The sequence below is a fragment of the Mustelus asterias genome, chromosome 4, assembly GCF_964213995.1.
Source record: "Mustelus asterias chromosome 4, sMusAst1.hap1.1, whole genome shotgun sequence".
Lineage (NCBI taxonomy): Eukaryota > Metazoa > Chordata > Chondrichthyes > Carcharhiniformes > Triakidae > Mustelus > Mustelus asterias.
Window position 1 is genome coordinate 67,458,494 of NC_135804.1, and position 72,089 is coordinate 67,530,582.

General features: G+C 49.5%; 1 protein-coding gene across 2 annotated transcripts; it reads right to left on the reverse strand.

Moving 5' to 3' along the window:
• Positions 1-7,624: 7,624 nt before the first annotated feature.
• Positions 7,625-37,822, reverse strand: LOC144492770 (oxidative stress-induced growth inhibitor 1-like). 2 transcript variants are annotated; one of them, XM_078211185.1, is made up of 6 exons: positions 37,718-37,822; positions 36,960-37,082; positions 23,383-23,519; positions 22,554-22,745; positions 14,211-14,302; positions 7,625-9,454 (listed from the first exon to the last, which is right to left on the reverse strand). In XM_078211185.1, the coding sequence occupies exons 2-6, from the start codon at positions 37,021-37,023 to the stop codon at positions 8,428-8,430; spliced, it is 1,512 nt and encodes a 503-aa protein (XP_078067311.1). In that variant the 5' UTR covers positions 37,024-37,082; positions 37,718-37,822; the 3' UTR covers positions 7,625-8,427. The 2 variants fall into 2 exon arrangements, with proteins under 2 accessions (XP_078067311.1, XP_078067310.1); XM_078211184.1 differs by having other exon boundaries at positions 36,960-37,079; positions 37,718-37,813.
• Between the last annotated feature and the right edge of the window lie 34,267 nt (positions 37,823-72,089).

The following is a 72,089-nucleotide window of genomic DNA, read 5'->3' on the forward strand; positions in this document are numbered from 1 at the left end:
TCCTTTTGGGAAGTTTTCTAAGTCTGCCAGAGTGAAGCCAGACACAAAATACCTGTTGAACACCTCTGCCATTTCCTTGTTCTCCATTATCAATTCCCCAGACTCACTCTCAAGGATCTAGCTTTAATTACTCTTTTTCTATTTTTTTATTTGTAGAAACTTACTACTTTTATATTACTTGCTAGCTTTCCCTCATACTCTATTTCTCCTGCTTTTTTTAATCATTCTTTCCTTTGATTTGATTTCATTTATTGTTGTCACATGTATTGGGATACAATGGAAACTATTGTTTCTTGCACGCCATCCAGACAAGACATATTATTCATAGAATACATAGGGAAGAAGGAAAGGAGAGGGTGTAGAATATAGTGTTACAGTCACAGATATGGTGTGGAGAAAGATTAGTTTAATATATGCTAGGTCCATTTAAAAGTTTGATGATAGCAGGGAAGAAGCTGTTCTTGTGTCAGTTGGTACGTGTTCTCAAACTTTTGTATCTTTTTTCCGATGGAAGAAAGTGGAAGAGAGCATGTCCATGGTGCTTGGGGCCCTTGATTATGCTGGCTACTTTTCTGATGCAGCGGGAAGTGAAGACAGAATCAATGGATGGGAGACTGGTTTATAGAAACTTAGAAACATAGAAGTTAGGAGCAGGAGGAGGCCATTTGGCCCTTTGAGCCTGCTCCGCCATTCATTACGATCATGTCTGATCATCCAACTCAACAGCCTAATCCTGGTTTTTCCCCATAACCTTTGATCCCATTCACTCCGAGTGCTATATCCAGCCGCCCCTTGAATACATTCAATGTTTTGGCACCAATTACTTCCTGTGGTAATGAATTCCACAGACTCACCACTCTTTGGGTGAAAGATTTCTCCTCACCTCCATCCTAAATGATCTACCCTGAATCCTCAAACTGTGAACCCTGATTCTGAACTCCCCCACCATTGGGAATATCCTCCCTGCATCTACCCTGTTTAGTCCTTTTCGAATTTTATAAGTCTCTATGAGATCCCCCCCTCATTCGTCTGAACTCCAGCAAAAACAATCCTAACCTAGTCAATCTCTCCTCATACATTAGTCCCGCCAGCCCCGGAATTAGCCTGGTAAACCTTCCCTGCACTCCTTTGAGAGCAAGAACATCCTCCCTCAGAAAAAGAGACCAAAACTGCACACAATATTCAGGGCATCACTAAGGCCCTGTATAATTGCAACAACACACCCCTGCTCCTGTACTCAAAACATTTCACAGTGAAGGCCAACATGACATTTGCCTTCTTTACCGCCTGCTGCACCTGCACAAGGATACCCAGGTCCCGTTGCACACTGCCCTCTCCCAATTTACAACCATTCAGGTAGTAATCTGCCTTCTTTTTGCTTCCAGAATGAACAACCTCACATTTATCCAAATTATACTGCATCTGCCACAGATTAGCTCACTCACCCAACCTCGACAGACCATTCTGAAGGATCTCTGCATCCTCATCACGGTTCACTCTCCTGCCCAACTTGGTATCATCTGGAAACTTTGAGATGTTACATTTTGTTCCCTCATCCAAATCATTTATATTGTGAATAGCTGGGGTCCCAGCACCAATCCCTGTGGCACCCCACTAGTTACTGCCTGCCAATTTGAAAAGCAGTGCAGGAAGATGGCCTTGAGGAAGACAACCCCCTGATTTTCCGATGCTGATCTTGCCAGGTTGCTGGAGGCAGTGGAGGCAAGGTTGTATACCCTCTTCCCCCCAGCAGGAAGCCTTCCCAGAGGAAGGGATGGAAATGCAGCCAGGGAAGCGGTGGCAGGATGCATTAGTGCCAGGGCATTGGCCACGAGAACTAGGAAGCAGTGCCGCAAGAAACTGAATGACCTAATCTGGACAGCAAGGGTGAGTATTTTACCTCATTTAGCATCTTCCCCCGAAATGACCACCAGATTCCCTCACCCCCAGCATCCTGCATGCTTTCAGCCCGTGACCCCCAAGCACCTCCCTTCTGTCATCCAAGAGTATCACAACCCTGGCTCTCCGAGGGCCACCCCTGAAACCCTGCAGGATTTGTGCCATCAGATTTTACATGGCTCCTTCTGTCCCCATAGGAGAATACCCATAATCACCAAGAGAGGGCGAAGGCAAGGGGTGATGTGCCTGAAATCAAGGTCCTCGCCCCCTTTGGGGTACAGGCACTGGAGCTTGCGGAAGCGAAGGGCATGCAGACCATTAGTGACAGCATGATTGGACTGGAGCATAGAAGTGAGAACCTGCCAATCCTCCACTTGTTGGAGAAATCTCAAGTAAGTTGCATGCAACCCAGATTCCTCTCCCTCCTTTGCACTTAACCTTGTGCCTTGTGTTTCAGGAAGGGAGCCCGACACGCCTGGGCCATCTGGCATCACGGCCCTCACTGCTGCTCCCACCCATCCCACCCCTGACAGTTTGGAAGACACGTCAGAGTAAGCGGATGAAGGGACCTCTGAGACCAACACCAGTTTTGTGTCAGTTTTCACCTTGCAACTCACCATCCCAGAGACTCTCACGTCAGACGGTCAAGTTAGTGGCGAGGCATCTGGGTCACTCTCTGGTGTGCACAACACATCTGCTGATGTACGTTGGGTAGAGGAGGAAATGTCCTAGGCCTCAAGCACGCGGGGGCCTGCCGGAGGCGGGGACTCAGTTGGCCCCAGGTTACATTGCTGGGCGTCTTCTCCCTCAGCTGCTGGAGATGCAACAGATACAGAGTCAGGAAATGCAGGAGGGACTGACAGCAACACTTGACTGACTGCAAGGCTGTTGGGAGGTGTCTCAAAGCTTTCAGGTGGACCAGCTAACGCCTGTCTTGCAAAGGTGACATCTGCGGTGGAAAGCCTGGGCAGGAAATCCTCACCATGAGTGGCAGTTTCCAAGCGATGGGTGAGTCACAGCAGGCCACGGCAGAGTCCCAGAGGGCCATGGCCGCATTACAGTAGGCCACAGCTGAGGGACTGAACAGGTTTCTTGAGATTCTGTGGTCCATGGCTGAGAGGCTCAAGAGCTTGCAGGAGACCCAACGGGACAGTGCTGAGACACAGCAGGCTATGGTTGCAGCCTTTGAGAACATGGCCCAGTCACAGAGGGTCTTGGCTGAGGGGTTGCAGAGTGTGGCCCAGTCTCAGAGGGCACTTGCTGCCGCCATTGACAGGTGGTTCCCAACTCAAAGGGCTATTGTTGAGGGCTCGACCACCATGGTAAGAACACAGGTGGTCCTCCAGGACTGGCAGGGCCAGGTGATGCTGGAGCTTCTAGAGCTCACTGCAGAAGCACTGTCATCCCATGGAGTGACCTACGGGCTACAGGAATCCCGAGGGAGGAGAAAGGGCTCGAGCCTATGCCGGGGCCTTCCAAGCAGGAGACTGCAGCTGTGGCTACACCTTCTGACTGCCACCTTCCTGACACCAGGGCAACTCAGGGGCAGCAAGATGAAGAGGGTAGGTCATGGATATGTTTCTGACACCTGGAAGCCGCCCAGGTCCTCAACGTCCAGGCCCTCCAGAGGATGATTGCCAAGGGCATCACAGGCCATGGGTCGCAGTAGGCAGTTGGCCATCTCCACCTCCAAAGCACATCCTGGGGAGATACTGAGATATAGTGGTAGGCCACGTAAGGTTAAGAAGTTGTAGTGGAATTAAAATGGCACGAGTGAAGGGCAACACTAGGTTGATAGAATACTTAGGTACTTTAAAGTCTCACATTCACATGTTTTTATATGCTGACTTATTTTGAAAGCACTATTATTGGCAACAATAAATGTTATTTCACTCCACACCTGTGATTAACTTGAGTGATAGACTGGGCTATGTTCCCAAACCTTTGTCGTTTCTTGCGGCCTTGGTCAGAGTAGAAGCCATACCAAGCTGTGGTACATCCGGAAAGGATGCTTTCTATGGGCATCTGTAAAAATTGGTGAGAGCCGTAGAGGACATGTTGAATTTCCTTAGCTTCCTGAGAAAATAGAAGCGTTGGTGTGCTTTCTTAACTATAGCATCAGCATGAAGGTACTAGCGCAGGTTGTTGGTGATCGAGACACCTCGAAACATGAAGTTCTCGACTATTTCCACTTCATCATCATTGATGTCGACAGGGGCATTCCACTATGCTTCCTGAAGTTCTTTCCTGATTCATGAATGCTGCATCCTTCTCAGAGTGTCTTTCATTCTCACTGAGATAAATCTTTTCTGAGAGTTATTTAATATTGCCTTAGAGTCTGCCACTGCATCGCCAGTGTCCTATCTGGTACAGAGTGATATTTTGAGTGCAGTGTTCTTATAAGCCTTTCTCCTATGTAATTGTTTTACTGCCATCTTTTGAGGGTTCTGAGCATGTGCAGGTTTTGGTGGGCTTTTCTGTCTACCAGGGAGCGGCCGGTAAGTAAAACCTGTTTTACGAACACTCCTATTTTCATGATTATTACTGTTATTACTATTTTGTTGAGTTACTGTCATTGTTAAACTTCATTATTTTATTATATAAAGAAGATCTTTCTTTTAAACAATGCATTTGATTATTTTTGCTGTGGTCTCAAGTTACTCACTACTTTATGACATAATTTCCCTGCTCACACTCCTTTCAGACTTGATGTAAAGCATCAGTCTTACTTTTCCCCTTCAAACTGAATGTGAAGTTCAATCATGTTATGATCACTGTCACCTAGAGGCTCCTCATGAGATGATGGATTCATCCAGTCTCATTGCATATTACTAGGTCTAGATTAGCCTGATCCCTCATTGGCCCTAGGACCTACTGCTTGAAGAAATTGTCCCGAATACACTCTATCAACTCATTCTCCAATTTTTACCTTTGCCAAACTGATTTGCCCAATCTACATGTAGATTAAGGTCACCCATGATTATTACACACTCCATTTATTTTTTTCCTGAATTTTCTGTCCTACAGGGGATGCATAAATTGCTTTCATATCTCGCCTCTTACCTTTCCTATTTCTTATGTCTATCCAAACTGAGCATCAAGGGTCACATGGTAGAATTTGAGGAAGAGCAGGAAATTCTTGCTGGTGTCCCGACCAATATCTGTCTCTTGCTACGGTAGAAAAGCTGGTCATTTTATGCAGTGCCACTTGTAGAATCTTAGTGTACACTAACTGTTTACTTGTTTCTGAGATTGAAATTACTCCACTTCCTAAAACATTGCGTTGGCTCTAAGACACTTTGGGATGTCCTGATGTCATGGAAGTTGTGGTAGAAATGCAAATCTCACCAGCTAGCAGTGCAATGTAAGGGTGTATGGGAGAATCTTAGGTGTGACCTGCTTCTGTCACTCAGAGCTGCAGATCCTACGATTAGCTCAGGTATGGGCAACTCCCCTAACAGAGTTAGGATGCATCAGTGTCGGAAGAATTCATGGAATCTCTCTGCACTGACGCAACTGTGGTGTGAGCTAAATAATGAAAAGTGACAGACAGCCTGGCACTTCAGCCTGTAGTGTTTGGGTGTCAGGAGTCAACTGCTCGAGTTACTCAGCCTCTTGTCAGCATTTGAAAATTTAATTCCCTGGATTTAACAGTAAGTCCATTTTCCCATCTCAACCATGTCAAGCGTGAGTTGATTTTTTATTTTCCCACAGCAAGGCTCTTTCTTTGCAAGTTAACCCTTGAAGTGTCCAATTTGAGAGGCACCAGCCTTGCTGTCTTGGGGAACAACTGGCTTCAGTGTCTCCATCTCTGGACAATTGAGAATACAGCACTACATCCAGCACTGACATTGACCTGCACTGGAACTCATTCAGCACTGGACTGTCCCTTCACTGGCATTGACACTGCACCGGGAACCCGTCCAGCACTGGCAATGGCTCTGGACTGCAACTCATCCAGCACTGGAATTGTCCCTGCACTGGAGTCCTTCGAGCACTGGATTGTCCCTGCACTGGTATTGGCATTGCACTGGAACCCATCCAGCACTGGCATTGATTCTGCACTGGAACCCAACCAGCACTGGAACCCAGCCAGCACTGGCAATGACCGTGCACTGGAACTCATCCAGCACTGGCATTGACTCCATATGGGAACTCATCTGGCACTGGACTGTCGCTGCACTGGCATTTGACACTGGGCTGAATACATCCAGCACTTGCAATGACCCTGCACTGGAACTCATCTAGCACTGGCATTGACTCAGTGCTGGATCTGCACCTGCACTGGAATTTAATAGATGGAGCAGAATGTTTTTACTGTGACAAGAACAAAATAGACACCAATCTTCAGCAACATGTCTTACTTTTCAGTAACACTTCTTTTTGTTTAGCTCTCTGTATCATTCCTATCACATTAAGTTGACTGATCTGATGTTCCCAGATTTTATTCTATCTCAATTTTTAATCGATAGAAATAACATTAGTTGTTCACAGGTCCTCTGGCAATACTCCCTCCTAAATGGAGTTTTAAAAAATATATAAATTACTCTCCCCTTCTTAGTTTTTGTTGGTGCAAACAATTGGGTGAAACCTTGGGTTATAACATCTTTTATCTTTGTTTGTTTGTCAATTATTTTCTCAATTTTTATCCCAAGTGTATTCACAACAGTTCAACCTCCAGTAATACGTTGTTTGTTATCTCCTAAACTAAAAACGGAGGATAAATAGTTATTCAACATTTCTGCCACTTTTTGTGAATATATCTCAATTATCCTTTCATGGCCCTAACTTTACCTTAATTTCCATAACTTTTCACAACTTGAAGTCCATCAGGTTAAAATTCTTAAAAGTCACATTGTATCAATCTGGACTGTACCTCTCCTTGGGAGTGTTTGATGGGGATAGAGTAAAGGAAGCTTTACTCTATATTGAATCCCGTGCTTGTATCTGTTCTGAGAGTGTTTGATGGAGACAGCGTAGAGAGCTTTACTCTATATCTAACCCTGTGTTGTACCTATTCTGGGAGTGTAGATCTATATCTGACCCATGCTGGACCTGAAAAGTGTTCCACTTGCTAGCACTGCATTACTGAGAGTTACTTGTGACATCAAACGATAGTCTAAACCTTATGGGGTGCGATCTTACTGGCTCGCCAAGCTGGTCGATCAGCATGGCAAGCCAGGAAGATAGCATGAGAAATCAAAAATTCAATTTGCGCCCAAGTGCTCTTGAAGCCAGCTTCACTGGGGTGCTTAGGCTCCCCTTCAGTGCAAAGCTCCTAGCTGTCAAAACAAAATGATAGAACACCAGAAGAATGCAGTGCCAAGCTTGCCCAAAAGACCGGCATGGAGGACCATAAGACCATAAGACCATAAGACATAGGAGCGGAAGTAAGGCCATTCGGCCCATCGAGTCCACTCCACCATTCAATCATGGTTGATTTCAACTCCATTTACTCCCATTTTCATGCTGTTATGACACTCAGAAAAGTTTTGAGAAAATTGCCCCATGACATCAGTTGACCCACACACCAAACCCGCTCCTTTTACTTCAATGAAATCTCCTTGCTTAACAACATTGCTGATGTTAGCAGTTTTGCATTTTCATCTAAATTTCAAATTACCTCCTTCATGTTGTTGGACAGAAATAGTTCACCAGTTTGATTGTTCTAATGTTGCTTGCAAATCTCAGTATATTTTTCACAAAAATTATGAGACTGTGGATTCCAATGTAAAATAGCACTTTATTAAAATAACTTTAATCTTTACAAACTGTAGGTGTTATAAAAAAGAAATTATATTCAGCAATTAAGAATGTACATTACACAGCCAGAACATCAAGATTCAAATCAGAATAGAAATCTCTGCTTGCTATTTCACAGAGTGAGTATTACACACCAGGACACAGCGAGAACAAGGGAGACCTCGGCCAACTCTGTGTCCTCCTGGATCACAGGGTATTCTGTCTGGAGTTCCCAGGTTGTTTGTCTCAGATTCCCAGGCTGTCTGACAGTGGTGTCTCCCTGGGATTCCCTTAGTGACTGAGAATTCCTTGGGAGTCTGTCTGGAATTGCCAGACACATGGAAAAGCTGAAGTGAGGTGTTACGTTTTTCCTTTTCTGGACCCTTCTCTTGGGATACTGTTAAATATAAAAGGCTGAAAGATTCCTTCCCCTTAAACAAGATGACGTTTTAATGACCTTTAAGCCTGAATTGGATTGGGTTGGTACAGCGACGGCGGTGAGCTTGAATACATCGATGCTGGAGCTGTCAACCAGTCCTCTCCAGGCCAGTCAGCCTAGCTGTCATTTCCTCTACTGGTACAGGTTTGGTAGCTGAGTTACCTGTCACATATGGACTAGGAGTAGCAGCAGCCTGGATTTAGAAGCAGGTTTAGCCATATACCCATGATCTGGAAGGCACCATGAAGGTGGGAAAACTAAAAGAATAGTTAGACTTCCTGACAGCGACCCAACACTGACATTAACGTGTCACCCTTAAGCACAGCTCCAGTTTGGACAGCACAGCGTCAGCTGATCAGTGGCTGCCTGTGGATTGGAGATTGAGTGTCATGTCTCTCCTTAAACAGAGCATTGGCAACAGCCAGAGCCCCTCCTTGTAGGAAACGGACGAAGTGATCTCCCACCAATGGACCAAGAGCATAGAGCCCCTGCTCCTGCACACACTCATACGTGTAGCAGTCCACATCTATAGGATTATGCTTGCTGTTAACAGGGAGCTCTGTGTTGGTTGCTAATGACCTTCCTTGATTGGGCAGAAATGTCAAGTTGGGGTCTGAGCCAATCAGGATTAGAGCCATGGAGATGTTGAATGTTCTTTTTTCTCCTGACCTCAGGTCCTGAATGACGCACTTCCTGTCGGGGGTGAAACATAGCACACGGTGTTTGGGAAGACTGAAGTACCTGTCATAGGGCCCTGTGGTAGTGCAGGATTGCTGGGTCATCATCTGGTGAACTTTATGATACTCTGGGTACATCACTTTGGGAAGCTGGTTGAAGATCAGGCCTGGATCATTGACTCCTCTGCGAAAGACATGGATCACTGAGGCGTTGCTATGGTGAACGCAGATGACAGCATCTGCAGCAGTCAGGCCGGCTCCTACGATCAGAATGGGGTCAAGGTTCACCCCCATCTCTTGCTCCTTGAGTGCGTTTTCTAGTTCTGATGTTGTGTGATAAACAAATGGAAGTTCTTCACCATCGACTCCAAGCCAAGCAGGGCTGTCATATGTTCCAGTTGCCAAGACAACCTTCTCTGCATAGATGCAGAAAGCTTTCTCTGAATCATCCCCTGATTTGCTGTAACCATTCACCTCAAACAGGCTTGTGCTGGAAGCTTGGGGAGAGGCTTGTGCTCCTGCTATATTGTCTGAGCTCCCATGTTCTTGCTTTTCCTCACTGGAACTTGGACTGACCCTTCTCACTGAGGTCACGACACTGTTGCATGCAAAATTCTCCCGCAGTCCTTTGGCTTTAGCATAATGCTGGTAATACTGGGCAATGTCTGCTGTCATCGCTCTGTCATTCCGCAGGCATCTGTAAGACAATTGCAAATGCTTTCAGGGATCGGGGGAAAGAGAAAAAATACAAACTACTAACCATTCAATCTAGAAAGGCAAACAGCATCTTGAAACTAGTGATCTCAGTGTACAAGAAGAACACTGTTAAACATCTTGGACCAGCTCAACAGTCAACAGGATTTCCCAATTGGCACTTGCCAACTTGCGCCTGAATCAGTACTCACGAGGGTGAGATGGTAGCATAATGGAAATGTCGTTGGACGACAAACCCCAAGACCCAGCTAATGATATGAGAACCTGGATTCAAATCCCACTATGACATTTGGATTCAGTTAATAAATCTGGAACATAAAGCTAGTCTCAGTAATAATGACCAAGAATCTTATTTCTTTAGGGAAGGAAAGCTGCCATCCTTACCCGGTCATGTGACACCAGATCCACAGCAATGTGATTGTCTCATATACAGTGATGCCCATATCCCATGAAAAAAAGGTACTAGATACAGGAGCCTTTAACTCAATCTTGGGTGCTCAGGGAGACGAGAGATGAAATCGCTGGGCCTCTGACGCAAATCTTTGTCTCGTTACTGGACACAGGTGAGGTCCCAGAGGATTGGAGGATAGCTAATGTGGTCCTGTTATTTAAGAAGGGTAGGAAGGATAACCCAGGTAATTATAGGCTGGTGACCTTGATATCCGTGGTAGGGAAGTTGTTGGAGAGGATTCTTAGAGATAGAATGTATACGCATTTAGAAAGGAATAAACTCATTAACGATAGTCAGCATGGTTTTGTGAGAGGGAGGTCATGCCTCACTAACCTGGTGGAGTTTTTTGAAGAAGTGACTAGAATGGTTGATGAGGGAAGAGCCGTGGATGTCATCTATATGGACTTCAGTAAAGCGTTTGACAAAGTCCCTCATGGTAGGTTGGTGCAAAAGGTTGGATCTCATGGGATAAAGGGGGAGGTGGCTAGATGGGTGGAGAACGAGCTTGGTCACAGAAGACAGAGGGTGGTAGTGGAAGGGTCATTTTCCGGCTGGATGCCTGTGACTAGTGGTGTTCCGCAGGGCTCTGTATTGGGACCTCTGCTGTTTGTGATTTATATAAACAATCTGGAAGAAGGTGTAACTGGGGTGATCAGTAAGTTTGCGGATGACACGAAAATGGCTGGACTTGCAGATAGTGAGGAACATTGTCAGAGGCTACAGAAGGATATAGATAGGCTGGAAATTTGGGCAAAGAAATGGCAGATGGAGTTCAATCCAGATAAATGCGAAGTGATGCATTTTGGTAGAACTAACGTGGGGGGGAGCTATACGATAAATGGCAGAACCATAAAGGGTGTAGATACGCAGAGGGACTTAGGTGTGCAAGTCCACAGATCCTTGAAGGTGATGTCACAGGTGGAGAAGGTAGTGAATAAGGCATATGGCATGCTTGCCTTTATAGGACGGGGCATAGAGTATAAAAGTTGGGGTCTGATGTTGCAGTTGTATAGAACGTTGGTTCGGCTGCATTTGGAATACTGCGCCCAGTTCTGGTCGCCACACTATCAGAAGGACGTGGAGGCTTTAGAGAGAGTGCAGAGGAGGTTTACCAGGATGTTGCCTGGTATGGAAGGGCATAGTTAGGAGGAGAGATTGGGTAAACTGCGGTTGTTCTCACTGGAAAGACGGAGGATGAGGGGTGACCTAATAGAGGTGTATAAAATTATGAAAGGCATAGATAGAGTGAACGGTGGGAAGCTTTTTCCCAGATCGGTGGTGACGTTCACGAGGGGTCGTAGGTTCAGGGTGAGGGGGTGGGGGGGGGGGGGGGGGGGGAGGTTTAACACGGATATCAGAAGGACATATTTTACACAGAGGGTGGTGGGGGCCTGGGGAATGCGCTGCCGGGCAAGGTGGTGGAGGCGGACACACTGGGAATGTTTAAGACTTATCTGGATAGCCACATGAACGGAGTGGGAATGGAGGGATACAAAAGTATGGTCTAGTTTGGACCAGGGAGCGGCATGGGCTTGGAGGGCCGAAGGGCCTGTTCCTGTGCTGTATTGTTCTTTGTTCATTAATTATAATCTGTAGTTAAATTACGGACCATCTAAACCCATCAGTTCATTTGCTTTCTTGGAAACTCTTTGATATTCCACATGTTATTCCCATTCAGATAGAATCCAACATACACTAACGTTGTAATCCAGAGAACCAGGGTCAAGACTTTCTCGGGACCCGGGTTCGAATGCCACCACAGCAGATGTTGAAATTTGAATTCAATAAGAATCTGGAATTACAAGTCTAATGATGACCATGAAACCATTGTTGACTGTCATAAAAATCCATCTGGTTCACTAATGTTCTTCAGGGAAGTAAATCTTCCATCCTCAGCTGGTCTGACCTACATGTGACTCCAGAAGCAGAGCGATCTGGCTGACTTTAACTGCCCCCTTGAGGGGTATTAGAGACGAGCAGCCAAAAAAAACTTGAGAGATTTTGAGATTCACCTCAAGTAAACTCTGGATGCTCGATTCCTGCAGATCAACGTGTGTCCCAAGTGAATTTTCACTGTTGCTGGGCGTGAGATGTGGATAGTGAATTGGTTTCCTACATTACACTTCATCCAAATTATCCTTTCCATTCCCTTTTTCCACTTCGAAGTAAAAGTAGGGTTCATTCCATTGATCTGAACATGTGAGCTCCCTAAATGCTCAGCTGCTAAACTCACTGGTCAGGGGTTTTTATTAATTCATTCTTGGGATGTGCGCATCACTGGCTGGACCAGCATTTGTTGCCCATCCATAATCGTCCTGTGGCTTGCGAGGCCATTTCAGTGGGCATTTAAGAGTCAACCATATTGCTGTGGCTCTGTAGTCACATGTAGGTCAGTCCAGGTAAAGATGATGGATTTCCTTCCCTATAGGACATTAGTAAACCAGATGGGTTTTTTAACAACAGTTGACAATGGTTTCATGGTCATCATTGGACTTTTAAAACTAGATTTTTGTTGATTTTAAATTTCAACATCTGCTGTGGTGGGATTTGAATGCAGACTCTGTATCCTGGGTGTCTGGATTACTAAATCGAGTGACAATACCATGATGACATGCCTTCCATAGCATGCGTCAGACTGTGTCCAACACGGTGACCTGCTTCACCATGAGAAGCTCAATACCTCTCCACCCGTCCCATTGGGTGAAGGAGCTACCATTCAAGGCCTGTGAGAGCCAGCACTGAGAATTAAGCAGCCCAGTCCTCTCCATTACAGTGTGGATGGAGAGAAGTCGTGAACATTCCCAGTGCTCAGAACCCAGAATTCTTTATTTGGCTCTCAGTGTGGAACTGAGTGGGGCAGACCAGTATAGATTCCGGAGTTAGAAGAGATCAATGGAGGCTCCACAATTAGCTGGGGTTGCTACCCTGCTACCAATCCCTATTCAGGTCGAATGGCCACTTGGATGATATAGAACATAGAACAGTACAGCACAGAACAGGCCCTTCGGCCCACGGTGTTGTGCCGAGCTTTATCTGAAACCAAGATCAAGCTATCCCACTCCCTATCATCCTGGTGTGCTCCATGTGCCTATCCAATAACCGCTTAAATGTTCCCAAAGTGTCTGACTCCACTATCACTGCAGGCAGTCCATTCCACACCCCAACCACTCTCTGCGTAAAGAACCTACCTCTGATATCCTTCCTATATCTCCCACCATGAACCCTATAGTTATGCCCCCTTGTAATAGCTCCATCCACCCGAGGAAATAGTCTTTGAACGTTCACTCTATCTATCCCCTTCATCATTTTATAAACCTCTATTAAGTCTCCCCTCAGCCTCCTCCGCTCCAGAGAGAACAGCCCTAGCTCCCTCAACCTTTCCTCATAAGACCGACCCTCCAAACCAGGCAGCATCCTGGTAAATCTCCTCTGCACTCTTTCCAGCACTTCCACATCCTTCTAATAGTGAGGTGACCAGAACTGCACACAATCTTCCAAATGTGGTCGCACCAAGGTCCTGTCCAGTTGCAGCATAACCCCACGGCTCTTAAACTCCAACCCCCTGTTAATAAAAGCTAACACACTATAGGCCTGCTTCACAGCTCTATCCACTTGAATGGCAACCTTTAGAGATCTGTGGATATGGACCCCAAGATCTCTCTGTTCCTCCACAGTCTTCAGAACCCTACCTTTGACCCTGTAATCCACATTTAAATTAGTCCTACCAAAATGAATCACCTCACATTTATCATTTTTCAGCCCAGCTTTGCATCCTATCTATGTCTCTTTGCAGCCTACAACAGCCCTCCACCTCATCCACTACTCCACCAATCTTGGTGTCATCAGCAAATTTACTGATCCACCCTTCAGCCCCCTCCTCTAAGTCATTAATAAAAATCACAAAGAGCAGAGGACCAAGCACTTATCCCTGTGGCACTCCGCTAGCAACCTGCCCCCAGTCCGAAAACTTTCCATCCACCACCACCCTGTCTTCGATCAGATAGCCAGTTACCCATCCAATCGGCCAACTTTCCCTCTATCCCACACCTCCTTACTTTCATCTTAAGCCGACCATGGGGGGACCTTATCAAACGCCTGACTAAAATCCATGTATATGACATCAACTGCCCTACCTTCATCAACACACTTAGTTACCTCCTCAAAAATATATATACTGATAAACTGTTGAGTCACAAAGAGTCAACTTATTCAAAAAAGGTGAAAATGAAATTAGACAAATATTGTGTGCATGTGCTGTCATGTTAAACATAGTAAAGCTTATCATTACCTCCTCTTGACTCTCATCCAGTCTCTGAAGGAAAGATCAGGCAGCTCCATCCAATCACCAAGACTGAGAGTGAACATGGATCCCTCAATAGACTGCCACAGGGACAAGAACAATGAAAAATTAGTCCTGAATACCAGCTGTGATTTCTCTAAATGAAAATAAAATCACTTCACAAACAGCCTGCTCATGCTGTGTGGAGTTGGTAATACAAGAGCCAGCTAACCATCCTCTCTGATTCAATCAGTCTATATGCAACAGTCCATAGTATTTAACTTTAATGTGAGGCAGTGAAACAAAATCCATGAAGTAAAATGAGTTGTATAGTGAAGGAACATACTTAACCTCTCAGTGGATTGGACTAAATAAATACCGAGTCCAACCCTACTCCTGATGAGTGCAGAGCCAGGAGTTTTTCCATTTGGCTCCTGCAGACACGACACTGAAACAATGAGTTATCACCCACAATAATTTATTTTCTTTTATTTAGTCAAACTTCATTTAACTGAGGATGGTTTGTCCCGAAGCTGCCATTTTACATATCACAAGGGGAGAAATTCTATGAAAATTGACAGTTCCAAAGCGAGCAATTTCAATGATGACGTACAACTAGAAAATGCACACTGCATTTTAACATGGTAAAACATCCCAAAGTGCTTCTCTGGAAGATTCCCAAACAAAATATGTCACTGAGCCACATAAGAGGTCATTAGGGTAGAGTTGACACAAAATCTTGGTCAAAGAGGTAAGTTCAAGAAGAATTTTAAAGGATTTGGGAGAGAGATCAGAATGTTTAGGGAGTGAGTTCCAGAGTCTGGGACAAAGGCAGCTGAAGGCACATTTACTAATATGATGTGCAAAAGGCTCAATTGTACAGAGTGCAGGGATCTTGGAAGATTGTCGGGCTGGAGGAGATTTCAGAGATAGGGAGGGGTGAGGCCAGAGAGGGATCTGAAAACAGGATAAGAATTTTAAAAACGAGATATTGCATCACTTTCTAATCACATCTTTCTTCATCCTCCCTATTCTCCTTCTTTCTGTGACTGATCGCTAACAACGGCATTCTCAAAATCTCAATTGTCTGTGGTCTTCGATTAACCAAGACATTTTTACAGCTATTGATTTGGTCATTCACATCCTTAACTCTGCCTTTGATGCCAATAATCACATAAAAACTGTCACACCTTCTCACTCTGCCTGCTCCCCCACTACAGGCCTCATGTCTGCTTCCTTCAAAGGAATGATGTGGAGATGCTGGCGTTGGACTGGGGTAAACACAGTAAGAAGTATAACAACACCAGGTTAAAGTCCAACAGGTTTATTTGGTCGTAAATGCCACTAGCTTTCGGAGCGCTGCCCCTTCGTCAGGTGGAGTGGGAGATGTGCTCACAAACAGGGCATACAGAGACACAAACTCAATTTACAGAATAATGATTGGAATGCTAATCAAGCTAATCAATGCTAATACAACTAATCAAGTCTTAAAGGTACAGACAATGTGAATGGAGAAAGCATTAAGCACAGGTTAAAGAGATGTGTATTGTCTCCAGACAGGACAGCTAGTGAGATTTTGCAAGTCCAGGCAAGTTGTGGGGGTTACAGATAGTGTGACATGAACCCAAGATCCCGGTTGAGGCCGTCCTCATGTGTGCGGAACTTGGCTATCAGTTTCTGCTCAGCGATCCTGCGGTGTCGTGTGTCATGAAGGCCGCCTTGGAGAATGCTTACCCGAAGATCAGACGCTGAATAATTTACTATCTGTAACCCCCACAACTTGCCTGGACTTGCAATGTTATGATGTGTAAAGTGGTATGATACAGCTGCCACTTGATTATTTTTATTATACAGTATAGCATTGCCAAATAGACACGAGAATAAAATCAAATCCTGAAAAGCTTTAACCAACTTTGTATGATATATTTATATACTATATATTGTGTATTGATAAAGACATAATTATTTTGTGAAGTACTGTGGTACAGCACTTGCACTCAAACAAATGATCAAATTAGAGATAATGTAAGAGTACATCATATAAAGATCGGAGCTGTGTGGCATGTGATTTTAATGGGGAAGGCGATGTCTTTTGATAAGATTACATACAAATGAATGGATGTCCAGCTGCAGCTAAAAAAGGCCAGTACAAAGTGTTATTTAATTCACACTAAGCTTTCTAAGGAAGGGGGCTATGTAGTTAAACGTAACTAACAGAACTGCTTTCCTCAACACAGGCAAAGACTGCAAGCAAGAATGATTGGCGTGCGCGGGTGAATAGATAATATAACTTGTAAAGATTATATGAATTATAGTGTTAGGTTTGATATTTGATCATTGCGAATATGTATGTAATTGCGTATGTAACTGTACTACTTTGTGTTGTCGCGACTGTAAATTTAACTGGATTGGAGGATAACTTGTTTTACAAAGCTCACATACATTTACACGGGAATCGAACTGTATGTTACCCGTTAGCACAATCGGTAGAAGCCCTATTTGTAGCCACCCCTGGGTGGACCCCTCATGACTTATATACAGTAGATACATCAGGTGCACCCTGTAAGGGACAAATTGGCAAATATAAAAGAGGTATACAGGGGAGATGTGTGGGACTTGTAAACCCCACAGATCCTGTGTGCAGGGGGTTCCAACAGGGTGGGAGGAAAAGCTTGTTCAGATACTGCAAGCTATCTGCTTTGTTTTACGGGGCAGGGATGGGGATGTGCCTATGCCTTGGTCCCTAAGAATGATTCCTGTGTACAAACGCAATGTGTCCGTCAATATTGTCGAGTTAATAAGGAACATTTCTGTTCATCACTTGTGATGAACAGAAATGTCTGAATATAACCGCGGGAAGACAGCTTATTTGTGGACAATGCAATGGAACTCACGTAAGCTCAGACAAACGGACATACCCATTTGATACTTACCAGGTGGTGGGATCAAACGGGGAGTCAAGTAAACCAAACAATTGGCAATATGAACACACTCATAATCAAGACACTAAATGTTACCGGACTAAGAAGGTATATGTGTTCCTCTTCAAAGGTACTTACATGACAGAAACGCCAAACCTCCCAAACCGTTTTGCAGTAGGAACAATCGGACCAGTGACTGTTCCATGCACTCAGAAGGGGCATTTTCGGAGGAGAATAGTAACTCGGGCTATCAGCAAAGAATTCTGCGCTGACTGGGAAGCCCCGGGCACAATGGGATCCTCACTGGGATATGGGTTCCTTGGAGCCTTATCTCTGGCCGGGGGGGGGGGGGCAGCAGGAGTGATTAGTGCAAAGAATAGGAATCATATTCTTTGTGGACTAACAGTCCTGGAAAACAGCACTTCAAAAGTACTGGAGGCTGTTAACCAAGAAATGGCTGAACTGAGATTATATGCACAACAGACACGATACGCTATCAGTTAGCACAACAAGGGGGAGTGTGTTCAATTATAGGCAATAAATGCATAACCCATGTCACAGTCGAGTCCTATAACATTACACAGGTCATCAATAGCATCCGAGAACAACTTGATAGCTTCAGACAGGGACCCAAGAAAGGAAGTAACTGGCTGGAGTGGCCAGTAGCGGGGGGTCCTGGGAATCTTATTTATTACATGGATTGGTCATGCTCATTTCAATTGTAATTGTCTGTTGTCTCATTGTTGGATGCCTAAAAGTCTGTTGCAAGGTGATGGTGACAAGAATTGTGCCAGAAGCCAGTGTATACATCGAAGAAGAAACCCCGATGAAGATCCCCGAAGACATCAGAAGAAACGAAGAAGGAAAGAACAACAAAGAACATATAAAAATTGTATCGTTAGTCTAAGGATTAGTGAAACTCATAATCCGACCAAAAGTGGGGACTGAAGGAGGAAAAATATACAGATGGGTACACATAAGATGGTTGCCTGGCACACAAACAGTCACCTGGGAAAGAGACATTAAACGGACACTGACTTTCAGTACAAACAGCCACCTGAGATTAAAACATAAAGGACAGACAGCTATCCAAAGTTAAACATGCAGGAATCAAATCCTACAGGAACCCAGCCAGGGCTTAAAGGTAAGGACAATAGGGCTAGATAATGAGATTAACTACAGGTGGGGTCGGGAATACATAACTGCAGGAAAACCAAATACTGTAAACTACTGTATGAATAGACCGAAACTAAAGTCATTGATAGTCACTGACGTAGGAAATGTATCCATTCATAGAACAATGCGATGTTAACATGCTTATGTCTGTATCTGTCTGCATCTGTCTATAACGATGTGTTTAACGATCGATCACCTACTTGATTACAACGATGTGATAATGGCTAGATGTTCGGTCCATCTATTGTGTAAAGGGTATAAAGATGGACTGCTCCTATTGTCTCATTGAGAGAAGGTTTTGCTGCTTGTTAGTGCCTTTTCTCCACGAAGCTTCGTTAAGTAAAATTGTATTGTTGAAACCTTCAAGCCTGACTTGCAAAGTGGCATTTTTCCCACAACAAACTTGTCTTCTAGATTACTGATTAACTTTGATATCAGTGTTAACTTGGCTTCACAGTTATCACTTTCCCCGAGTCATATGCTTGTGTGTTCAAGGCTCGAGTCAGGAACTTGAGGACGTTTCCTTGGCTGACATTCTGTTCAGTACAAAGGGAGTACTACACTGCTAGAGGCAATGTGGGGGATTTTAGGATTTTAACACCTGATTGGTAATGAATTGAGGTTAAGGTGGGGATGGGGGTAGGGAGGGTGAGTGAAAATTGCTAACATCTGAAACCGGTTCCAAACACACTGCAAACACTCCTACATCTGGAGTCCTGGTTTAAAATGTGGCAGCTCAATTATTTAAATATATTGATGAAGCGGTTTGCTTCAGGTTCTCGCAGCTACGTGGATTGAATTGTTGCTGACAAGTTATCCAGAGTGTGCCGAAGAAGCAAATCCGCATGTTTCCCAATTGGAAAGCATGGATGAACAAGGATATCCACTGCTTGCTGAAGTCCAGGTCTGAGGCGTTCAAGTCAGGTGACCCTGACTGATACAAAAAAAACAGATATGATCTAAGGAGATCCATCAAAGATACCAAAAGACAGTACCGGACCAAGCTCGAGTCCCTGGCTAGCAACACAGACCCCTGCCGACTATGGAAAGGTCTGCAAGACATAATAGGCTACAAGATGAAGACATGTAAAATTGCCGGCACCAACGCACCCCTCCCTGATGCACCATTGGCCACCATTGCAGATGTCAGAGCAGCCTTCTCGAAGGTCAATCCACTGAAAGCGACTGGCCTGTACGGGGTACACGGACGAGCACTCAGATCCTGCGAGGACGAGCTGGCGGGAGTATTTGCTGTCCAAAGATGTGCGGGTTAGGTTGATTGGCCATGCTAAAATTGCCCTTAGTGTCCTGAGATGCGTAGGTTAGAGGGATTAGTGGGTAAATATGTAGGAATATGGGGGTAGGGCCAGGGTGGGATTGTGGTCAGTGCAGACCCGATGGGCCGAATGGCCTCTTTCTGTACTGTAGAGTTTCTATGATTCTATGACATCTTCAACCTCTCTTTACAACAATCTGAGGTCCCTATATGCTTTAAGAAGATGACCATCATCCCGGTACCAAAGAAAGCAGTGTGCGTTAACGACTATCGTCCGGTGGCTCTGACATCCATCATTATGAAGTGCTTTGAAAGGTTAGTCAGGGCACCAATCAATTCCATCCTCCCAGATTGCCTGGATCCACTACAGCTCCCTGACCGCCTCAAAAGGTCCACAGCAGACGCTATCTCCCTGGCACTGCACTCAATCCTGGAACACCTAGATAACAAAGCCACCTATGTCAGACTTCTATTTATCGACTATAGCTCAGCCTTCAATACCATTATTCCAACAAAACTCATCTCCAAACTCTGTGGCCTGGTCCCTCTGTAACTGGATCCTGAACTCCTAACCCACAGACTGCAATCAGTAAGGAAAGGCAACAACACTTCCTCCACAATCATCCTCAACATTGGTGCCCCACAAGGCTGTGTTCTCAGCCTCTTACTATACTCCTTATACATCTATGATTGTGTGACCAAATTCCCCTCCAACTTTCAAGTTTGCTGATGACACCACCGTAGTGGGTATGATCTCAAACAATGATGAGACGGAGTACAAGAAAGAGATAGAGAATCAGGTGAACTGGTGCGAGGACAATAATCTCTCCCTCAATGTCAACAAAATGAAGGAGATAGTCATCAACTTCAGGAAGCGTAGTGGAGGACAAACCCCTGTCTATATCAGTGGGACGAAGTAGAAATGGTTGAGAACTCCACGTTTTTTGATGTCCAGATCACCAACAACCTGTCCTGGTCCCCCCATGCCAACACTATAAGGAAATTTGGGATGTCCGCTACAAGTCTCACCAACTTGTACAGGTGCATCTTAGAAAACATTCTTTCTAGTTATATCACAGTTTGGTATGGCTCCTGCTCTGACCAAGACAGCAAGAAACTACAAAGGGTAGTTAGTGAATGAAGGCAGTCCATCATGCAAACCAGCCTCCCACCCATTGACAATGTCTACACTTCTTGCTGCTTCGGAAAAGCAGCTAGCATAATCAAGGACCTCACACACCCCGGACATACTCTCTTCCACCGTTGGGAAAAAGATACAAAAGTCTGAGGACATGTACCAACTGACTGAAGAACAGCTTCTTCCCTGCTGCTATTAGACTTTTGAATGGACCTACGTTGCATTAAGTTGATCTTTCTTTACATCCTAGCTATGACTGTACCACTACATTCTGCACTCTCTTTTTCCTTCTCTATGAACGGTACGCTTTGTCTGTATAGGGCGCAAGAAACAATACTTTTTGCTGTATGCTAATACATGTGACAATAATAAATCAAATCAAAATCAGGCCTCAGGAATCCCAGCAACTGAAAGGAGAGAGGAGCTGTTGGATCCAGTGGGGTTTTTGGGCAGGAGGAGCAGGAGACCCACCCTCACTGGTCAAACAAATCTGTCACCTTCCTTGTGAACATCCCCCCACTGACGCACAATCCCACCCCCAACCAATTGACAATGTGAAGTCTTTATCCCACGATGTCTCACACCCTACCCCAGGTAACCAGGTAACATTGATTCATTTGACATGAGCTGTTTTGGGGCGATCTCAACTACACTTGGAACTGTGGAACAGGTGAACCGAGGACCAGGGGGTCATCAGGCCATTCTATATTCCACTTTGAACAGAAGACGCATTGTACATAAAATCTAGCAGATAATGCTGAGCCAATATAAACCTTGTTTTGAGTACCGCGTGCAGTGTTAAGGCCTCATACGATTAGAAGCATATTGAGGCCATAGAGAACGTACAACATAGATTCACGAGGGTACTGCCTGGATGAAGTAATGTAAATATCATCACAATATTGAACTAGTTTTGTGGTGATACAGTAAGTGATTTTAAAATTAAGGAAACAGTGGTGCAGGAGTAGGCCATTCAGCCCATCACACCATTTAAACAGATCATGGCTGATCATCTACTTCTACACCATCCACCTTCTCAATCTTGTCCCTTGCCTGAGGTGTGATGATCCTCAGGTTAAATTACCACCAGTCAGCTCTCCCCCTCAAAGAGAAGAGCAGCCAATGGTCAACTGGGACGATGGCAACTTTACCCCAATATCCCCAGACCATTTAACGTCATTAGAACCACCTTTTGAGTGAAGAAATTCCTCCTCATCTCAGTGGCCTGCCCCTTATTCTCATACCGTGTCCCCTTGTTCTAATCACCAGCCGGGGGTAAACATCCTACCCACATCTCACCTGTCGCACGCTGCATGAATTTTCTAACTTTCAATGAGAAACTCGAGAGAATATAGACCCAGTTTCCCCAATATCTTATTAAACAATCCCATCATCGCAGGGATCAGTCCGGAGAACCTCTGTTGCACTTCCAAATGATGAGTAAATTATAGAAGTAGATTGTTTGCAGTAACTGAGGGATGATGGATACAAAGTAAAAACTATAACAGAGAGCAGGAGACAGTTCTTCACACACAGATGTGACATTGTGCAATTCACTTCAAGATATGAATAGATATGTGGTTGAAGGAAAAGAGGATAAAGAGTCTGGAAATCGGCTGGGTAAACATGATTGGGAACTTTTCTCACATGGAGATCTGAAACTGACATGGGCGGATTGGGTTGAATGTCCTGTCTCCATATTGTCGTTTTGAAACATTTCTGTAAAGGCTGCGATAAAGTGTTATATAATACATACAAGCTTATGATCACAGGTACATGAATAAAGAGGTATCATAAGCAACACCCTTGTGAATTTGCTTTAGAAATACTTTCTTGCTTACATGCCAAGCTCCTCCCAGTGGTCCCTTGCCCAGGACCAGATGAGGAACGTAATGGTCGTGTTCTCGTCTCCAGGTCAGAACCGAATCTCTGGATCCACCAAAATCAGTGTCAGGGCGAAGGAGGGAGTCAAACAGAACGGCAACTGGATTGTGGGAACGGCCTTCCAGTCCTTCAGACAGGAACTCCAAATCCTAGAGTAGATGAAGAAATGGTGTAAGGAATATCCATGGAGTCGTGCATAATAGGAAAGCTGCTAAACCATCCAACCCATTGGATACCAAGTCCAACAGATAACTGGTTCTCCTACACCGAGTCTCTAACCTTTTCATCCCAAATTCTCTTACCTTGTTCTTTTCTTTCTCTTCGTTCATGGTGTGTGAGGGACACTGGCTACCCAGGTCCACCCACACCCACACTGCCCTATCCCCATAATTTACCATGGCCAATCCACCTAACCTGCACATCTTTGGACTGTGGGAGGAAACTGGAGCACCCATAGGAAACCCACGTAGACACAGGGAGAACATGCAAACTCCACACAGACAATCACCCAAGACCGGAATTGAACCCAGGTCTCTTGCGCTGTGAGGCAGCAGTGCTAAGCATTGTGCCACCATGCCATTTTCTCTTCTAATCAACTCTTGCTCAATTTGGTGGTGTCTTGCTCCATAAATCCTTATCCTCAGTTACTGAATGAATACAAATTCACCCCAATAGAAAGACAGTTGACGATCTTCGTAGGATGTCAGGATTAACATTCAAGCTGAGAGGAGATTGTGAAGCTTCCTAACATTTATTCTGCAATGACACTGTTCTGCTTCTTATTACCTGCTCCACAATGGATATTCCCAGGTTCTCCTCCAATTTCTGTTGAAGGATAGGGTTAGGATGGATTGAAGATTCTTTGAAGTAAGGCCGATATCCAGAGAGGAAGTAGGATAGACAAATGGCTGAAGGCCCATTCCCTGTTTAAAAACAAAAGTGATTAATTGCTCTGAATTTACTCTGCCCTTTTTTACTTTATGATTGCACATGAGACAATGGATTGAGATTGAACATGCCTGTTAATTCCACACATGGCAAAGTAATACAAATTCCATTCATTTTCACACCAATGCCTATTCCATTACATGTAGTGACACCACACTGAGATGTTAATGAGCAGGATGGCTTTGTAAAGTATATGGAGTTTACTGTGTAAACTCACACAACATTCAAGAGAAAGTAGTCTGCTTCATTGGCAATATACACCACTTTAAACATTCACTCCCTCCGCCACTGACGCACAGTAACAGCAGTGTGTGCCATCAACACGATGTAATGCAACAACTCACCAAAGCTCATTTGAAAGTGCCTGCAAAACCCACAACCTCTGCCACCGAGGACAAGAGCAGCAGATGTATGGGAACACCAGCACCTGGAAGTTCCCGTCCAAGCTACAGACTGTCCTGACTTTGAAATATATTGCTGTTCCTTCACTGGCACAGGGTCAAAATCCTGTAACCCCCACTCCAACAGTACTGTGGATGAACCTACACCTCAGGGACTGCAGTGGCTCAAGCGGGGAAGTTAGTGGTCGAGTGGCATTGCCACTGGACTAGTAATTTAGAAACCAGAAGAGTGAGAGGGGGGCAACGGGGCCATTCAGAGTGAGAGGGGGGCAATGGGGCCATTCACAGTGAGAGAGGGGCAACGGGGCCATTCAGAGTGAGAGAGGGGCAATGGGGCCATTCACAGTGAGAGGGGGGCAACGGGGCCATTCACAGTGAGAGAGCGGCAACGGGGCCATTCACAGTGAGAGAGGGGCAACGGGGCCATTCACAGAGAGGGGCAATGGGGCCATTCACAGTATGAGAGCAGAAATGGGGCAACTCACAGTGAGAGAGGAGCAATGGGGCCATTCTCACGGTGACAGCAGCCACGGGGCCATTTAACACGAGACAGGAGCAATGGGACCATTCACATTGAGAGAGGAGCAATGGGGCCATTCACACTGAGAGGGGGACAATGGGGCCATTCATAGTGTCAGAGGAGCAATGGGACCATTCACAGTGAGATGGGGCAACGGGGCATTCACAGTGAGCGAGGAGCAACGGGGCCATTCACAGTGAGAGGGGAGCAACGGGGCCATTCACAGTGAGAGGGGAGCAACGGGGCCATTCACAGTGAGAGAGGAGCAATGAGGTCATTCACAGTGAGAGAGGAGCAATGGGTCTATTCACAAAAAGAGGAACAATGGGGGTCATTCACATTGAGAGAGGATCAATGAGGTCATTCACAGTGAGAGAGGAGCAGCAGGGCCATTCACAGTGAGAGAGGAGCAACGGGGCCATTCACAGTGAGAGAGGAGCAACGGGGCCATTCACAGTGAGAGAGGAGCAATGAGGTCATTCACAGTGAGAGAGGAGCAATGGGTCTATTCACAAAAAGAGGAACAATGGGGGTCATTCACATTGAGAGAGGATCAATGAGGTCATTCACAGTGAGAGAGGAGCAGCAGGGCCATTCACAGTGAGAGAGGAGCAACGGGGCCATTCACAGTGAGAGAGGAGCAACGGGGCCATTCACAGTGAGAGAGGAGCAACGGGGCCATTCACAGTGAGAGAGGAGCAACGGGGCCATTCACAGTGAGAGAGGAGCAATAGGGCCATTCACAACGAGACAGAAGCAATGGGGCCATTCACAGTGAGAGAGCAGCAATGGGTCTATTCACAAAAAGAGGAACAATGGGGGTCATTCACACTGAGAGAGGATCAATGAGGTCATTCACAGTGAGAGAGGAGCAATGAGGTCATTCACAGTGAGAGAGGAGCAACAGGGCCATTCACAGTGAGAGAGAAGCAATGGGTCTATTCACAAAAAGAGGAACAATGGGGGTCATTCACACTGAGAGAGGAGCAATGAGGTCGTTCACAGTGAGAGAGGAGCAATGGGGCCATTCACAGTGAGAGACGAGCAATGAGGTCATTCACAGTGAGAGAGGAGCAACAGGGCCATTCACAGTGAGAGAGGAACAATTGGGTCATTCACAGTGAGAGAGGAGCAACGGGGCCATTCACAGTGAGAGAGGAGCAATGAGGTCATTCACAGTGAGAGAGGAGCAATGAGGTCATTCACAGTGAGAGAGGAGCAACGGGGCCATTCACAGTGAGAGAGGAGCAATGAGGTCATTCACAGTGAGAGAGGAGCAATGAGGTCGTTCACAGTGAGAGAGGAGCAACGGGGCCATTCACAGTGAGAGAGGAGCAATGAGGTCATTCACAGTGAGAGAGAAGCAATGAGGTCATTCACAGTGAGAGAGGAGCAATGAGGTCATTCACAGTGAGAGAGGAGCAATTAGGTCATTCACAGTGAGAGAGGAGCAATGATGTCATTCACAGTGAGAGAGGAGCAATGAGGTCATTCACAGTGAGAGAGGAGCAATTGGGTCATTCACAGTGAGAGATGAGCAATAGGACCATTAAGAGTGAGAAAGAAGCAACAGGGCTATTCATAGTAGCGAAGACTGGTCTCCAGCTGTCTTGGACTCCCTTGTACATTTGGACTCCCTTGCCACTGGACCAAGACCTTGTTCTGTCAAGCCCGTGTGGTACCTGATGTGTAACATTCAACCCACATTAAAAGAACTTACACACAGGCATCCCCTTAAAATGAAGTTTGGGACCTGGGAGGTCAGGATCCTCATGGAGAATGTCAATAGCAACAGACAGAACAGCATATTGCTATCATTGCCCAGGAGCTGAGGCGCTTCGACCCTGACACCACTGCTTTATGCAAAACAGACCATTGTCCGCAGCAAACTACCCAGCCTTCAGGAGAACAGTGACCACGGCACCACACAACACTGCCACAGCAACCTCTGCAAGACATGCCAGATCATCGACACGGATGCCATCATCTCACGTGTCACACCTTCTTCTGGAAAGGTAAACCGGAAGAAGATTGCCACCTCCACATGGTTGGCTTTGCCATTAAGAACAAACTAGTCAGCCGCCTCAGCGACTCCCCTTGTGGGATAAACAAATGCCTCATGACTCTTCAGCTCTCCGAGCCCAGAACCAACACTCTACAGTCCTCAGTCTGTATGCTACAGATAAGTCCAAAGAGGAATTTTACTCCAACCTGGAACAATTATTGGGCTGAATACCAACCGGCTGAAAGTTGATCCTCCTTGGTGACCCCAACACCAGAGTTGGAAAGAACACAGATCTTTGGGGAGGTGTAATCAGCAGAGAGGGATTAGGGAAACCTAACACCAAGGGTACCCTGCTCCTGACAAAATGTCAAGAACATTGCCTTACCGAAACCAACAACTAGTCTGAGAGACAAGTCCAAAGCCTCATGGCAACACCCTCACTCCAAGCACAGGCCCCTACTCGACTACATCACCGTCCAAGCGAAGGCCCGCAAGCCAGTTTTGTCAGGAGCAGGGTACCCTTGGTGTTAGGTTTCCCTAATCCCTCTCTGGTTTGGACTCGTTGGAGTTTAGAAGGCTGAGGGGTGATCTTATAGAGGCATATAAGATAATGAAGGGTCTGGATAGGATAGAAGTGGAGAGATTCGTTCCACTTAGAAAGGAAACCAGAACTAGAGGGCACAGCCTCAAAATAAAGGGGGGTCAGTTTAGGACAGAGTTGAGGAGGAACTTCTTCTCTCAGAGAGTGGTGAATCTCTGGAATTCTCTGCCCACTGAAGTGGTGGAGGCTACCTCGTTGAATATGTTTAAATCACGGATAGATGGATTCCTGATCGGTAAGGGAATTAAGGGTTATAGGGATCAGGCGGGTAAGTGGAACTGATCCACTTCAGATCAGCCATGTTCTTATTGAATGGCGGGGCAGGCTCGAGAGGCTAGATGGCCTACTCCTGCTCCTATTTCTTATGAATGGAGGTTATTGATGGAAATGAAGGTTTGAGCTGGATTAGATTCTATTGCTGATTGGGTCAAATCCAACTGAACATTGGAGGAAGCACCTCGGAGCCAAGGGGGGAGGAGGGAGCCCAGGGACGGGGGAGGGGGGGGGGAGCCGAGAGGGTGGGGGAGGGGGGGGGAGCCGAGGGGGCGGGGAGGGGGGAGCCGAGGGGGCGGGGGAGGGGGAGGGGGGAGCTGAGGGGGCGGGGGAGGGGGGGAGCTGAGGGGGCAGGGGAGGGGGGGAGCCGAGGGGGCGGGGAAGTGGGGGGGATCCGAGGGGACGAAGGAAGGGGGGAGCCGAGGGGGGAGGGGGGGAGCCGAGGGGGGAGGGGGGGAGGGGGGAGGGGGAGGGGGGAGGCGAGGGGGCGGGAGAGCCGAGGGGGTGGGAGAGCCGAGGGGGCGGGGGAGGGGGGAGCCGAGGGGGCGGGGGAGGGGGGAGCAGAGGGGGCGGGGGAGGTGGGGAGCCAAGGGGGAGGGGGGGGAGTCAAGGGGGTGGGGGAGGGGGAGCCGAGGGGGCGGGGGAGGGGGGGAGCTGAGGGGGCGGGGGAGGGGGAAGCCGAGGGGGAGGGGGGGGAGCCGAGGGGGAGGCGGGTGGGGGGGGATGGAGCCGAGGGGGAGGGGGGGGGGTATAGAGCCGAGGGGATGCCGGGGGGAGGGAGCTGAGCGGAAGGCGGGGGGAGGGAGCCGAGGGGGAGGAGGGCGGAGGGAGCCGAGAGGGAGGGGAGGAGGGAGCTGATGGGGAGGGGGGGAGGGGAATGAGGGAGGGGGGGAGGGGGGGGAGGGAGCCGAGGGGGAGGGAGCCGAGGGGGACGCGGGGGGAGGGAGCCGACGGGGAGGGAGGGGGGGGGGGGAAGAGGGTGCCGAGAGGGAAGAGGGGGGAGGGAGCCGAGGGGGAGGGGGGGAGGGAGCAGATGGGGAGAGGGGGGAGGGAGCCGAGGGGGGGGAGGGAGCCGCGGGGGGGGAGGGAGCCGCGGGGGAGGTGTGGGGGGGAGGGAGCCGAGGGGGAGGTGGGGCGGGGAGGGAGCCACACGGTAGGCGGGGGAGGGAGCCGAGGGAGAATGGGGGAGGGAGCCGAGGGGGAGGAGGGGGGAGGGAGTCAAGGGGGATGAGGGAGTCGAGGGGTGGTGAGGGGAGGGAGCCGAGGGGGAATGGGGGAGGGAGCCGAAGGGGAGGGGGGGGGGGGGGGGGGGGGGTGGGAGCCGAGGGGGAGGTGGGGGGGAGGGAGCCAAGGGTGGAGGAGGGGAGGGAGCCGAGGGGGAGGGAGCCAAGGGTGGAGGAGGGGAGGGAGCCGAGGGGGGGAGGGAGCAGAGGGGGAGGGGGGTGGGGGGTGGGGGGAGGGAGCCGAAGGGGGGGGGGGGGACGGAGCCGAGGGGAAGTGGGGGGGGGGGGGGGGGGGGGGAGGGAGCCGAGCGGGTGGGGGACCCGAGGGGAGCGGGGGGGAGGGAGCCAAGGGGGAGGGGTGGGGAGGGAGCCGAGGGGGAGGGGGTGCGGGAGCCGAAGGGAGTGGGAGGGAGCTGAGGGGGAGGGAGAGGAGGGAGCCGAGGGGGAGGGGGAGGAGGGAGCCAAGGGGAAGGGGGGGCGGGGAGGGAGCCGAGGGGTAGTGGGGGAGGGAGCCGATGGGGAGTGGGGGAGGGAGCCGAGGGGGAGTGGGGGTGGGAGTCGAGGTGGAGTGGGAGAGGGAGCCGAAGGGGGGCGGGGGCCGATGGAGAGGGGTGGGACGGAGCCGAGGGGGAGGGGGGTGGGAGCCGAGGGGAAGGGGGGGAGGGAGACGAGGAGGGAGACGAGGGGGGGAGGGGGGGGAGAGCCAAGGGGAAGGGGGGGGAGGGAGACGAGGGGGAGGGGGGGAGAGCCGAGTGGGAGGGGGGGGAGGGAGCTGAGGGGGATGGGGGCAGAGAGCCATGCGGGAGTGGGGGAGGGAGCTGAGGGGGAGGGGGGGATCCGACGGCGAGGAGGGTGAGTGTTTTGGCAGTGAGGAAGGGGGGGTGAATGAGGGAAGAAGGGGCGGGGTGATGGCAGTAATGGAGAAGGGGAAGGGGTGAGGGAGGGCAGTGAGGGGAGAGGGGGCGATGGGGGACACTGTGAGAGAGTGGGGAGATTGGGGGAGGCAGTGAGCGGGATGGGAGGGATGAAGGAAGGCAGTGAGAGAGGAGGGGACTGAAAGGAGATGACAAGGCTACAAGTTGGCCACTCCCTCTCCTCCTCTGCCCCACAAAGATCCCTCCTTTTTCAGGCCACCTCCTCAGCTTCGACTTCTCGCTGAATAGATTGTGGAGATGGTGGTTCCCTCTCAGTGGCCAGAGCCTCAGCTATGAGGCTTGTACTGAGTCAGGACTGCTAGCTCAGCTGCTGCACAAAACAGCGCTGGGAGATGGTGGCAGGGCAGGAACTGACTGAGTGGTGAAGCTTGTGTGGCAGGGAGAGAGTTAAAATACTCACAGTTTCCGAAAGGTTTCAAGTTTAAAGTTCAAAGCTGAGGTGGTATTTATATTTGATTAATCATTTGTCCTTTGCGTGAGACTGTCATTGGCAAGGCCGACATTTAATGTTCATTTATTGTCTATTTACCCTGACTGAATATTTTGCTGACTAGAATTATAGTTAAGCAACAACAACTTGGATTCATATATCATCTTTAACATAATAACATGGTGCAGAGTGTTTGAAAGGAGTGTAGCCAGAGAAAGTTTAACACTGAACCAGATGAGATATGAGAGTAGAAGACCACAAGCTTGGTTAGAGGAGGAAGGCAAGTTAGAGGGGTAGTGAATCTGTTGCAGTGTATTCCTGAGCTTGAGGCCTGGACACCTGAAGATACAACAACAAATGCTGATGAAAATCAGGGATGTTCAAGATGCCATTATTGAAAGAACGCAGTAAGAAGTCTAACAACACCAGGTTAAAGTGCAACAGGTTTATTTGGGAGCAAACGCCACTAGCTTTCGGAGCGCTGCTCCTTCGTCAGGTGAGTGGGAGATCTCCCACTTTAACCCGGTGTTGTGAGACTTATTGTGTTTACCCCAGTCCAATGCTGGCATCTCCACATCATTATTGAAAGAATGCAGAGATCCCAGAGAGATGCTGGGCCATAGGAATCTAGTGGGATGTGGGGCGAGGGGGGAGGGGGGGATGGAACCACAGAGGGATTCGAATAAGAGAGTGAGGAATTGAAAATTGAGGCATTGTCCGACTGCATTCAGACAGTGGGCAGAGTGAGTGGGACTTGATAGAGTTGGATACAGATACATTCAGGTGAAGAATGGCCATTTGCCATGTAAAGAAAAGGGAGGGGCCGAGGAGAGGTGAAAACTGGAGGTGACCAGACAATGTGACATAGCAACTGTTCATCCACATGAGGCATCACTTCTGATTCTGACTCTGCCCATATACACAATAGGCATTTTCCAGTGCCGTACCTGGGGGGGAGGGGGGGGGGTATGTGGGGCGTCACTGCATAGGGATTTAACTCCACCCCCCCACCACCCCCCCTCCCACTTCCCCAGGATCACCCATGCAGCTGCTGAGTTCACTCTGACTGGACAGAATCACTTTCTCCAATCATAGCAGCTCAAAATCATTGACTGAGAGCCTGGAGCCTTTCCTGATGCAGTGAATAATGAATGTTATCAGGCTGTTTGAGGACAGGAGATAACATTTCTGAGGGAAGATAGCATTGCTAAGCAACTGTGCAGAGAGAGATCAGATAAAGACTTTGTGAGTTTGAAAGGCCGAGTTGTACAGGCCCCAGCAGGAGAATGTTTAACACGTCACCATTCACATTTACATTTAACCCTGAAGGAGTAGCGAGGTCCTGCTTCATACTGCTGTTCCGGAAAGTTCCAGCTGTAAAGCAAATCTCAAAAGCTTGTTTTGACCGTAGAAGGAACAAATAACCCCATTCACAGGCTCAGGATATCTCGATGTGTTTTACAACTAATTGATGATTATGGGTGGTCATTGTTGCAGAAGCCTGTTTGTGCACAGGAAGATCCCACACATAACCGATAATCATATTTAAACATTGTTGGAGGGTAAACTTGGGCTAATATGCTGTGGTGTACATGCCTGCTCTTCAAAACAGTGCCACATAATTTTCTACATCGACTTGAGAGGAAAGTGGGTCCTCAGTTTAATGCTCATTTGAAAGATGGTACCTCTGACACTAAAGCACTCCCTCAGTGAGTGCTGACCTACACCCTGTCACCCACAACCTTCTGACTTGCACTTTCAAATGTCAATTGTTTTGGTCCCTGTCTGTGGAGGGCTCAGTTATTGAGGGTGTAGTTATTGAGGGTGTTTGGAGTTTTGAATTTTCATCCTAGATCCTCATTCATAATCTCGGCCTCACTCACTGGGGCTAACTGGATACACATGATGTGAATGAAAGAAAAAGGGATGACCTGGCAGCCAATGCAATCTCACAGATAGATCTATCTTGTCCACTGTCAGGTGCCACACTCAGTACAGGGTGCCAATATCTTACGTGGGCCTGAAGTACAGCTTTATTACACGTCTGGAGCACTGAGAGTAGTTTTGGTCCCTTTATTTAAGGACAGATATTTCATTGGAGGTTCATAGGTTCACTAGGATGATCCCTGGTAAGGAAGGATTGTTTTGTGAGAAAAGGTTAAACAGGTTGGGGCTCTACTCATTGAATTTAGAAGAATGAGAGGTGACCTCATTGAAATATATAGGATACTATAGGCCCCCAAATAGTAATAGAGATGTGGAGGAAGAAATTGCTAAGCAGATTATGGATACGTGTGGGGGTCACAGGGTAGTTGTCATGGGGGACTTTAACTTTCCAAATATTGATTGGAACCTTTGTAGGTCGAATAGTTTGGATGGGGCACTTTTTGTGCAGTGTGTGCAGGAGGGTTTCCTGACACAATATGTGGATAGGCCGACAAGGGGTGAATAATGGATTTGGTACTGGGAAATGAACCGGGCCAAGTGGTAGATTTGGTTGTGGGAGAGCACTTTGGAGATAGTGACCACAATTCGGTGTCTTTTGTTATTGCAATGGAGAGGGATAGGGCCGGACGGCAGGGCAAGGCTTACAATTGGGGGAGAGGTAATTATGATGCGATTAGGCAAGAATTAGGGGGCATAAGATGGGAACAGAAACTGTCAGGGAAAGGCACTGATGAAAAGTGGAACTTTTTCAAGGAACAAATACTGGGTGTCCTTGATAGGTATGTCCCTGTCAGGCAGGGAGGAAATGGCCGAGTGAGGGAACCGTGGTTCACGAAAGAGGTGGAATGTCTTGTGAAAAGGAAGAGGGAAGCTTATGTAGGGATGAGGAAACAAGGTTCAGATGGCTCGATTGAGGGTTACAAGTTAGCAAGGAATGAGCTGAAAAAGAGGCTGAGGAGAGCTAGGAGGGGACATGAGAAGTCCTTGGCGGGTCGGATCAAGGAAAACCCCAAGGCTTTTTACTCTTATGTGAGGAATAAAAGAATGACCAGGGTGAGGTTAGGGCCGGTCAAGGACAGTGGTGGGAACTTGTGTATGGAATCAGTAGAGATAGGCGAGGTGATGAATGAATACTTTTCTTCAGTGTTCACCAAGGAGAGGGGCCATGTTTTTCAGGAAGAGAAGGTGTTACAGGCTAATAGGCTGGAGGAAATAGATGTTCGGAGGGAGGATGTATTGGCAGTTTTGAATAAACTGAAGGTCGATAAGTCCCCTGGGCCTGATGAAATGTATCCTAGGATTCTTTGGGAGGCGAGGGATGAGATTGCAGAGCCTTTGGCTTTGATCTTTGGGTCCTCGCTGTCCACGGGGATGGTGCCAGAGGACTGGAGAGTGGCAAATGTTGTTCCTCTGTTTAAGAAAGGGAATAGGAATGACCCTGGTAATTATAGACCGGTTAGTCTGACTTCGGTGGTTGGTAAATTGATGGAAAAGGTCCTTAGGGATGGGATTTACGACCATTTAGAAAGATGCGGATTAATCCGGGATAGTCAGCACGGATTTGTGAAGGGCAAATCGTGCCTCACAAATTTGATAGAATTTTTTGAGGAGGTAACTAGGTGTGTTGATGAAGGTAGGGCGGTTGATGTCATATACATGGATTTTAGTAAGGCGTTTGATAAGGTCCCCCATGGTCGGCTTATGATGAAAGTAAGGAGGTGTGGGATAGAGGGAAAGTTGGCCGATTGGATAGGTAACTGGCTATCTGATCGAAGACAGAGGGTGGTGGTGGATGGAAAATTTTCGGACTGGAGGCAGGTTGCTAGCGGAGTGCCGCAGGGATCGGTGCTTGGTCCTCTGCTCTTTGTGATTTTTATTAATGACTTAGAGGAGGGGGCTGAAGGGTGGATCAGTAAATTTGCTGATGACACCAAGATTGGTGGAGTAGTGGATGAGGTGGAGGGGTGTTGTAGGCTGCAAAGAGACATAGAAAGGATGCAAAGCTGGGCTGAAAAATGGCAAATGGAGTTTAACCCTGATAAATGTGAGGTGATTCATTTTGGTCGGACAAATTTAAATGTGGATTACAGGGTCAAAGGTAGGGTTCTGAAGACTGTGGAGGAACAGAGAGATCTTGGGGTCCATATCCACAGATCTCTAAAGGTTGCCACTCAAGTGGATAGAGCTGTGAAGAAGGCATATAGTGTGTTAGCTTTTATTAACAGGGGGTTGGAGTTTAAGAGCCGTGGGGTTATGCTGCAACTGTACAGGACCTTGGTGAGACCGCATTTGGAATATTGCGTGCAGTTCTGGTCACCTCACTATAAGAAGGATGTGGAAGCGCTGGAGAGAGTGCAGAGGAGATTTACCAGGATGCTGCCTGGTTTGGAGTGTCGGTCTTATGAGGAAAGGTTGAGGGAGCTGGGGCTGTTCTCTCTGGAGCGGAGGAGATTGAGGGGAGACTTAATAGAGGTTTATAAAATGATGAAGGGGATCGATCGAGTGAACGTTCAAAGACTATTTCCTCGGGTGGATGGAGCTATTACAAGGGGGCATAACTATAGGGTTCATGGTGGGAGATATAGGAAGGATATCAGAGGTAGGTTCTTCACGCAGAGAGTGGTTGGGGTGTGGAATGGACTGCCTGCAGTGATAGTGGAGTCAGACACTTTAGGAACATTTAAGCGGTTATTGGATAGGCACATGGAGCACACCAGGATGGTAGGGAGTGGGATAGCTTGATCTTGGTTTCAGATGAAGGTCGGCACAACATCGTGGGCCGAAGGGCCTGTCCTGTGCTGTACTGTTCTATGTTCTTAAGGGGCCTGACAGTAAATGCTGAGAGGATATTTCCCTCAAGGGCTGGTCTAGGACCAGAGGGCATAGTCTCAGGATAAAGGGGTGCCAATTTAAGACTGAGGTGAGGAGGAATTTCTTCTCTGAGGGTTGTGAGTCTTTGGAACCCCTTGCCACAGAGAGTTGTGGGGGCAGAGTCCTTATGTATACTTCAGACTAAGATAAGATAGATTTTTGATCAGTCAGAGAATCAAGGGTTTTAGGGAAAGGGCAGGAAAGTGGACGTGAAGAATGTTGGATCCTACTGAATGGTGGAGCAGGCTCGAGGGGGCCAAACGGCTTAGTCCTGTTCCTATTTCTAATACTCTTATTGCCTTCCTTTACTCCCGCCTCCATATCCACCCTCCCCTAACCATTTCCTCAAAATCTCTTCCATAGGCACCGGTCGCTGCTCTGACAAGTTCCTGAGGGTTAGTCAATCACTAGGGGCATCACCACTGAACTCATGCTATCCTCACCAGACATCTAGAGATGTGTGGTTCTAATTGTGTTAGGGTGGGGGGTAGGGGCTCAGTGGCCTGGAATGGAAACAATGACTGATAATCTCTCTCTGTAGCTAAAAAGTGCTGAGATTAGCTGGATGAAAACCTCCTCCCATCTCGGGATTGAGGCTCGGTTTTTCTTAATGATATGGCCAGGGGTGTGACACTTTTGACAGCACCACTGAAAGGATCAGTGTGTGTGATGTGATGCCTCACATGGTCAAATAGGCTCCCATATTCACGATCCAATTAAATACTATGATTGGAAGGCAGAAAGCTTCAGGTAATAGATCTGTAGATCTCTATGTGGTCTCCCTCTAATGGCAAAGTGCCTCTTCATGCTCATCTCACCAACTACTGCTTGAAATACTATCACCGGGCAAGGCCTAGCTCCTAGTCTTCCCTGTGTTGGTCGTCCTCAGCTGGAGCGAGAGTCAGGACAACCTGACAACCTTGTCAGAAGGTATGAATTTTGAGACCAGAGAGACACAAGCTCCTTGAGAAAGGCAATAACTGAATGGTAGCTAACAGAAGGATACAAGTTGTGAAGCATCGAATCTCTACTGTGCAGAAGGAGGTTGTTCGGCCCATTGGATTTGCATTGACTCTCTGAAAGGGCATCTTACCCAGGACTTCCTCCCATAACCCCGTGCATTAACTACAGCTAATCCATCTAACCTACACATCTTGGGACACTAAGAAGCAGTTTAGCACGGCTGATCCACCTAACCAGCACATCTTTGGACTGAGAGAGGAAAACAGAACATCTGGAGGAAACCCACACAGACATGGGGAGAATGTACAAGCTCCACACAGTCACCCATTGCCAGAATTGAACTCGGGTCCCTGGTGCTGTGAGGCAGCAGTGCCAGCCACTGTGTCACCCACTAAGGTACAGAAATAATTAACCTGGGATAATTACTTTAAACAGATACTGTGTGATTAGGACTCTGGTTGAAATAAGTGAAGGATACCATTACAACTCATATCAGGAAATTCTTCTTGAAGGAACTCGTAGATAAAGTATGCAAGGCAAAATCCTGTGTGAAAACAATGGACACAACAATGGGTGTTTTGGAGGAGGTAATGTTTGGAGCTTGGATGGGGTATTAAAGATGGGATGGATGGGGTATTAAAGATGGGATGAATGGCCCTTTCTCATCTCAGTCTGACCTGGCCTTGGTTCCTTGGACTACCCCAAGCTTCACAAGCGATTGTCAAGGAGGAAAGTTTGAAGCAAAGCGCTGTAGGTGCTATATTTAAATAAACACCCCATATTATCGAAGGGCAGTGCTGGAACTCAGAAACATGGGCAGTTTTATTATACACCGTATCTGAGGCCCTGCTCTCCACTTTGCTGTGCAAATAACTCCTAGGAAATCTATCCATTTGAACTGGTGGGATTATTTGGCAGGTTGTGTGACTGAGCATCTGTTGGGGATAATAAAGCCATTTGTAACTTCACAAAGCAATCACTTGAATAAAGGTCTGAAGCCTGAGATACAGACCCCCAGAAAGAGAGTCGGAGAGAGGACAAAGGTGAAGAAATTGAACTCACTGGAGAGTAAGATTGGGTTTGAAATGTTTCAAGATTTTTGGAGGAAAGGCAATATCAGGGAGAGCTGCTCTGAGAGAGAAGAGGTTTGAGCAGGAATGATGAGGAATCTTGACTCTGACACTGGGAAATGGAGGGGGCGTGGGGAATGGGTGATTCAGGAGATTGGTTCAGAGGATTAACTTACCAATGACAATGACAGGAATGGGATTGATTTCCTGCAATGATGCAGTTTCTTCCATTGCTCTCATCAATTGAGGCACCTTGGTGCAGTCACTGTCGACTCCAGAGATCTTCCTGTCTCAACCTGCTGAATCAGAAATGGTATGGGTTAAATGACATCAGCAGGAAAATGTGAGGAAAGAGCCTGTCCGAATAAACCATCACTGTATCCAGTGTCTGAATAAATCATCACTGTATCTGAGTTCCAAATAAACTATCATTCTTTCCAATGTCTGATTGACCCCTCAGTGCATCCAGTGCCTGAATAAAACATCACTGATTCCAGTGTCTAATAGAACTCTCACAGTAAACAGGGAATGAGTGTGAACAGGGACTGAGAGTGAACAGGGACTGAGAGTGAACAGGGACTGAGAGTGAACAGGGACTGAGAGCGAACAGGGACCCACATGCAGCACCCACCTTAGTTCAGATGCAGGAAGTCCTGTTGAGGTGCTAACAGTTGGCCTCAGTGTCTCAGTGCGAGGATAGGGTTGGATGAGAGGGAGGGGGTGGGTGGTTAGTGTGTTTGCTCCTGATTACCATTCAGTAACTTGAGCCAGGGAACACATGAGACCTCCACAACGGAAGAGTTGACAGGCATTCATTAAATACAGGCACATGTGATGCCGAGCTATTGGGTACAGAACGCAGCTGTTCAAAAGCTGCTGCCTGTGGGGAGAGGATATGATACTCCTCGATTGTACAATCAGTTTTCTGGCCTACCTGCTCATACGCCAGGGAAAGCTGTCCTTCACCGGCCTGATCGAAACAGGGACACAGACTCCCGGCAAACTGCACATTCCCGGGTGTGTCTCCTGATTAAATGTCAGTGTTAGAAAGCAGGGAGGAGTCAGAGCTGGAGGTTGGGCTGAGGAAAGACGCTGAGCGAGCGTGACTCAGCACTAAAAAAAGGGGCATGAGCCAGGATCAGCATGAATCAGCAGAAGGGGAGAAAGGAGTCAAATTACAGACAGCAGGACAGGTTTAGACACCCACACAGTGACCTATACACACCGACCCACATGCACACTAACCCCTAAACTGACCCACACACACTGAGCCAGACACTCTGACACCCACCCCCCACAAGTACACTAATCCACACACTGACCCCCCACACACATTGACCACCCCACACAGACACCCTCTCACACACACACACCGACTCCCCACACACACACTGGCCCCCTTACGCACACACACTGACCTCCACCTCGCACACACACACACTGACCCCCCCGTGCACACACACACTGACCCCCCCGTGCGCACACACACACACACACACATAGACCCCCCCGTGCACACACACACACTGACCCCCCCGTGCGCACACACACACACACATAGACCCCCCCCCGTACACACACACACACACACACACACTGACCCCCCCATGCACACACACACTGACACCCCGTGCGCACACACACACACACACATAGACCCCCCCGTGCACACACACACACTGACCCCCCGTGCACACACACACACACACATAGACCCCCCCCGTACACACACACACACACACACACACACTGACCCCCCCGTGCACACACACATAGACCCCCCCGTGCTCGCACACGCACACATAGACCCCTCCGTGCACACACACACACACACACACACACATAGACCCCCCGTGCGCACACACACACACACACACACATAGACCCCCCCCGTGCACACACACACATAGACCCCCCGTGCGCACACACACACATAGACCCCCCTGCGCGCACACACACACAAACACACAGACCCCCCCACACGTACACACTGACCACCCCGCTTACACACACAAACCCCCCCTCCCCCACACACTGACACTTCCACACACATACAGCCCATGCATAGTGACTGCCCCCACACACACACACCCACACATATACACACACACAGACCCCCCCACACACACACTGAGCCCCCCCGCACACACTCACTGAACCCACACACACACACACTGAACCCCCCCCCCCACACACACGCACCGACCCCACAGACACAGACATCCCCACACACACCCCCTCTCTCCCATCCCGACCCACACACACACTGACCATACACATTCGCAGGCTGACCTCAAACACACTGGGCGCTGGTCAATTAGTGCAGCCAGCTGGTAAGATTCCGTGCGAGGCCGAATATCGTGTTTGTGTCCGGTTTGGTGCTGCACGGAATTTGCCCGGCCCAGTTTTGCAGGCGGGATTGACTTTGCACCTTAAGCCTATTCGCATCTTAATGTTTTCATTGGAACTACATTAACGCGTCCCACTCGGCTGTTTCCTCCCTTGCTGGCGTGACCTCACATCAGCGAGAATCACTACTGGTCTCCAACTGTGGAGACCAAGCGTGATGGGCACACTGGGTGGTTCAAAGGCCATTGGAGTACCTGGGGTGGTCAGGGCATGGCTGGACAGTTCCCATCGGGCGGTGCCCACCTTGCACCCTGGCACTACTCGCTTGGGCGCCTTAAGTGTGCCAGGAGCAGGGTCAGGACATGTGGCCTAAATGGTGGTGGGGCCTGAGTCGGAGTGGGGCTATCACGGAGTGGTGCTATGTACAATAATAGAGGGCTTATGCAGTAGGGAACTGTGCAAGAGGGGGGGTTTCTGCAAGAGGGGCTGCTCTGCAACGGGATTTCTTCAAGAGGGGGCCTATGCAAGGAGGAGAGTGCATGGGGGTCGGGGGGGGGGGGAGGTTAGCTATGCAAGAGGGAAGCATGCAGAGAGGAGGGGGCATAGGGTGTCAGCAAGAGAACTAATTGGGAGGGTCCTGATGTCCCGATGCCGCCGACCCATGTTGGTATGGGCGGGGAGAACATGCCGCTGATGATGCCGGGGCGGGGGTTAGGGATCTGATGCGCATGGGGTGTGGGAGGAGGTCTCTCTGTTCACTGACAGATCGGGGCACCTGTGCAGTGTGCACGAGCATTGCAGTGCCGAACTTGCCGAAAAACAGGTGTGAAGCACATCTGTTTTCAGAACTTTATGACACTTGCGATTTTTTGGGGGAGGATCTCCCACTAAACGCATGCTGATCCTACACACTCACAGACAGAACCCACACAGACTGATCGTACAAACTCAGAGACTGACCCCACACATAATGAACACACACACTGATCGTACACACTCACACTGATCGTATACGCTCATGGTCTGACCCCACACACTGATCACACACACACACATACTCACAGACTGATCCCCACACACTGACAGACTAACCCTGCACACACTGATCATGCACACTCATAGACTGACCGCACACACACTGATGATACACATTTACAGACTGACCCCACACATACTGATTGTACACACTCACAGACTAACCCCACATACACTGATCGTACACACTCACAGTCTGATCCCAATCACAGACTGACCCCGCACACACTGATTGTACACACTCACAGACTGACCCCGCACACACTGATTGTACACACTCACAGACTGACCCCACACACACACTGACCACTGACACACTGATCCCCCCAGAAACACCGACCACCCACACACATTGACCCCCCCACAAACATGCACACACTGACCCCCACAAAGAATGACCCCCACACAGACCCGCCTAAACATACATACTGACACACACACACACATATGCACACACTGACCCCCGCCACACACACACACACATACACACACACATGCACTGACTCGCAGCCCCCCCCAACCGCCCCCCCCCCCCCACCCCCGGTCACACACATTGAGCCCCCCCCCTCCACACACACACTGAACCACCCCCCCTCCACACACACACACACACACACACATACACACTGACCCCCACACACATTGACCCCACCCAGGCCACACACGCTGACCCCATAGATACACCGACACACACACACACACATATACACTGACCCCAAACATACTGGGTGCTGGTCGATTGGCGCGGCCAGCTGGTAAGATTCCGTGCGAGGCCGAATATCGGGTTTGCGTCCGGTTTGGCGCTGCACGGAATTTGCCTGGACTTTGCACCCTAGCCTATTCGCATCTTAATGTTTTCATTGGAATTACGTTAACGTGTCCCGCACGGCTATTTCCTCCCTTGCCAACGTGACCTCACGTCAGCGAGAATCACCTCCAACAGTGGAGACCAGGCGTGATGGGTACACCAGGTGGATCAGAGGCCACTGAAGCACCCGGGAGGTCAGGGCATGGCTGGGCAGTGCTCATTGGGCAGTGCCCACCTTGCACCCTGGAACTGAACAGTTGGGCACCTGAAGTGTAGTAAGAAGTTTAACAACACCAGGTTAAAGTCCAACAGGTTTATTTGGTAGCAAAAGCCACACAAGAAATCATAGAAATCATAGAAACCCTACGGTGCAGAAGGAGGCCATTCGGCCCATCGAGTCTGCACCGACCACAATCCCACCCAGGCCCTACCCCCACATATTTACCCGCTAATCCCTCTAACTACGCATCTCAGGGACAATTTTTTTTTTTAACCTGCCCAATCAACCTAACCCGCACATCTTTGGACTGTGGGAGGAAACCGGAGCACCCGGAGGAAACCCACGCAGACACGAGGAGAATGTGCAAACTCCACACAGACAGTGACCCAAGCCGGGAATCGAACCCGGGACCCTGGAGCTGTGAAGCAGCAGTGCTAACCACTGTGCTACCGTGTACCGTGTACTGTGTACCGGTTGAACCGGGATATTGGGTTCATGTCACACTATTTGTAACCCCCACAGCTTGCCTGGACCTGCAGAGTTTCACTGGCTGTCTTGTCTGGAGACAATACACATCTTTTTAGCCTGTCTTGATGCTCTCTCCACTCACGTTGTTTGTATCTTAAAGACTTGATTAGTTGTAAGTATTCGCATTCCAACCATTATTCATGTAAATTGAGTCTGTGTCTTTATATGCCCTGTTTGTGAACAGAATTCCCACTCACCTGAAGAAGGGTCTTGGAGCTCCGAAAGCTTGTGTGGCTTTTGCTACCAAATAAACCTGTTGGACTTTAACCTGGTGTTGTTAAACTTCTTACTGTGTTTACCCCAGTCCAACGCCGGCATCTCCACATCACCTTAAGTGTGCCAGGAGCAGGGTCAGGGCGTGTAGCCTACATGAAGGTAGGGTCTGAGACGGAGTGGGAGGTGGGGTTATGACAGGGCGGTGCTATGTACAATAATGGAGGGTTTATGCAGGGGGGTGCTATGCAATGGGAGCGCTCTGAAAGTGGATGGGAAGGGTTCTGCAAGAGGGGTGCTCTGCACGGGGTGGGTACTCTGCAAGGCGGGTAGTTCCGTGATGGGATTTCTGCATGAGGGGGCCTATGCAAGGGGGAGGTTGTGGGGAGGGGGAGGGGGAGCTATGCAAGTGGGAAGCATCGGGTGTCAGCAAGGGAACGAATTAGTAGGGTCCTGATGCCCCGATGCTGCCGACCCATGTTAGTATTGGGGGAGAACATGCCGCCGATGATGCAGGGGAGGATTGGGGGTCTGATGCCCATGGGGTGTGGGAGGAAGTCTCTCTGATCATTGAGAGATCGGGGCACCTGTGCAGTGGCGCACGAGTAGTGCAGTGCCAAACTTGCCCACAAACAGGTGTGAAACACATCCGTTTTCAGAATTTTATGAACCTTATGAATTTTTGGGGGGAAGATCTCCCATTGAATGCATACCGATCATAGGCACCCAGAGACTGAACCCATACGCACTGATCGTACACACTCACAGAATGACCCCACACACACTGATCACACACACTCACAGAATGACCCCACACACACTGATCACACACACTCACAGAATGACCCCACACACACTGATCACACACACTCACAGAATGACCCCACACACACTGATCACACACACTCACAGACTGACCGCACACACGCTCATAGACTGAGACCACACACACTGATCGTATACACTCAGACGAACCCCACACAAGTTCATCGTGCACTCACAGACTAACCCCACACATACTAATTGTCCACTCACAGACTGACCCCACACACACTGATCACACACATTCGCAAACTGACCTCACACACTGATCGTACATACTCTCAGACTGAACCAACACACACAGATCATACACACTGACAGACTGACCCCACACACACTGATCATACACACTGACAGACTGACCCCACACACACTGATCATACACACTGACAGACTGACCCCACACACACTGATCATACACACTCACAGACTGAACCCACACACACTGATCGTACACATTCACAATCTGACCCCACACACACTGATCGTACACATTCACAATCTGACCCCACACACACTGATCGTCCACTCACAGACTGACACTACGCACACTGATTGTACACACTCACAGACGGAACACACATGATCATGGTACACACTCACAGACTGACCCCACACATATTGATCATACACAGTCGCAGACTGACCCCACACACACTGATTATACACACTCACAGACTGACAACATACACACTGATTATACACACTCACAGACTGACAACATACACACTGATTATACACACTCACAGACTGACAACATACACACTGATCACATACACTCACAGACTGAGCCCACACGAAGTGAAAGCACACACTCACAGAATGACCCCACACACACTGATCACATACATTCAAAGACTGACCCCACACACTGATTGTACACACTCACAGACTAAATTCTCGCAAACATTGATCGTACACACTCACAGATTGACCCCACACACACTGATCACACACACTCAAGACTTACCCCACACACACACACATATAGACTGACCCCACACAAACTGATTGTATGCACTCACAGACTGACCCCACACACACTGATCACATACACACTTACCGATTCACCCTACACACAATGAACGCACACACACTCGCAGGCTGACCCCACACATGCTCACAGACTGAACCCACACACACCGATCGTACACACTCAGACTGACCCCACACACACTGTTTGGACAAACTCAGTCTGACCCCACACACACTGATCACACACACTCATAGACTGACCCTACACACAATAATGGGATACGCTTAAAGACTAACCCCACACGCACAGATTGTACTCACTCACAGAGATATACTGACCCACACACTGACCTCAGACACACTGACCAGTCACACACTGACCACCCCACACACACACACTGATCCCCCCCCACACACACACACTGACCCCCCCACACACACTGATCCCCCCCCCACACATACACACTGACCCCCCCACACACACACACACTGACCCCCCCACACACACTGACCCCCCCACACACACACTGAACCCCCCCCCACACACACTGACCCCCCCACACACACACACTGATCCCCCCCCACACACACACACACATTGACCCCCCCGCACACACACTGATCCCCCCCCCACACACACACACTGACACCCCCCACACACACACACACTGACCCCCCCCAACACACAGACACTGACACCCCCCACACACACACACTGACCCCCCTCACACACACACACTGATCCCCCCCACACACACACTGACCCCCCCACACACACACTGACCCCCCCCCACACACACACTGACCCCCCCACACACACACTGACCCCCCACACACACACACTGACCCCCCCCACACACACTGACCCCCCCCACACACACACTGACCCCCCCCACACACACACACTGGCCCCCCCCACACACACTGACCCCCCCACACACACACACTGACCCCCCCCCACACACACTGACCCCCCCCACAAACACACTGACTCCCCCCCCACACACACACTGATCCCCCCCCCACACACACTGACCCCCCCCACACACACTGACCCCCCCCACACACACACTGACCCACCACCCCACACACACACACACACTGACCCCCTGCCCCACACACACACACTGACCCCCCCACACACACACTGACCCCCTCCCCCACACACACACACACTGACCCACCACCCCACACACACACACACTGACCCCCCCCACACACACACTGACCCACCACCCCACACACACACACACTGACCCCCCCCACACACACACTGACCCACCACCCCACACACACACACACTGACCCCCCCCACACACACACTGACCCCCCCCACACACACACTGACCACCCCCCACACACACACTGACCCCCCCCACACACACACTGACCCCCCCCCACACACACACTGACCCCCCCCACACACACACACTGACCCACCACCCCACACACACACACACTGACCACCCCCACACACACACTGACCCACCACCCCACACACACACACACACACACACTGATCCCCCCCAACACACACACTGACCCCCCCACACACGCACACGGACCCCCCCACACACGCACACTGACCCCCCCACACACGCACACTGACCCCCCCACACACGCACACTGACCCCCCCACACACACACACTGACCCCCTCCCCCACATTCACACTGACCCCCCACCCCACACACACACACTGACCCCCCACACACACACACGCACTGACCACCCCCACACACACACTGATCCCCCCCACACACACACTGACCCCCCCCCACACACACACTGACCCCCCACCCCACACACACACACTGACCCCCCCCACACACACTGACCCCCCCCCCCCACACACACACTGACCCCCCCCCACACACACACACTGACCCCCCCCCCACACACACATACACTGACCCCCCACACACACACACACTGACCCCCCCCCACACACACACTGACCCCCGCCACACACAGACTGACCCCCCACCCCACACACACACACTGACCCCCCCCACACACACACACTGACCCCCCCCACACACACACTGACCCCCCCCCACACACACACACTGACCGCCCCCACAAACACTGACCCCCCCACACACACACTGACCCCCCCCACACACACTGACCCCCCCCCACACACACACACTGACCCCCCCCCACACACACACACTGACCCCCCCCCACACACACACACTGACCACCCCCACAAACACTGACCAGCCCCCACACACACTCTGACCTCCCCCCCACACACACACACTGACCCGTCCCACACACACACACACACACACACTGACCCCCCCCCCACACACACACACACTGACCCCCCCACACACACTGACCCCCCACCACACACACACACTGACCCCCCACACACACACACTGACCCCCCCACACACATTCTGACCCCCCCCCCACACACACACACTGACCCCCCCAACACACACACACTGACCCCCCCCACACACACACACTGACCCCCCCCACACACACACACTGACCCCTCCCCACACACACACACTGACCCCACCCACACACACACTGAACCCCCACACACACACTGACCCCCCCCACACACACACACTGACCCCTCCCCACACACACTGACCCCCCCCACACACACACACTGACCCCCCCCCACACACACACACACTGACCACCCCCCACACACACACACACTGAACCCCCCTCCACACACACACACTGACCCCCCCCCACCACACACACACACTGACCCTCCCCCACACACACACACTGACCCCCCCACACACACACTGACCCCCTGCCCCATACACACACACTGACCCACCACCCCACACACACACACACTGACCCCCCCCCACACACACACTGACCCACCACCCCACACACACACACACTGACCCCCCCCACACACACACACTGACCCCCCCCACACACACACACTGACCCCTCCCCACACACACACACTGACCCCACCCACACACACACTGAACCCCCACACACACACTGACCCCCCCCACACACACACACTGACCCCTCCCCACACACACTGACCCCCCCCACACACACACACTGACCCCCCCCCACACACACACACACTGACCACCCCCCACACACACACACACTGAACCCCCCTCCACACACACACACTGACCCCCCCCCACCACACACACACACTGACCCTCCCCCACACACACACACTGACCCCCCCACACACACACTGACCCCCTGCCCCATACACACACACTGACCCACCACCCCACACACACACACACTGACCCCCCCCCACACACACACTGACCCACCACCCCACACACACACACACTGACCCCCCCCACACACACACACTGACCCCCTGCCCCACACACACTGACCCCCTGCCCCACACACACACACTGACCCACCACCCCACACACAAACACACTGACCCCCCCCACACACACACTGACCCACCATCCCACATACACACACACTGACCCCCCCCCACACACACACTGACCCCCCCCACACACACACTGACCACCCCCCTCACACACACTGACCCCCCCCACACACACACTGACCCCCCCCCCCACACACACACTGACCCCCCCCACACATACACTGTCCACCCCCCCCACACACACACTGACCCCCCCCCCACACACACACACTGACCCACCACCCCACACACACACACACTGACCCCCCCCCACACACACACTGACCCACCACCCCACACACACACACACACACTGACCCCCCCCCACACACACACTGACCCCCCCACACACACGCACACTGACCCCCCCCACACACGCACACTGACCCCCCCCACACACGCACACTGACCCCCCCCACACACACACTGACCCCCCCACACACACACACTGACCCCCTCCCCCACACACACACTGACCCCCCACCCCACACACTGACCCCCCCCACACACACACACTGATCCCCCACCCCACACACACACACACTGACCCCCCCCACACACACTGACCCGCCCCCCCACACACACACTGACCCCCCCCACACACACACACACTGACCCCCCCCCCACACACACATACACTGACCCCCCCCCACACACACACACACTGACCCCCCCCACACACACACTGACCCCCCCCACACACACACTGACCCCCCACCCCACACACACACACTGACCCCCCCCACACACACACTGACCCCCCCCACACACACACACTGACCACCCCCACAAACACTGACCCCCCCCACACACACACTGACCCCCCCCACACACACACACTGACCCCCCCCACACACACACACTGACCCCCCCCCACACACACACACTGACCCCCCCCACACACACACTGACCACCCCCACACACACACACTGACCACCCCCACACACACACACTGACCCCCCCCACACACACTCTGACCCCCCCCCCCACACACACACTCTGACCCCCCCCCACACTCACACACTGACCCCCCCCACACACACACACACACTGACCCCCCCCACACACACACACAAACTGACCCCCCCACACACACTGACCCCCCCCCACACACACACACTGACCCCCCACACACACACACTGACCCCCCCCACACACACTCTGACCCCCCCCCACACACACACACACACACTGACCCCCCCCCACACACACACTCTGACTCCCCCCCACACACACACACACACATTGACCCTCCCCGCACACACACACTGACCCCCCCCCACACACACACACTGACCCCCCCCACACACACACATACACTGAACCCCCACACACACACTGACCCCCCCACACACACACTGACCCCCCCACACACACAATGACCCCCCCACACACACACACACTGACCCCTCCCCATACACACACACACTGAACCCCCCCCCACACACACACACAGACCCCCCCCCACACACACACACACTGACCCCCCCCCACACACACACACACTGACCCCCCCCACACACACACTGAACCCCCCCCCACACACACACACACTGACCCGCCCCCACACACACACACTGACCCCCCCCCACACACACACACTGACCACTCCCACACACACACTGACCCCCCCCCCCCACACACACACACTGAGCCCCCCCCACACACACACTGACCCCCCCCCACACACACACACTGACCCCCCCCCCCACACACAAACACACTGACCCCCCCCACACACACACACACTGACCCCCCCACACACACACACTGACCCCCCCCACACACACACTGACCCCCCCCCCACACACACACACACTGACCCCCCCACACACACACACTGACCCCCCCCCCACACACACACTGACCCCCCCACACACACACACTGACCCCCCCACACACACACACTGACCCCCCCCCCCTCACACACACACTGACCCCCCCCACACACACACACTGACCCCCCCCACACACACACACTGACCACCCCCACAAACACTGACCCCTCCCCACACACACTCTGACCCCCCCCACACACACACACTCTGACCTCCCCACACACACACACTGACCCCCCCCCCCACACACACACACTGACCCCCCCACACACACTGACCACCCCCCACACACACACACTGACCCCCCACACACACTGACCCCCCCCACACACACTCTGACCCCCCCCACACACACACACACTGACCCCCCACACACACACACAATGACTCCCCCCCCCCACACACACACACACTGACCCTCCCCCACACACACACTGACCCCCCACCACACACACACACTGACCCCCCCCACACACACACTGACCCCTCCCCACACACACACACTGAACCCCCACACACACACTGACCCCCCCACACACACACTGACCCCCCCACACACACACACACACTGACCCCCCCCCCCACACACACAGTGACCCCCCCACACACACACACACTGACCCCTCCCTACACACACACGCTGACCCCCCCCCCACACACACACACTGACCCCCCCCCCACACACACACACACTGACCCCCCCCCACATACACACACTGACCCCCCCTCCACACACACACACTGACCCCCATACACAATGGTTCACATACGCTCACACACACACTGACCACCCCCACACACACACACTGATCCCCCACACAGACACACACACACACACCCCCCCACACACACAGATCCCTCGCACACACACACTGACCTTTCACACACTGATCATACACACTCACAGACTGATCCCGCACACATTGATCAGACACATTCGCAGTCTGACCTCACACACAGTGATCACACACACTCACAGACTGACCCCACACACACTGATTGTACGCACTCACTGACTGACCCCACAGACGTTGATGGTATATCACACTGATCACATACAAACTTACCTGATTCACCACACGCACAATGACCCCACACACACACACTCACAGACTGAGCCCACACATGCTCACAGACTGACCCCACACACACTGATCACACACATGCGCAGACTGACCCCCCACACACAGATCACACACACACAAACACACATACATACACGCTGATTACAAACACAGACTGACCCCACACACACACATCATACACATTCACAGACTAAGCCCACACAGACTGATTGTACACACTGAGACTGACCTCACACACATTGATCACACACACTCAAGACTTACCCCACACACACTCACAGACTGACCTCACACACACTGATCACACACACTCACAGACTGACCCCACACACACTGATCACACACACTCACAGACTGACCCACACACACTGATTGTACAGGCTCACAGACTGACCCCACACACACACTGATCCACACTCTGACCCCTCAAGCACCCTGACCACTCACACACTGACCACCCTAAATGCACCAACCCCCCCACACAACACACTGACCCCCCTCAAACACACACTGACCCCCATACACAATGATTCACACACGCTCACACACACTGACCACCCTCCCAAACACTCACCGATCCCCCACACAGACACACACTGACATCTTCACACACACACACTGACATCCCCACACACAAACTGGCCACCCCATTCACACACTGAACACCACCCCCCCCCACACACACACAGATCTCTCGCACACACACACTGACCTTCCACTCACTGATCATACACACTCAGACTTACCCGACACGCACTGATCGTACATACTCAGTCTGACCCAACACACACTGATCAGAAACACTCACAGACTGACCCCACACATATTGATCAGACACATTCACAGTCTGACCTCACACACAGTGATCACACACACTCACAGACTGACCCCACACACACTGATCATACACATTCACAGTCTGACCTCACACACAGTGATCACACACACTCACAGACTGACCCCACACACATTGATCAGACACATTCACAGTCTGACCTCACACACAGTGATCACACACACTCACAGACTGAACCCATGCACACTGATCGTACACACTCAGACTGACCCCACACATGCTCACAGACTGAGCCCACACACACTGATCACATACAGACTTACTGATTCACCCTACACACAATGACCCCACACATGCTCACAAACTGAGCCCACACACACAGATCGTACACACTCAGACTGACCCCACACACACTGAACGTACACACTCACAGACTGACCCACACACACTGGTCATACGCACTCACTGACTGGCCCCACAGAGGTTGATGGTATATCACACTGATCACATACACACTTATTGATTCACCCCACGCTCAATGACCCCCACACACTCACAGACTGACCCCACACATGCTCACAGACTGAGCCCACACACACTGATCATACACACTCAGTCTGACCCCACACACACTGATCACACACAGTCAGCCTGACCCCACACACACTCACAGACTGACCCCACACACACTGATTGTCCATTCGCAGACTGACCCCACACACACTGATCATATGCACTGAGATTGACCCCGCACACATTGATCACACATACTCAAGACTTACCCCCCACACTCACAGACTGACCCCACACACACTGATCACATACACACCTACTGATTCACCCACACACAATGACCCCACACACACTCACAGACTGACCCCACACTTACTCATAGACTGACCCCACACACACTGATGGTAAACATTGAGACTGAACCCACACACACTGATCACACACACTCATAGACTGACCCCACACACACTGATTGTACACAGTCGCAAACTGACCTCATACACACTGATCACACGCACTCACAGACTGACCCCACACACTTAGACTGAACCCACGCACACTGATCACACGCACTCAGACTGACCCCACACACACTGATCACACAGTCAGCCTGACCCCACACACACTGATCACACACACTCACAGACTGACCCAACACACACTGATCACACACTCATAGACTGACCCCACACACACTGATTGTACAGTCACAAACTGACCTCATACACACTGATCACACACTCAATGACTGACCCCACACACAGATTGTCCACTCACAGACTGACCCCACACACACTGATCATACACATTCACAGACTAAGCCCACACTATACTGATCATACACACTGAGACAGACCCTGCACACACTGATCACACAGACTCAAGACTTACCCCACACACTCACAGACTGACCCCACATACTCATAGACTGAGCCCACACACACTGAACATACACACGCACAGTCTGACCGCACACACACTGATTGTCCACTCACAGACTGACCCCACACACACTGATCACACACACTCACAGACTGACCCCACACACACTGACCGTACACACTCACAGACTGACCCCCCACACACTGCTGGGACACACTCACAGACTGAACCCACACACATTGATTACACACACTCACAGACTGACCGCACACACACTGACCCCACACACTCACAGACTGACCCCACACACACTGCTGGTACACACTCACTGACTGACCCCAGACACACTGATCAGACACTTTCGCAGACTGACCCCACACACATTGATTGTACACACTCACTGACTGACCTCACACACTCATTGTGACAATCAGTTTAGTCTCAATTTCTGTGTTATTCTGTTTGCACGTATCTCCCCACTCCTGCAACTCACCCAATCCCCACCCCCAGCACCACTTGCATTCTTCTTTGTTGCTGGAATTCTCCCTATGTTTCTCTCTTTTGTTCACTCGGGCTCTATCCAGTTTTGGTGTCGGTGTTTCTGTGTGATTCTGTTTCTCTCTCTCTCTCTGTGGTTACCTCTCTTTCCTTGTGTGTCTCTCTGTTTCTGTGTGGCTTTGTCTCTACCCTTATTTGTTTGTGTGTGTCTTTCTCTCTCTCTGTTTGTTGTGTGTGGCTGGTGGGGGGGGGGGGGGGGGGGGAGAGCGCGAGCGGATGGGGTGGGGAGTGGGCGGGCAGAAGGCAGCGGGCGGGGGGAATTGGGTGGGTGGGAACGGGCGGGCAGGCAGGGTGGGGCAGGTGGGTGGGGGGGGAGTAGGCGGGCGGGGGGAGCAGGCGGGCGGGGAGAGCAGGCGGGCGGGGAGGAGCGGGAGCGAGGGGGGTGGGTGGGTGGGCGGGGAGGAGCGGGCGGACGGGCGTTTGGAGCAGGCGAGAGGGGGGTAGCGCACAGGCGGGCGGGGAGCGGGCAGGCGGAGCAAGTAGGTGAGGGGGAGCGGGCGGACGGGGGGAGCGGGCAGGCGGGAGAGCGGGCAGGCGGGGGAGCGGGCAGGCGGGGGAGCGGGCAGGTGGAGCGGGCGGGTGAGGGGGAGCAGGCGGACGGGGGGAGTGGGTGGACGGGGTGGGGAGAGTGGGGGGACTGGTGGGGGGAGCGGGGGGACTGGTGGGGGGAGCGGGGGGACTGGTGGGGGGAGCGGGGGGACTGGTGGGGGGAGCGGGGGCACTGGTGGGGGGAGCGGGGGCACTGGTGGGGGGAGCGGGGGCACTGGTGGGGGGAGCGGGGGGACTGGTGGGGGGAGCGGGGGGACTGGTGGGGGAGCGGGGGGACTGGTGGGGGAGGCGGGGGGACTGGTGGGGGACTGGTGGGGGGAGCGGGGGGACTGGTGGGGGGAGCGGGGAGACTGGTGGGGGGAGGGGGGGACTGGTGGGGGGAGCAGGGGGACTGGTGGGGGGAGCGGGGGGACTGGTGGGGGAAGCGGGGGGACTGGTGGGGGGACTGGTGGGGGGAGCGGGGGGACTGGTGGGGGGACTGGTGGGGGGAGCGGGGGGACTGGTGGGGGAAGCGGGGGGACTGGTGGGGGGAGCAGGGGGACTGGTGGGGGGAGCGGGGGGACTGGTGGGGGGGAGCGGGGGGACTGGTGGGGGGAGCGGGGGGACTGGTGGGCGGAGCGGGGGGACTGGTGGGCGGAGCGGGGGGGCTGGTGGGGGGAGCGGGGGGACTGGTGGGGGGACTGGTGGGGTGGGCGGGGGGACTGGTGCGGGGAGCGGGGGGACTGGTGGGGGGAGCGGGGGGACTGGTAGGGGGAGCGGGGGGACTGGTAGGGGGAGCGGGGGGACTGGTAGGGGGAGCGGGGGGACTGGTGGGGGGAGCGGGGGGACTGGTGGGGGGAGCGGGGGGACTGGTAGGGGGAGCGGGGGGACTGGTAGGGGGAGCGGGGGGACTGGTAGGGGGAGCGGGGGGACTGGTAGGGGGAGCGGGGGGACTGGTAGGGGGAGCGGGGGGACTGGTGGGGGGAGCGCGGGGACTGGTGGGGGAGCGCGGGGACTGGTGGGGGGAGCGGGGGGACTGGTGGGGGAGCAGGGGGACTGGTGGGGGGAGTGGGGTGTCTGGTGGGGGGAGCGCGGGGACTGGTGGGGGAGCGAGGGGACTGGTGGGGGGAGCGGGGGGACTGGTGGGGGGAGCGGGGGGACGGGGGGGGAGCGAGCGGATTGGGGTGGAGCGGGCGAACGGGCGGCGGGGAGCTGGCGGATGGGGGGAGCAGGTGGACGGAGGGGGGGGGAGCAGGCGGATGGCAGGGGGGCAGGCGGATGGGGGGAGCATGAGGACGGGGGGGGAGCGTGAGGATGGGGGGGTAGCGGCGGACAGGGGGAGCGGGCGGATGGGAGGGGAGCGGGCGGACGGTGGGGGAGAGCGGGCGGACGGGGGGGAGTGGGCGGATGGGTGGGGAACGGGCGGCCGGGGGGTGGGGGAGCCAGCGGATGGGTGGGGAGCGGGCGGGCGGACGGGGGGGGGGGAGAGTGCGCAGATGGGTGGGGGAGCGGGCGGACGGGAGAGTGTGTGGGCGGACGGGGGGTGGGGGGGTGGACAGACGGGGGTGGAGCAGGCGGATGGGGGGGTAACGAGCGGGCGGATGGTGGGGAGTGGGGGGGGGAGAGCGGGCGGACGGGGGGGGAGCGGGCGGACGGGGGGTGCGGGTGGACGGGGGGGAGCGGGCGGACGGGGGTAGCAGGCGGACTGGGGGGGGGGGAGCGACGGACAGGTGGGTGGAGCGGGCGGACAGGTGGGGTGGAGCGGGTTGGCGGTGTGGGCGGGTGGGGGGCCAGGGAGGGGGCGGGTCGGGGCGGTGGAGCAGATGGGGTGGGCGGGGGGCTAGGAAGGGAGCGGGTGGGGGGCCACGGACAGGGCGGGCAGGGGGCGGGCGTGGGGCCGGGGAAGGTGCGGGCGGGCGGCTGGTGTGGGGGCAGGTGGGTGGGCAGGGGGCGGGGGCGGGTGGGGGGCCAGGGAGGGGGCGGGCAGGGAGCCGGGTAGGGGGTGGGCGGGGTCCGGGGGCTGGGGAGGGGCCAGGCAGATGAAGGGTGGGGCAGGCAGCTGATGTACCTACCTTAGGGGGCGGGAGAGGGTGGGCAGCTGATGTCTCCCCTTCAGTGGAGGGCGAGGGAGCAGCAATAACGCTGTGTTTGCTTCTTGAGCCTGTGGTGTCCTGATCGTGATCCTTATCTCTGAGTCAGAGGGTTCAGGGTTCAAACCTCACTCCAAACCGTCCTGGAAAATTGCAATTGGAGAACGGGGTTAACACTGAGCGGGATTCTGAATTTAGTGGACGTGGCTGTCATCTCATCAGAGGGCCTGAGGAGACAATCAAACCCTCTTCTGTTAGAAAACTAGCCGTCTTATTGACTGATTATAAAGATGATTCCTCCTGTGGAAGGAGTGACTCCTGGCCTATCAGACTTATTACTTGCCCTGTGAATCCTTCCACAGTTTGACAGTCAGGAGAGAGTTAAGTCAGGACAACATTGACACAATCCCAACGCACCGCACCTCATATGCTTCTTTATCACAGGCCTGCTTATTTGCAGGAAGTGTCAGCTTCCTGTTTCTGAGGCAACGTGGTTTCTTTACTCGTGTTTGATAGCAGATGACCTATGAACTGTGAGCGCGGGGCGCTTTCTGGTAATTTTCCACAGGGGATCAGCTGACTGCTATGTGGATTGTGTAAGAGTGTTCCATCTCAGGCTGTCCTCTAATCATTCCTGCCTTCCTGTTCATCTACACCCAAACTCGCTGTGAGATAATTACACAGCAGATACATTTTTGACAGTAACTAGAACAAATAGTTCACTTCAACCTTGTTTGTCATTGAAAAGGGGAGCAGCCCATCCTGCACTGTAGGTAAGGGTAGTGTGACAAAGGAGAGGCCCTACAATCTCAGTCCCTGCACTGATAATCTGGACAACATCCGGAAATTAAAAAACGCTCTCCGTTAAAGTGGAATTTAGAAATCCAATTGGCTCAACAGGTAATTAAACTGCCGCCCTTACCTATCTTAGCCTCTGCCTAACTCCAGTCCCACAGTAAAATGTGACATGAACGGACATCTGGAAGGCAGAGAGGGGAGGGCATAAATGCCAGTGACCCCCCAGGTTTGCAAGAGGAATAAAGCAACCAATGGAGGTACCTGCTGAGTTTGAGGAGTTAGCTTTCACACGAATGATTAATCCACTTGGAATGAGGTGGTGGGGGTGGTATTGAAAATTTGAAACTACAGTAATTCCCACAATGGTATTCTTCCTCAAATTCTGTGTTTCTCTTTCTCCATTTCTAAAGATTCGAAGGTATGTAACACAACGCGGAATCTGAGGGAACAGGTCAACAGTCAGTGGGGCAGGTTACTGGGATATAGGTTTTGTGACTAAACATTACAGCATGTTAATAACAGCAGTGTGAGGTACTGGTACATAGAAACATAGAAGCAGGAGTAGGTCATTCGGCCCTTCAAGCAGATGGGGATAATCGCGAGTGATTATAATCATGGCTAATCAACAAATTCAATATCCTGATCCCACCTTCCCCCATCCCCATATCCCTTGATGCCTTCAGCCCCAAGAGCTATATCTATTTTTTTTTCTTGAAATCAGTGTTTTGGTCTCAAACTACTTTCTGGGGTACTGAATTCCACAGATTCATCACTCTCTGGGTGAAGAAATTTCTCCTCACCTCAGTCCAAAAAGGTTTGCCCCTTATCCTCAAACTATGACCCCCAGTTCTGGACTCCCCCACCACTGGGAACATTCTTTCTGAATCTACCCTGTCTAATTCTGTTAGAATTTAAGTTTTTGTGAGATCCCCTCTCACTCTTCTAAACTCCAATGAATATAATCATAACCAATTTAACCTCTCTTCACATAACAGACCTGCCATCCCTGGAATCAGCCTGGTAAACCGTTGCTGTACTCCCTCTATAGCAAGGACATCCTTCCTCAGATAACTGCACACACTACTCCAGGTGCAGCCCCACCAACATCCTATACAATTGCAGTAAAACATCTCTATTCCTATACTCAAATCCTCTCACTATGAAGGTCATTTTCCTTCTTTACAGCCAGTTGTACCCGTGCGCTTACTTTCAGCAGCTGATGCACGAGGACACCAAAGTCTTGCACAGCATCCACCTCATTCAATTTACAGACATACCTAGGGTAGAGCTTTTCCGATGGTTGGGTTTCCCCATGAAGTGTCTACAGGAATACATCCGGGGATAGTCCCTAGAATCTAAAGTCCAGGACCAGATAAGTGTACCTGGTCACATGGAGAAGTGAGATCCGAAGGGGGGTGGGGAGGTGAGATGGGGAGCTGGATGGAGAGACTGTCTGGGGGAAAGGGAGGAACCACTTGCGGGGAGCAGACTGAGTGAGGAGTTGTGGAAAGGAGACCACTGAGAAGGCGTTCCTCTCCCCGAGGCCAGAATGGTCCTTGGGTACTCATTGATTGTTTACTAAGGGGCCTCAATTGGGGCAAGAGTGGGTGGGCCAGCCTAAATCTTGCTGTCCTACCATAAAACTGAGGACAGATCAGGGCAGATGGGATGCTAGTAGAAGGCCATCAGGATTATGGACCCTCCCCATCTACGCATGTGCGACAGGGGACTATATAATTCTGGCTGCCATGTTGCAGCAAAAAAGAACAGTATTCGGGCCTTCAAGGAAAGGTATGAGGTTAGTGGATCTGAGCTGTGAGGGGAGTATGAAGTGTGCAGAGCTGGTTACTACGGAGGAAAGGCTCAGGGTGTCATATTCCTGATAGTCAGCTGGTGAAGGAAGGAAGCAGAGCCAGGCTCAGGATCAATTTATTAACAGTGAAACATTACATGTATGTACCTCCTCACACAATCCACACCCCGGGCTAGACTTAACTCTTTTTAAATTCATTTTATGGGATGTGGGGTGTCACTGGCTAGACCAGCACATATTGCCCAACTCTAGTTGCCTTTCAGGAGGTGATGATGAGCTGAGGAGAAACGCTCAATGAAAACACATTTCCCCTCAGCCCCTCACCCAACTGGTTGAACAGTGAATATTCATTTGACCCTGGAAGGCATCACATCCCAAGTTGATCACTCTCCTCACGTTACACCAGTGGGACATGGAGACTGGGATCTTGCTGTTCCTGTAAGGCACAGTGCCACACTGGCGATTTGCCCACCGAGAACTGACCAATTATCTTTTAAAATCAACTCTGTCAATAGAATCATCCATAAAGCCGAATTTAGGTGCAAAAGCATCAACGACAAATTATTGAAAAAAGTTTGAAAATACATTGAATTTATGAGGGGTATACAGATCACTCAGTCTGTTTATCAACCACACTAACTTTAATCCCACATCCCCTTCCTATTTCGTATGTCCTTTTATTCCACATAGCCAGCTAGCAAATCTATTCTTCAAATGTTGCCAAGTTGTCTGCTGCGATGACTGCAATACAATGACTGCAATACTACATTCCACACCCTTTCAATTCTCTGTCAATAACTTTCTCCTGCACTTTCCTGGGTTGCCAACTCTGGGTGGGCCTGTTCTTGCCGATGTCATCACATTGCCACATCCCCCCCCCACACCATTGGTTGTCTGACATGTCAGTAACTGGGTGTCCCCGCCTCCCCTCACCAATTAGGTGTGACCAAACATTTAAGTACCTAATTGGCTGATTTATGATTGTCAATCAAACAGAAATTTTCTTTCAATTTCTGTCAATTTGAGAGGGCTCGACTCCAGATTACAGCACAGACATGGCCATTCGGTCTATTCTGATTATGCTCCACCTGAGCCCCCTCCCATCTTTACAAACCTGTTCAAACAACATTTTGAAAAGCATTATGTTTCTAATTCTGCTGAGGATTTTTCACTTCTGTGGTTTGCAGCTTTATTTTGGAGATCTTTAATTCCTCTAGAGACAATTTTGGGGCAATTTGGGAACTCTGTCTGAAACCAGCTTCTGGCAGTTCATCTGCAACCTCTGTCAATGCATTCCAGTCATTGGAAACATCTGTCTCTGCCTCTCAAACACCTTGCCCTATAATCTCCTCTGGAAACAGCCCCAGATGTGCAGATACTGAACTCAGAGTTACATTGTAATATCTGCTCAGTTGTGATTATTGAATAGTCTCATCCACTGCAAAGTTTGCTCAATACCTTTTAACTTCTGAATGCATTCGGTTTATTTTTCTTTCATTAATCAACACCCTTATATTCTGCTCACAAGTAAATGGCAATAAATATTAATAAATATGAATAAATACCAATTTCTCACCTGCACCCCCCTCTCATGTTCTGCTCACAAACTCTGAATACCCATTTATCACCCTCCTGCCCATTCCAATCCTTCTGTCTTGACTGACATCTGGAGGGCTGACTTAGCACATCAAGAGAATGACTGCAGGGTCCTAGTGCTTGTCATAAAAATTAAGATCATAAGAGCTGGGGGCAGGAATAGGCAATTCAGCCCCTCGAGCTTGCTCTGCCATTCAATATGATCATGGCGAACCTCAGCTCCATCTTCCTGCCTGCTTCCCATCATCCTTCATCCCTCTACTAATTGAAAACCTCTCTGTCTCCTTCTCAAATTTGTTTATTGTTCCAGTGTCTGCTGCACTCTGGGATAGAGAGTTCCACAGATTCCTGACCCTTTGAATGAAATAATTCCTCCTCATTTCTATTTTAAATCTGTCACTCCTTACCCTCAAAGTATGGCTTCTCAATTTGGAATGTCCAACAAGGGGAAACATCCTCTCTATATCTACCCTGTCAATCCCTTTTCGTATTTTATATACCTCAATTAGACTGCCACTCATTCATCTAAACTCTGGTGAGTATAGGTCTAAACTTCTCAATCTCTCTTCATAAGACAAGTCCTTCATCTCTAGAATCAATCTAGTGAACAAATCTCCTGATAAATTCCCTTCAGTTGTTGATTTTGATTTGATTTATTCTTGTCACATGTATTAGCATACAGTGAAAAGTATTGTTTCTTGCGCGCTATACAGACAGAGCATACCGTTCATATAGAATGAAACGTGAGAGTGCAGAATGTACTGTTACAGTCATAGCTAGGGTGTAGAGAAAGATCAACTCAATGCAAGGTAAGTCCATTCAAAAGTCTGATGGCAGCTGGGAAGAAGCTGTTCTTGAGTCGGTTGATACATGGCCTCAGACTTTTGTATCTTTTTCCCAAAGGAAGAAGATGGAAGAGAGAGTGTCCGGGATGTGTGGGGTCCTTAATTATGCTGGCTGCTTTTCCAAGGCAGCGGGAAGTATAGTCAGAGTCAATGGATGGGAGGCTAGTTTGCGTGATGGATTGGGCTACATTGACAATCTTTTGTAGTTTCTTGCGGTCTTGGGCAGAGCAGGAGCCATACCAAGCTGTGATACAACCAGAAAGAATGCTTTCTATGCTGCATCTGTAAAATTGGTCAGAGTCATAGCTGACATGCCAAATTTCCTTAGTCTTCTGAGAAAGTAAAGGCGTTGGTGTGCTTTCTTAACTACAATGTCGGCATTGGGTGACCAGGACAGGTTGTTGGTGATTTGGGCATCTAAAAACTTGAAACTCTCAATCATTTCTACTTCATCCCCATTGATGTAGACAGGGGCATGTTCTCCTCTACGCTTCCTGAAGTCGATGACAAGCTCCTTCATTTTGTTGACATTGAGGGAGAGATTATTGTCGCCTCACCAGTTCCTCTTATCTCATTCCTGTACTCTGTGTGTTCAGACAATTGTGTGTGCAGACAAGCAGCAGCTAGATTGGGGGGGGGTTGGGGAGAGAGGGAAGTGGGTACTTGGGGCAGTAAAGAGGTGGAAAAGTTAGAAATGAGTGGTGGGTGGTGACAATGTGAAAAAGCAGCAGAGGAGTTGAATATCGAGGTGGGTGAAGAATGGGCAATCTGACCTGAGAGGCATGTAGCAAGAGTGGGTTCCTGAAGAAGGTGGAGGGAAAGGAGGAGGTGTCAGAATTAAAAATATCAGATATGATGGACAGAGGGCGGAAATGAGAGCTAGAACGTGGGCCCCAAGGTCAGGAATTGGATAATTCTTTTTCCAAATGATAGGAATGTTTACTGAAAGTGAAAGACTGGAGAAAGGGGGAGACGGCGAGAATGAATCAGGTGATTAAAAAATAAATGAGCATGTGAGAGACAGGGAGAGAGGAGCAAGAGAGAAAAATAAAGAACAGAATTACATTTATATAATATTTTTCATTGTCACTGGATGTCTCAAAATGTTTTATAGCCAATGAAATGTTTCTGAAATGTAATGCTGTTCTGATGCAGGAAAACAAAAGCATACATTTTGTACAGAGTAAACTCTCATGTGAGCGTGGAGGAAGATAAACCAATCTGGGGAAAGTTCAATCCATTGTAACTTGTAAACTTTCCAAATGAAGAGATCCCCCTTTTGTCCTGGGATCCACTCAGTGCCATTCTCTCTGGTATTAGAGGAGGGTGGGGAGCAGTTTCATTATAGGCACAGAAGACATCTTCAATATGAGATACAAACACATTTTCTGATTGTGATCAGAAACATTGCAAACCGCTCTCACACTCAGCAAAATGTGATTAAACATGGGCAATCACAGGACAGTTTGCTCATCTCAGTTTCTCAGAATATCTGCTGATCCTTCTGTTCTTTACTCCATCGTGTACCTGTTGAACATCCCCTTTAAAGGATAATTCCATTCAGAATCAGAATATTGAGCCAGGCTCGTGATAGCGAGTTGAGGAACAGGGAGAGAGTGCAGTTAAACATGTGGTTGCAGGGATGGTGTAGGAGAGAGCGTTTCAGATACGTGGATAATTGCAACACATTCTGGGGAAGGTGGGACCTGTATAAACAGGATGGGGTGCACCTGAACCAGAGGGGCACCAATATCCTGGGAGGGAAATTCGATACGGCTCTTCAGGGGGTTTAAACTAATTTGTCAGGGGAGTGGGAAAAGGAATTGTAGTCCAGAAGTCAGTGTTGAGGGTGGTGAGGTATTGGGGAAGGTATCAGGGTCAAGGGTGGGTACTGGTAGACAGGAACGTGGGTTGAAGTGTGTCTACTTCAATGCAAGGAGCATCCGGAACAAGATAGATGAACTTGGGGCGTGGATTGGTACTTGGGACTACGATGTTGTGGCCATTACGGAGACGTGGGTAGAACAAGGACAGGAATGGTTGTTGGACGTTCCGGGGTATAGATGTTTCACTAAGTGTAGGGAAGCTGGTAAAAGAGGTGGAGGAGTAGCATTGTTAATTAAGGATAGTTTAACGGCTGCGGGAAGGCACTTCGAGGGGGATCTGCACACTGAGGTAATATGGGCTGAAGTTAGAAATAGGAAAGGAGCGGTCACGTTGTTAGGAGTTTACTATAGGCCCTCAAATAGTAATAGAGATGTGGAGGAAGAAATTGCTAAGCAGATTATGGATAGGTGTGGGGGTCACAGGGTAGTTGTCATGGGGGACTTTAACTTTCCAAATATCGATTGGAACCTTTGTAGGTCAAACAGTTCGGATGGGGCAGTTTTTGTGCAGTGTGTGCAGGAGGGTTTCCTGACACAATATGTGGATAGGCCGACAAGAGGTGAGGCCACGTTGGATTTGGTACTGGGAAATGAACCGGGCCAAGTGGTAGATTTGGTTGTGGGAGAGCACTTTGGAGATAGTGACCACAATTCGGTGTCTTTTGTTATTGCAATGGAGAGGGATAGGGCCGTACGGCAGGGCAAGGTTTACAATTGGGGGAGAGGTAATTATGATGCGATTAGGCAAGAATTAGGGGGCATAAGATGGGAACAGAAACTGTCAGGGAAAGGCACTAATGAAAAGTGGAACTGTTTCAAGGAACAAATACTGGGTGTCCTTGATAGGTATGTCCCTGTCAGGCATGGAGGAAATGGCCGAGTGAGGGAACCATGGTTCACGAAAGAGGTGGAATGTCTTGTGAAAAGGAAGAGGGAAGCTTATGTAGGGATGAGGAAACAAGGTTCAGATGGCTCATTTGAGGGTTACAAGTTAGCAAGGAATGAGCTGAAAAAGGGGCTTAGGAGAGCTAGGAGGGGACATGAGAAGTCCTTGGCGGGTCGGATCAAGGAAAACCCCAAGGCTTATGTGAGGAATAAAAGAATGACCAGGGTGAGGTTCGGGCCGGTCAAGGACAGTAGTGGGGAACTTGTGTATGGAGTCAGTAGAGGTGATGAATGAATACTTTTCTTCAGTGTTCACCAAGGAGAGGGGCCATGTTTTTGAGGAAGAGAAGGTGTTACAGGCTCATAGGCTGGAGGAAATAGTTGTTCGGAGGGAGGATGTCCTGGCAGTTTTGAATAAACTGAAGGTCGATAAGTCCCCTGGGCCTGATGAAATATATCCTAGGATTCTTTGGGAGGCAAGGGATGAGATTGCAGAGCCTTTGGCTTTGATCTTTGGGTCCTCACTGTCCACGGGGATGGTGCCAGAGGACTGGAGAATGGCGAATGTTGTTCCTCTGTTTAAGAAAGGGAATAGAAATGACCCTGGTAATTATAGACCGGTTAGTCTTACTTCGGTGGTTGGTAAATTGATGGAAAAGGTCCTTAGGGATGGGATTTACGACCATTTAGAAAGATGCGGATTAATCTGGGATAGTCAGCATGGATTCGTGAAGGGCAAGTCGTGCCTCACAAATTTGATTGAATTTTTTGAGGAGGTAACTAAGTGTGTTGATGAAGGTAGGGCAGTTGATGTCATATACATGGATTTTAGTAAGGCGTTTGATAAGGTCCCCCATGGTCGGCTTATGATGAAAGTGAGGAGGTGTGGGATAGAGGGAAAGTTGGCCGATTGGATAGGTAACTGGTGGATGGAAAATTTTCGGACTGGAGGCAGGTTGCTAGCGGAGTGCCACAGGGATCAGTGCTTGGTCCTCTGCTCTTTGTGATTTTTATTAATGACTTAGAGGAGCGGGCTGAAGGGTGGATCAGTAAATTTGCTGATGACACCAAGATTGGTGGGGTAGTGGATGAGGTGGAGGGCTGTTGTAGGCTGCAAAGAGACATAGATAGGAAGCAAAGCTGGGCTGAAAAATGGCAAATGGAGTTTAACCCTGATAAATGTGAGGTGATTCATTTTGGTAGGATTAATTTAAATGTGGATTACAGGGTCAAAGGTAGGGTTCTGAAGACTGTGGCGGAACAGAGAGATCTTGGGGTTCATATCCACAAATCTCTAAAGGTTGCCACTCAAGTGGATAGAGCTGTGAAGAAGGCCTATAGTGTGTTAGCTTTTATTAACAGGGGGTTGGAGTTTAAGAACTGTGGGGTTATGCTGCAACTGTACAGGATCTTGGTGAGATCACATTTGGAATATTGTGTGCAGTTCTGGTCAACTCACTATAAGAAGGATGTGGAAGCGCTGGAAAGAGTGCAGAGGAGATTTACCAGGATGCTGCCTGGTTTGGAGGGTAGGTCTTATGAGGAAAGGTTGAGGGAGCTAGGGCTGTTCTCTCGGGAGCGGAGGAGGCTGAGGGGAGACTTAATAGAGGTTTATAAAATGATGAAGGGGATAGATAAAGTGAACGTTTAAAGACTATTTCCTCGGGTGGATGGAGCTATTACAAGGGGGCATAACTATAGGGTTCATGGTGGGAGATAAAGGAAGGATATCAGAGGTAGGTTCTTTACGCAGAGAGTGGTTGGGGTGTGGAATGGACTGCCTGCAGTGATAGTGGAGTCAGACACTTTGGGAACATTTAAGCGGTTATTGGATAGGCACATGGAGCACACCAGGATGATAGGGAGTGGGATAGCTTGATCTTGGTTTCTGATAAAGCTCGGCACAACATCGTGGGCCGAAGGGCCTGTTCTGTGCTGTACTGTTCTATGTTCTTGGGTAATGTTTTCCACTGCCTATATGCAGTGACTGCACAGTGAAAGGTGGTTTTTACTCATTATGTGAGAGATGTTTTTGCACACCAGCACAAACTGGGTCAAGGGACTGGAAAGTTTCTTTTATTAGAAATGACATTCTTTATCAATAAAACAGATCTAACTGCAATTAGCACATCCAGTAATAAATAACCTGCTGCTATTAAAACCACAAGGCTCTTAGGCTAGAGCGCAGAGTTATACTGTGGTTAGTTTGGGCCCGATAATGCTAGATATTGGGTTAAAAGGTGCGATGACATAGCATTGCTAGAATCTGGTTAGACACAAATGCAACAAGTGTCCAGTCCCAAGGAAACATTTGTGGTTTGAAGTACAGATTGCATCACATATTCGTGACAATAGCTGATGGCCAGCGAGTCTGTGGTTAACTCGTACAGTTTTTCTGGGCAGATTGTTCTGCAGTATGTGGGCGAGATGATTGACAGAGCAAAATAAGCTGCTATTTTGGTAATGAGAACACAAACGAGATTAGATGCAAAGGGTTTCAGCAAATGTTAAAAATTATTCTCTTCCATAAATTGATGCCCAGGCACGGCACAAGTGAAATAGTACAGCAACTGATTTGGTACCCAAGCCTGTAAAATATGAAGGACGAAGGCTGAATCCAGTGTCTGTGCTGAGTTAGAGACATTGGATTATATATATATATAGAATAAACTGGTATGCTGGAGTGAGTTACAGACTGGAATTTAAGTGAGGGACTTGGATGGTTTATATTTAGAATAAACTGGTATGCAGGAGTGAGTTACAGACTGGAATCTAAACGAGGGACTTGGGTGGTGTATAAATAGAATAAACTGGTATGCAGGAGTGGGTTACATACTGGAATCTAAACGAGGGACTTGGGTGGTTTATATAAAGAATAAACTGGTATGCAGGAGTAAGTTACAGACTGGAATCTAATTGAGGGGTTTTGGGAGGGTTTATATATGCCAAATAACAGAGACCCAGGAGTGAGTTAGAAATTGGAATCTAATCGAGCATTTGGGTGATTTATATATAGAATAACATAACTGGGCATGAGTTACAGACTGAAATCTAGTCAAGGGGTTTGGGATATTTATAAAGAATAACAGATACTCAGGAATGAGTTACAGACTTGAACCTAATCAAGGGGTCCGAGGTTGTTTATATATAGAACAACAAATACCCAGGAGTGAGTTATAGACTGGAATCTAATCAAGGCGTTTGGGATATTTATATAGAAAAACACATATCCAGGAATAAGTTACAGATTGGAACCCAATCAATAGGTTCGGGGTGATTTATATAGAGAATAACAGATACCTGGGAGTGAGTTATAGACTGGAATCTAATTGATGGGTTCTGGGTGGTTTATATATAGAATAATAGATACCCAGAAGTGAGTTACTGACTGGAATCTAATCAAGCGATTTGGGATATTTATATAGAATGTCAGGTACCCAGGAATGAGTTACAGACTGGAATCTAATCGAGGAGCTTGGGTTGGTTTATATATAGAATAACAGATACCCGGGAGTGAGTTATAGACTGAAATCCAATTGAGGGGTTCATGTGGTTTATGTATCAAATAACAGATACCCACAAGTATCCAACTGGAATATAATCAAGTGTTCAGGTTGGTTTACATATAGAGTAACAGATACCTGAGAGTGAGTTACAGACTGGAACCTAATCAGGGGTTCGGGTAGCTTATATATAGAATAACGTATCTGGGAGTGAGTTACAGGCTGGAATCTATTCAATGGGTTTGGGATATTTATGTAGAATAAAAGATACCTAGGAATCTAACCAAAGTTTCAGGTGATTTATATATAGAGTAACAGATACCTGGGAGTGAATTACAGACTGGAATCTAATCTAGGGGATCAGGTGGTTTATATATAGAATAAACAGATATCCAGGAGTGAGTTACGGACTGGAATCTGATCAAGGGTTTGGGTTGTTTGTATTATAGAATAACAGGCGTGAGTTACAGTGTGGTAATGAATTGCGAAGATTAGGCAGTTTAATGAAGAATACACTGGCATTTGCCTCATGTCACTTGGTGATGGAGAGGGGGCTGTTTATTGCAGTCTGCCATGTGAGCTGCTATATAAATGAATGTATTTCTCTCCCATCCGCTACCAGATCTGATTGGACCTAATAAAGCATTATTCGGTCCTGCTCTCATCCACTAAAGCGAATCAGTATTCCAGAATATTCCTGGAGTGTAAATTCAACACCCAACTTCTTTTCTTTACAAATCAGTCTCTAAAATGCCACCCGGCCCCTCAATTTCACTACGCGCACCTCCAACAAGTACAAGGAGTTCATGTATTTCTGTCACTAAGATCGAGACAATCCGATCAGCTGCCTCCATCACACTAAGCCATCCGAGCCAAACACCCTCCGATATCCTCTCCTCCACTAGCCCTGAATTTACAACATTCTCTAGTTTCCATCATTACCCCACGTTCCCTCTCCAAGTTCACCTTGCTCGTGAGACTCTCCTAGTTCTCTTGACCTTATTACCACCAAACTGCCGACCATCAAACCTGCCCTCCTGATCCCTGTGCTAGCCAGTGTTGTTCATGGTTCCATTTCTTCAGGTTCTGTTTGCTTTGCTTTAAATCTGCCAAGGTGACCGTGTCCTCATGTTAATGGCATTGTACACAGATCAGGGCTATTGATTGATTAAGTACTTTGAATACGTATTTTCCACCCTCGCGAGAGCTGAACACTCGCGTCACCACAAGTTCAACTAGGAGCTTTCTGATTGGTTGAAAATGTGGAACTGTCATATTTGCTTAACCAAAGTCACCCATTGCCCACCCATGCTGAACAGACTAACGACATTTAAACATTTAAAAAATCAAATTAACTTCATTCATATTGCAGAATCGCTAGAAATACTTTAGAAACTGGGAGAGACACTGATGTATTAAGCAATAGTGTAATTTACAGTCTTTAGAATTCAGATGGGACATTCAAATATAAAATTGACAAAGAGCCAGGCAAATTAGAGGTATCATAAGAAAATATCAGATCATTTTAAACTAATGTTTTGAGACATAACTTGAATTGTTCAGGTGATGATTTCCCACTCAACATCTCTCCTTTACGACCCTAGTTAAATTGTGCTCCTAAACATGTTTACCTCCTAAGGTGCCCCAATCAATGCTGTTAAACATGCAAATAGATATTATATCAATGATACCTGAAACGACCCTGAGATATTCACTTGGGGTTTTCTCTTCTGGAGCCTCACCAAATAGCAGTATTTGATACCCTTTTCAATCCTAAAAATCAGTTTCTTTGGTTGTGAAGAATTTTAATTGTAATTCAAAGCCATTAGAGTCATAGAATCCCTACGGTGCAGAAGGAGGCCATTTGGCCCATTGAGCCTGCACCGACAACAGTCCCACCCAGGCCCCATAACCCAACATATTTACACTGCTAGTCCCTCAAGGGGCAATTTAGCATAGCCAATCAACCTAACCCGCACATCTTTGGACTGTGGGAGGAAACCAGAGCACCCGGAGGAAACCCACTCAGACAACGGAAGAATGTGCAGACTCCACACAGACAGTGACCCGAGGCCGGAATTGAACTCGGTCCCCTGTGCTGTGAGGCAGCAGTGCTAACCACTGTGCCACCGTGCCGCCCATTGATTTTTTGTGGTTAGAACACAAACAATTCTGTCTCTCTTAAATCCAGTAAAGAATCTTGGCTCTTACTCCTTTTCATATTTCGCACTAATATGACACAGTGCTATGATTGCCAAACTCCTTTATGAGCATACGGATCAAAAGATCCAAATGGGAGAACAACATATATTCTAGTACAAATAACAAAATAAAAGAAGACCCCCAAACATTTCTAATTTCTGAAGTACTTATACTCCAGATGAGATTGTTACTGCAGAAATTGTGACAATCTTGAAGCTAGAATATATCCATACAGAAAGATGTTACACTGCATCATTGTCCAGCACACCACAACTTTGAATATAGTGGTTAAACTAGATTACAAATGTTTAAACTTAACTGGTACAGAGGGTTGATTACCATTTAATAGGAAATCTCAAAATGCCGTATCAGACTTGCCAAGTTCCATCAGTGCTGTGCTAAGAGAATAACCAAGCCAAATTGAAATTTTAATGTTATAATTTTTAAAATATTGTCATTCAGTTGGTGGAATTTAATTGCATTCTTCTCAAAAACTAATTTAAAATGCTTGCATTTCATTTCTGAATGTTTTATTAAATCAATTTGCCTCTCTTGTGCCAATTTGTCCCAACTCTCTCATAATATCTGTTGGAACAGAAATAAAATGCAGATGCTTGATTGAGTTTAACAACAGTCATTTTACAAACTAATTCAGGATAGTTTAAATCTTTATTTATCGGACTCTTGTAAAAAGGGGTGGGGGGAGACCTCCTCCTCGTCCTCCTTCTTAATCTGTGCCTGGGCCTGGCAATGTTGACCATTAATTGGTTCAGACAGTGGGTGGCTGAGGGGTCATTCGTCCGGACTGACTGCCTCTTTTTCATGCTTACGCCTATACCGGGGTGAACTTGGAGAGGAAGCACGCAGTGTTCACCAGTGTGTTTGAGGCCTTCTACAACAGTGACCACCATTGCCTGGGACATCACCTCCACCCAAATTAGTTAATTTTCCTTTTAAATTTTGTTTTTTGTTACAGTTATTAATTCGTTTATTTTTGGAAAATTGGCAAATTGGTCTTATAGTAAGGTCAGTAGAGTAGTACTCCAGAGGCCAATGCTCTGGGGACACAGCTTCAAAACCTGCCATTGCAGCTGGTGGAATTTAAACCCTTTTAAAGTGGCTGAAGATTAATTAATTTGCTTATTTGTCAATTGGTACTCCGAAGAGTATAAAATAAAGACTTTTGGGGCACTCTGTTAGTTGATAAGAAGCAGAGGTATGGAATTCTGCATTCTGTAAATAAACCAATTATCAAGTAAAGAATTTGTATCCAATTTCATACTTTCACCATCTGGCTTGGGATCTAAATAACTGCCTCTATTTGTCCATTCTGACAAACTATTGTCCCATCTCCAACCTCCCTTTCTTGTTCAAAGTCTTTGACTGTCTTTTTGCTTCCCAAATCCATTCCTGGCTTTCCCAGAATGCTATGTTTGAATCCCTCCAATCCCTGCCACACGACTGAAATGGCCTCCATCAATGTCGCAAACAATATGCTATGTGACAGTGACACACATGAACTTCCCCTTCTCACTCTGTTTGCAGTCTTTGACCACACCACCCTTGACCCAATCTGAAGCAGCTGGGTGGGACTGCTTTCATGTGATTCTATTTTTATCTGACGAGTTATAGCCAATGAATCATCATCAAACTCTTGTTTCCCTCTTCCCACACCTGCTGTTTAAAGTTTATTTATTAGTCACAAGTAAGGCTTACATTAGCACTGCAATGAAGTCACTGTGAAATTCCCCACGTCGCCACACTCCAGCACCTGTTCGGGTCAATGTCGTTTCTCATCCAAATGGTTCCCTTAGACAACATCATCTCAAAACACAAGCTTTTAGTCATGCCAGACTACAGCTCAATTCGCCAGCACCTATCTCATCTTCCCCACTGTCTTTGAATTCTCAGACTGCTCGAGTTGATAAGCAGCATCAAGTTTCCTGGCAATGTGTGGTGGCTTCAATGGGAATTCCCATTAGACTGCAGCCGTTCAAGACAGTGGCTCACCACTACCTTCCCTAGGACAATTAGGGATGGGCAATGAATGCTGGCCTCGACAGTGACCCCTAAAGCCCCCTGAGCTGCATCAAGTAGTGTTCCTGATCACTGGCCAGCTCTACACCGTACAAAGAAAGCCCTTTCTATTTGAAGCCACCTTTAAAAATCTCTGGTTAGGCCTCAGCTGGAGTCTCTGGAAGCCACATTTTTGGAACAATATCAGGCCTTGTGGAGGATGAAGAGGAGATTCACCAGAATGATACCAGGGATCGGTGATTTTTGTTATGCCGGGAGAGTAGAGATCCGAGAGTTGTTCCCATCCGAGCAGTGAAGGTTAAAGAAAGGTCTCAGTGGTGGGGAGATGAGGAGAATTTATTTCACACAGCGAGTTGTTGTGATCTGGAATATGCTGCACAGTGGCACAGTGATTAGCACTGTTGCCTCACAATGCTAGGGACTTGGATTTGATTCCCAGCTTGGGTCACTGGCTGTGCGGATTCTATACGTTCTCCCCATGTCCTCATGGGTTTCCTCCGGGTGCTCCAGATTCCTCCCACGGTCTGAAAGACATGCTGTTTAGGTGCATTGGCCATGGTAAATTCTCCCTCAGTGTACCTGAACAGGCACTGAAGTGTGGTGACTAGTGAATTTTCACAGTAACTTTATTGCAGTGTTAATGTAAGTCTACTTGTGATGCTAATAAATTTTAAAAATAACCAAAACATAGAGCGGTCAAGAATTTCATCATGAAAGGTGGAAGCAAATTCAATTGAAACTTTCAAAAAGAAAATGCGTGACTATCTCTGAAGAAAAAATTTACAGGGGCTATGAGGAATGAACAGCAGAGTGGGGCCGGGGGAGAGGGGGCACAATAGGCTGAATGGCTATAGATTCTATAGTCTGCCTATAGATTCAATAATCATGACATTGCTCCATTGGGCCTGGCACATGGGCAGGTGGACACTATCATTGACTCCTACATCATGGAGATATCATTGGGATTCCAATAGTTGGAAAAGCGATACATGATTGACATTGCTAAATGTTGATGTGCTCAGAAAGGGTTAATCAGAATGGTCTGGAGTTGACACACTCTACAGCTGGGGCTTTATCTTTATGCTGCAGTTA

Excerpts from the sequence above, each read along its gene's own strand:
- LOC144492770 (XM_078211185.1), bottom strand. The coding sequence starts at position 37,023 with ATGAGAGCAATGGAAGAAACTGCATCATTGCAGGAAATCAATCCCATT. Across the intron at positions 14,303-22,553 it reads CACTGGGAGGAGCTTGGCAT|TCTATTGAGGGATCCATGTT; the intron begins GTAAGCAAGAAA and ends TCCCTGTGGCAG. Across the intron at positions 9,455-14,210 it reads TGGATGAGAGTCAAGAGGAG|ATGCCTGCGGAATGACAGAG; the intron begins GTAATGATAAGC and ends ATTGTCTTACAG.